At 43.7% G+C, this 72089-nt stretch overlaps 1 protein-coding gene across 1 annotated transcript; it reads right to left on the bottom strand.

Moving 5' to 3' along the window:
- Nucleotides 1-19222: 19222 nt before the first annotated feature.
- Nucleotides 19223-35327, bottom strand: TNFSF18 (TNF superfamily member 18). The gene is made up of 4 exons (XM_037035166.1): nucleotides 34835-35327; nucleotides 29484-29639; nucleotides 22638-22668; nucleotides 19223-20596 (listed from the first exon to the last, which is right to left on the bottom strand). The coding sequence occupies exons 1-4, from the start codon at nucleotides 34847-34849 to the stop codon at nucleotides 20250-20252; spliced, it is 549 nt and encodes a 182-aa protein (XP_036891061.1). The 5' UTR covers nucleotides 34850-35327; the 3' UTR covers nucleotides 19223-20249.
- Between the last annotated feature and the right edge of the window lie 36762 nt (nucleotides 35328-72089).

The raw sequence follows: 72089 nt of genomic DNA on the forward strand, positions 1-72089 counted from the left end.
CTTTAAGTAGCCCAGTGACGGACAGAGGGAATGATGATGGGAGAGGCATCAGGAGGGTCAAGATCATGGAGACATATATATCATAGGGGTGTAATTATGTTGTTTTTGTCTGACCAACATCTATAACCCTTCAAGTGCTAGTAGCAGCACCCTGATTTTCCTTGGGGAACCACATTTTCCTGCTCCTCGTGATCTTGGTTGGGCTGTCTTTCCTGCCAACCTCTCAGGGACAAGCAGTGACTCCAGCTGTCCAGTCTAAGGTTCTGCCTTGCTCGTCTACAGAGATCAGTTCGAGGCCCAAGACCCAACCTAGGCCAATAGGAACCTTTCCTAAGATGTGATGTACAGAAACTGGGATGAAAGGTAACTTGGAATCTTGGACGTTACGGATTGTGCAAGCCTGGGAGTTGTAAGTAGTTACCTTCCCCAGCTGCCTGCCAGGTGTCCACCGGAGGAGAGAGGGGAGGGGGGGACCAGAGTGGAATGAGAGAGCACAAGAGAAAGGGAAGATGGAGCCCTGGTGGTGCCCCTGGGACCCGGTGCATGAAACTTGAGATCCATTCCCTGGATATTCTCATCATGTGGGTTCTACTTAAGCCACTTTAAGTTGACTTATGACCAAAAGGGTCCTGAGTGTTAAACCATGTTGAGGACTTTGGACTTCATTATCAGGGCAATGACAAGGTCTGTGAAAAGTTGAAAGCAATGAATAGATTTGTGTTTCAGAAGACAGATGTTGGCAACGGTGTAGAGAACGGGTGTGTAAAGAAGGAACTGTCAGTGAGCCACTTACTATAGGAGACTGTTCTGCATGGCATGGGCCCAGTTCCCACTCGGAAAGGCCAGTGGAAAGCAAGGCCCAGTACACAGGACCCACGCCCACGAATAGGTTCTCCCATAGGGAATCAGGCCTGCATTGTACCTAGGCCGCTTTGAGACTTGCTTTTTGCTAAAACTCCCTCACCCTGAATTGAGGCAGTAAATGTTCACTGCATATCTTTAAAAGAACTTCCTAAAATCTATCCTAAACCTTCCAAGGATGAGTGTAACCAGTTCAACTACCTTTCCCTTTACATTTGCAAGTATCCTTCTTTTTTTGATGTAATTAGCAACACCCTCTTCTTTGTTTTCTGTAAAAGGTAACCACCTAAAGTGAACCTGTGCATAGTAAATGAGGACAATCCCCAATGTAATGTGCCCAGAAAAGCAATAAAAGCATGTCAAGGCAAGGGTCGGCACACTCTTTTCTTGAGAAAGTGGCCAAGGCACTCCAAGGCATTCTCCCCTTGAAAGCGTGGCCACACCATCCCTTTTCTTCCACAGGACTTGGTGGTCCATGTGAATTTGTCTCATCTCAGCCACAACGCCGTGGACACTGCAGGCCAGTATCCGCATCAATTTACAAAGCTAGGACGATAATCCAGGTAAAAGACCAGAAAGGCATGAGCTAAGCAATGGTAGTGGGCAGTGGGCTTGAATTGAAAGAATATTTTGAGGAAGTTTCCTCAGTAATCAGCTGAGTGAGGTATGAGGAGGAGGAAGGATTCACAAATGAATTCTCAGGTTTCTCGCATGGATTTTTAGGTTGATTCTTTGTTGCTGTTGTTATTATTAACCGAAAGAGGGAATCCAAGAAGAGATCAATAGTGGGGGTGGGCGGGGGAAGTTCCTCTGAGGAGCTGTCTAATGGAAAAGATTTCTGTGGCACATCCACCTGAGATACCAGGTGGCAGTTAGTTACATAGATCTGGTGCTCAGGACAAAGGTCCAGGTGGGAGACCCAGGTTTGCATGTCATCACCACACAGATAAACCAGACGCTGTGATGTGGAAGAGATAACCTGGGGGCACTGTGAGGTGTGAGAAGAGAAAATGACCAAGGCTCCAACTTGGGGGGGTGACAGTGTCAGAGAGGTGGGTCTGTGGCGGGGACTGGAGAGGAGGCACTATGGAGATGGGAGGAGTCACGACAGACTGGGGTCCCCAAAGCCAAGCTGTTGAGAAGGAGAAAGCAGTCAGTGGTCTACTGGCCTCAGAGAGGTCACGTTGGGTCAAGACTACAGATGTCCTTTACTTGACTCTTTGGGCATCTTCAGTGGCTGTAGCCTGAGTACTTACTTTCCAGACAGCCAGGAAGACAAAACTTAGTAAATAATATTCTGTGTGTCTTTAGCCATCACACCTAACTGTGAGATTGGCGTGAGACTGGTGTGAGATTTAAAACTTTTTAATTATTTCTGGAATTTCCCATCTAATATTTGTGAGCTGTGGTTGAAATATTTTCAGTTACCATGATAACTGTAACTGGAAAGATAATACACAGATAAAGGGGGACAACTATAATAATAGTTTGGAATTCAGAGGAACTGTATAAAATGATGATTCACTGTATTCGGCTCCATCTAAGTTCTTTGGGGCTGGAAATTAGATTCATGTTTGTACCTATGTGTCTTCACACCCCCTTAGAGACCTTGTGTGTGTCAATCAAACCACAGAGTTAGGTGTGATGGCTAAATAGATGATAGATAGATAGATAGATATGACAATATTTTAGGATACCTTAAATAAGTCTGGCTCTTATTTATGTAAGTGGGAAGAGAAAAAGAAAAGATAAAAGTAGAGCAAAGGGGGAAAAGGGCCAGAAGAAAAGGGAAAAAAGCAAAGGAAAAGGCAGTCCTCACTATCAACGTGCATTCTTAGGGTCTTATGTGAGAAAGCACCCAACCCCAAGACCTTTGCAACAGCTCACGCTCTGGCAGGACGGTAGCCTGGCCGCACCAGCTCCTGCGTCTTTGCTGGATGCGTCTAGCACCGGAGTTATAAAGAAAGAAACTCTATAACCGAATGGCCCCTCTGTCCATTCAAACCACCCAGGGGCCTCAAGTCAAGAGAACTCGAACTTCCTTCCCCACCCCCCGGGTGTAAATGTTACCCTGGCAAGGAAAGCACACAAAGGGGGAGGCCCCTGGCTGCCTACCATGTACTCATGGACCCATCCAGCCTCAAGACACGTATTTATTAAACTCCGGCTTCAGCCCAAGAATTGCCAATGTCCTGTGGATCAAGAAGGCTTATATTCCCTCCTGTAGGAGCTCAAGGACCTTCTTTAGATTTCCTGAAATCTTTCAATTTCCATTATTTGAGCAGAGTCTGGAGCCTGAAGCCTCCTGTCATCATTTCACGTACCTTAGACAAGTTCTTTACCCACTCTGTGCATCTGCTTACTTATCTGGAGAGTGGAGGTGATCATAGTAACCACCTAATAGACCTACTGTGAAGTGTAAATGCCTGGCTGGTGTAGCTCAGTGGATTGAGCGCGGGCCTGCGAACCAGACGATCGCGGTTCGATTCCTAGTCAGGTCACATGCCTGGATTGTGGGCCAGTTCCCAGCAGGGGAGTCATGAGAGGCAACCACACACTGTTATTTCTCTCCTTCTCTCCTTCCCTTCCTCTCTAAAGACAAATAAATAAAAAATCTTTAAAAAGTGTTTTTAAAAAAAAGAGTAAATGAATTCTAACATCTAAAGCCCCAAGACCAGAAGTTGGCACATGGTAATCACTCAATTATCTGTTATCATTTTTATTGTGGTCACTAGTAATATTTCAATCAAAAACAGATGCACTTGGCAGTTTTGGCTGGGACCCTATCACTTTATCGTGTCCAATTGGATGAAACTGCTTGCAGGGGCCACAACCAGAAAAGCCCCCCGACAAGCCGCAGATTGGGCACTCGGGAATAAGGCTTGTGGTATCTCAACTTTAACTGCCCCGGGATGCTCAGGAAATGAGAGAGGAGTTGTAGAATGTCCTCTGGACTTGGACTAATGCATTTCTTATTAAAGGGAGAATGCTTTTCCACGCCCACACAGACTTTGGCATGGCTAACCCCTACAACAAAGCATGGCGGCAGCTCTTCCCCTGCTGGGAGCTTCAACTTGGGGGACCGTGAACATGTGTTTGAAGTTTGGGACTAAGGGAGGTCCAGATCATCCCAGTAAGGTTGAGTATACGATGAGCTGTGAAGAATGGAAAATATTCTCCCTTCTTTTCCAAGGTTCACCAAGATCCATCTGGCTGGAGCAGACTGGCCTTGTCTTTCCACGCAGAACATTGTAAATACAGAGCTGCTCAAAGCAGAGGCTGGAAGAGGCCACCCAAGGGCTCAGCGGGGCAGGGCCAGAAGCACGTGCAGTATCCAGCCTGTCTCTAGCCAAGAAGCCCAAAGATCACCTGTGCTCGTCTCTCTGAGCACGGCCTTCTTTTCCTTAGCCATCTCATGAAATAGGAACTTCAACCGGACGCCAGCAAGCAAGCTGTGATGAACACTCAGAGCTGGCGGATCCCTCTCTGTGGGTCCCACCAGCCATTGCTGTCATCCTGGTTATCTTTCCATGTTTCCTCAGCTCTGAGTCTCCACTCCTTCACCCATGTCAGTTGTCCAATGGCGCGGGCTGCCCCAGCCTCCACCAGGTAGGCGTCTATCCATGGGGCCCAGCACTACATACCTTCTCTTGTTGCATGTGAAAGGGTTCTGGGATTTAGGCCCTTTCTGTGCGGTTTGGAAGACAGAGCGAGCCCATCCCAAGGAGTGCAAGAGCCACGAGGTTTCTAACTAACTCCTGATGGGAGTTCCGGAGCAAGGGAGTTCAAGGGAGAGCCAAGTTCCGTGGGATGGAAAGCACCTGAGGAAGAGGACTCCAGCTGAGCCCTAGAGGGTTGGCAGGTTGACAGAAGGGTGTTCCAAATAGTGAGGACTAAAAACACGAAGGCCACAGTGTGCAGAATGGGTGTATGGGACTGAGAGAAGGGTGAGACCAAATGACAGGGGCAGAAAGTTTTAGGAAACCGAATTGCCCTCCCTTGGATCCTAGCTACCCTTCCTTGTGCATTGGAGTTGGCCTGAGAACCCCAGGACCTCCTTTGAATGGGGCAACTGAGACTATTGTACAAGGGCTTCTGTGAAGTCAGAGGGGGGCCAGAGAGGTCTGGGTGCTGCTTTTTGGCCTGAGTTGTTAGGGCTGTGGGGAGGGCTTCGCCCCCAAAACCCCCGTTTCCCATATCCACTCTCTCCTCCATCCACACCGATGCCACCATGCGTCATCAAGAAGAGCAATTTATAACAAGAATGGTGTGGTTGGTTGGACCTGGCTAACCAGAAACAAAGGGTCAGACATCTCCCACCCTGGGCGTTTGGGGCCTGGCCTCTGTCCCACTCACTGGCCTCCAGCTCCCAGGGGAGGCCGCTTTCCACAGCAGCTTTCACCAACTGCAATGAGTCAGACCAGCCCTTTTGGCTTTAATTTATGTTCTCTTCTAACGCTTTCAAATTCAGCCCTTTTGGCTTTAATTTATGTTCTCTTCTAACGCTTCCCCTGTGAAGGCAAAAGGGAGAGTTATTTCTCAATATTTTCTCTTCCCAGGAAAAAGGACACAGGCCTTTTTCTCCTCACTGATCAGGCTACAGGTTTTCACCTGCATCTGTGTCCTGGTAGAACGCAGAAATGGAGCTTATGAGCACATTTCTCTGGCTACACTGTGAGCTTCCCAAGGACAAAACCCAGAGCCATAGGGGTCCCCTTCATCTTTGTGCCCCAGTGCCTAATAGAGTGGCCAAGGGCTATTAAAAGTTCAACCAATGGGGGAAATAAAGACCCCCAGGGAGTTCCTAGCCATTGTCCTGAAATTCTTTCTGGGATAAAGCAAATCACGAATGAATAAATGAATGGATGCTTACTCCACCCCACACAGCACCATTAAACTCCTTAAGTTTAGATGTAACGCTTCCTTTAATTGACAAAAGATAGGAGGTCCCCATTAAACCGTCAGGTCTTTTCCAAAGTGGCAGGAGCTGTGAGCAAGGTCTCATGCGGGGTGGTTTCACTAGAGAGGAGAGGGGAGGTCGGGCTGCAGAGTTTCGGGTATTTATTGGGTACGAAGTAGAAGGTGGTGATGCTACCAAATGAATGGCTTTCTGTGTCTCGTGTCATGACGGGAAGGGCCCCAACTACAGGGGAGCGTGTTAAGGAGGCAGACGAAAGGGCGCAAAGCACATTGTCTCTTCATCTGACCCACCGTGAATCAAGTTGCGCAGTTCAGCAAAGAAACCCTGGCCTTATCCTTACAGAACTGTTTTTTTCCCTGAAAATGGACATCGTAGCAATTTTCCCAGAGGTCCTTATACACATCTGGCTGGAGTCTTCCACCCTGCCCCGCAGAAAAATGGGAAGAAAGAAGCAAGAGCATTCTAAAACCAGCTAGGGACCTGCAGGAGGAAATGGACATGACAGCACATGGGTTAATTAGAAAAATATGTTTTATGAATTAAGTTGTCAGGACATTGAAATATGTTTTTAAAAAATTCCCCCAAGCTCCCTGAAAAGTAGCCAGAACAAATTGACAAAATGGCGGGCTTATTTAGAGACCTACTGTGTAAATATAAACGTTGAGAAGCTATCCAATGCACCTGGACAAGTTTCTCTGATGGGGCCATTGCCTTTTTTTTTTTTTTTTGGTAGAGAATACAGCCCAAGACTTGCCCCTGAAGTGTTATGCCCACAAAGCATTATGGGTACATAAGTAAAGGATACATCACAAACATACCTGAAGAAGCCAGGCTAAATAGCCTATCGTTAACTTATTTAAAAGACACCTTTGTCATTTTTATAATCAACAAATGCTCAAAGTGCCTTTTTGAGCTATAATTGATGTATAACATTGCATTCATTTCAAGCATGTACCATAATGATTAAGTATTAGTCTATATCCAAAAATTATCACCACAATAAATCTAGCTAACATCTTAAAAGTTCTTAACAGAAGAAAACAATTGCACATGTAGTTACATTTTTTCTTCTGTTAAGAACTTTTAAGATATTCTCTCTTAGCAACTTTCAGATATACATTATTTGTCTTGGTACCTTAGTACTTTCTATTGCCAACTCATGAGCTGACACTCACTTATCTTGTCCAAATTTATCCCAGTATTTAAAAAGACACGCCATCCACTAACATTGTATTTAGGTGGATTACCAATTCTGCCAAGAAAAGACAAGAGAGTGGAATGGTGTTGTCACAGATGCCTCCTTTGGGTAACCCTCAACCTCACCCTGAACCTGACCTGACCCTGACCTGACCCTAACCCCTCCCCACCAGACACACACGCTCATGAAATTCTCTCAGACATTCTCATCTCTGCTTCCTTCTGGGAGCCTTCCGTGGCTGTGCAACCCTCGCTCAGCTCCCTTTCTCTTATCTAGATAACAATACCCACTCGATAGCAATACCCGCTTCCCACTTTTTTGTCTGGGCCTTATAGTAAGTATTTCATATAAGTACTTTTTGTCTCTAGCCAAACTGCAAAGTCTCTGAGGATCAGAGGCTGTGCTTATGTACAGGCCTCTCCCAGGCCCCTCACCTGGCCCTCGTACTGTGCTGGATTTGTCCTGAGCAGTTAGAAAGTGATGGTTGATGGGCCGTTGTAGGTGGAGCCTCTCTCTCATCCTGCAGGTCTGCTTCGCATCCCTATCTTAAGTGAAAATTATTCAAACGTCATGCCTTCTGGAATCCCTAAGAGAAAAGAATAGAATTTGCCCTCAAAATGTGACCCCCAAAAAATAGATGCATGGGAAATTTTCCAGGTTGGTTTGTTTTTATTTCCTTCCCTGGCATATGTGTCCTGCATCATGAAAAGACTGTTTCATTGATACCCAGAAAGCCAAGAAGTTGCTGAGCGCTTTGAAACACACACACACACACATACACACACACACACGCACATTGGTGTTACATAGTGAGAAACCTTGGTGTCAGAAATCACGTGGGAACCCCATTCCCTTGTGATCACAGACACACTTCATCAATGGCAGGTTTCCAATGGATTTATCTGCCTCTGTGATAGCACGTGGGCTGCCTTCAGCTGGTCAGCTCCTTCCGGTGAATGCCCGGTTCCATTGTTCCTTTGCCGTTCCCTCGGTTTCCCTCAGAGATTGGCTACCTGGTACTCGGTAAATACCTGATGGAAAGACATCTTTGTTTCTTCTTTTTATGATCCAAAGTATGTTTATTTTTTAAATTTTCAGCTACAGTTTATATTCAGTATCATTTTACATTCATTTTAAGAGTGCAGATTAGTGGTTAGACAGTCATGCGCTTTACCAAGCGACACCTTCATTCCTGACTTTTATGTCCACAACCTGTCAGCATCGTAATAGTTATTCCCAGTCTAGGCAACAACTCTCCTCCCACCATCCCGGAATCTTGAGAGGATTCCGTGCCCTACCTGAGGCTTATAATCCGTGCTGACAAGTGACCTAAAACAGCAGAACGATGAAGAGCCCAGTCTCAAAGGCAAGCTACCTGAGCTTGTAGCCTGGCTTTGCTGCCTATTTCCTGTGTGACTGTGGGCAAGTTATATAGCTACTACCCATCTTTGTTGCCTTATTTGGATTTGTTTTGAGATGTAAATTAGATGATCCACATAAAGTATCTAAAACAGTACCTGATACTAAACATGTTCAGTAGATATTACTTATTACGAGCGATCTTGCTTGTATAGCCACGGAGGGTACGGCAGCCGCCTGGGTTCCGGACACACTCTCTCTGGACTCTGAACTTGGGGCCTCCACGCTAAAACAGTGACTCTTGCTCCACCTTATGGGGCTGAGGGAGGTAAATACTGCTTCCTCCTGTGTGGTCATATGTGGAAGGACAGAGCCAACCTGCTATGCTGTGAAGCTGGGGCAGGAAGCAGTGAGTGTGGACCAGGACTGGGAACTTGCCCAAGTTCAAACGAGCATCAGTCATCCAAGACACATTGCACGACAACATGACCGAAGCCTGCATCTCTTTCCTCCTCCTTCACTCCTTCCTTTGCAGAAAAACACCCATGAAAGTCCGTTAGGTGATCGGACCACAGGTCCAGCACAGACACTTGGGACTGGGTGGGACTTTGGAATGTGCTGTGATGGCCAATGTAACCTGTGAGGCCAGCTTGGCGATTCACTCCTTGAAGCAAATGTCAAGAATTTTCTTATTTCTAACTCTGAGGCAGCGCCGTCTGGAGAATTTTCGGGAAATTACTACCTCCTTGGATTTGGATTTTTCCCACAATAAACTCTAGGAGGGAACATTCACTTCTCCTCTACTGTCAGAGAATGTCTAAAAGCTCTCCAAGAGCAATCCCCGAATGGTAGGTGTATGCAAGGAAATAAAAGGTTCCTGATCTGAAACCTTCTCAGACCTGTCATCTGGTGTCTCCATGATAAACCAGTTAACAAAGCAGTTGGATTCTTTTCTGGTATCAAAAACAAAGAAAATTCAGAAGGAGGATTCTACGGTAGAAGGGAGGACATGGTTATTATAGATTCACTTTCAGGGTAGGATTACTTTAGGAAGAGATCATTTTGTTAATATCTCCTGTGATGAGTTAAGATTGTGAAGTGCGGACCTCAGGTCATCCTGGGAACCCTCCGCGAAGATGTCAGTGATTTTGCAATGCTCAGCCAAGTCCTCTTGAGTCTTCAGCTAATCAGAATAACATGGATTTGTCTCATCTCAGAAGAAGTCCCTGAGAATTCTAATACAAATATTTTTTAAAGATTTTATTTATTTATCTTTAGAGGGAAAAGGAAGGAGAGAAGGAGAGAAATATCAATGTATGGTTGCTTCTCGTGAGTCCCCTGCTGGGAACTGGCCTGCAACCCAGGCATGTGCCCTGACTGGGAATCGAACCACAATCATCTGGTTCGCAGGCCGGTGCTCAATCCACTGAGGATAGAGCCAGGGCCTAATACAAATATTTTTAATTGAAATTATTTAACATGTAACATTGTGTAAATTTTGGGTGTACAGCATCCTAATTTGGTATGTTTATATGTTGCAGTATGCTTGCCATTGTAATAATAATTATCACCTCTATCACATTACGTAATTATCCTTTCTTTTTAGTGGTTGAAATAATTAAACTCTAGTCCCTTAGTAAGTTTGATGATTATAATACAAGGTTGTCAATATTCGCTCTGCTGCGCATTAAGTCACTGGGGCTTATTTACTATCCATCACACCCTTAAATAACATCTGTTCTAATAGGAATATTTCTGAAGGCATTCTTTACCACAGATGACTTACTTGTTAATGAGGGAACAATAATAATATCAAGGCTAATAATAACAACAGCCTGCTTATCTCTTTATAATTTATAAATTATATAAATTGTGTATATGGTTTATATAAATTGTGTATATGGTTTATATAAATTGTGTATACCATACAGAGCTGAATGAAGACTTATCAAGAAGCCAGAAGGATTTGGTCATGATGAATGCAAAGTACAAGAAGAAAAAGGCAAGAGATGAGGCTGGAGAGTTAGACAAAGGACCAAGGTTATGTAGACCTTGTACTTTATAATAAGGACAGTGACAAAGCCAAAACAAGGGCAGCATAGAAAACTAGGGTAGTAATGTTGGCGGTCAAGACCAGGGACCATTTTGGGGGTATAGTCAATCCCATTCATCTACAAAGACACCAAAGAATAAGGACTGAGAATACGCCACCTGAGACATCATGGATGACCTTACCCTTTTCTGATTGGTGGTGGAGGCAAAATATAAGGTTTGTGTGTGACCGAAACACAAGGAAGTAGAAGCGAAGGGTGTCTGGACTATGGTTGGTGAAGTTCAGTGCTATGATTGCTAGAGTTGATGGCCAGGTCCAAGAAAGGTTTTTCAAGATAGGAAAATTTAAATGTGTTTGAAAGCAGAGGAGAAAAGTTGAGTATAAAAGCATAAATTAAAGATGTCATGAAGTCATTAAAGATTAAGGAAGTGGAAATACACAGTGGGTTGACTATACTTCGTAATGCTCTATTGCATGTTTGAAAGTTGCTGAGAGAGTAGCTTTCCTCATCACAGGAAAAAGCTTGTAATTATGTATGGTGATAGATGTTACCTAGATTAACTGGGGTGATCATTTTTCAATACAAACAAATATCAAGTCATTATGTTAAACACCTGATACTGGTGTAATGTTATATGTCAATTATATCTCTCTCAATAATTAAAAAAAGATTAAAGAAGCAGGATACATAAGAAAAGTGATCATGAAATGCTTGGATGAACAAAAAGACTGAGAGAAAGATCTATAATCATATTTTTTAAAGATTTCATTTATTTATCTTTAGAGGGGAAGGGAAGGAGAGAGGGAGAGAAAATCAATGTATGGTTGCGTCTGCCAGGGACACACAATGTATCGTGGGTCCCCTGCCAGGAACTGGCCTGCAACCCAAGCATGTGCCCTGACTGGGAATCAAACCGCGATCCTCTGGTTCGCAGGCCTATGCTCAATCCACTGAGCTACACCAGCCGGGGCTATAATCATATTTTCGAAGTCCAAGTAACAAGGCCAGTCCTACTCATTGCCCTCTCCCTTGCTCTTTAATCTATAGTAACACTCCTGAAAAGCTTTGTCATTTTATCACTCTGTCTGTCTGTAGTAGGATACTTTGTGTTGGACCCAATTCACATATCTTCATGTTTTAGATGATGTGAAAAAATTAAGTCACATATCCTTAAAACAGCATAAAAATTAATTTTGGCAGATGAATAAACTCTTCTCTACTCCCAGTAAGAGGGAAACTGCTCAAATACAATAAATGGGTGTGGGAAGGGCTTCAACATTTGAACTAAGATGAGTCAGGCTGTTTTCTTTCAGCATTGATTCAACTGTAATAGAAAGTTCTCACATCTTTCGCCAGGGCATTATCAATCTTTTTTCAAAATGTAGAGACCTGTCACAAGCATTGGCAAGGAAGTAAGCCACTCAGCCCATCTTCTCCATGCCGCCAACTCCGCAACAATAAAGAATGCCAGCGACGGGGCTTTTCTTAGGCAGTTAGATACCCTGGAAGATCCCATCTCAAAGTATTTCAGAACTTCATAGATCTCTAGGTGAAGATTCTTCTGGTTCTGCAGTGGAAAAGTAGAGGGCAAACTGGTACCTTTTGCAGGCCATAAGCAAAGGATATTGGAAATAAAACTGGTGCATGTTCTGATGTTGCGAAACTGGGGAGAAGTCATCCAGAAGACTCACTGAATACTCTAAACATCTTAAACATACTCGAGCATGGGGCCAAGACCCAACAGTGAGAAATTCAACTGGCACACAGATTAATGCCAGCTGCCAAAGTAAATACCATGAGTGCCTATGAAGAAAGTCCAGGCTCCCTGAGGAAAGGATCTCGGGGTCTTTGTTGACCACAAGTTTAAGATGAGGTAGCATAGCTACTAGCAAAGTCTAAGGCCACTTTGGGCATATGAAAGAAAAAGAGTGTTTTCCTTGAGAGAGGAAATTATCTCCCAACCCCCTGTACCAATCATCACCCTCCTGAAGTGCTCTATTCCTGCTTAAGTATAGCAACAACTGGAGTGTGAGCAGGGGCGGGAGAGCCACGATCGCATTTGCACGCCCATGTACAGCATGCAAGTCTCTCTGATATTGATTTTGACCTCCATTGGCAACCATCCTAGGAGGTAAGAACTAGGACATCCATGTCTGTGGATGGCAGTGACAAAACCGGGGTGCATCCAGTGCCTTGAACAGGCTGCCATGGTTAATAAGTGGCAGAGCCAGGGCACTGATACCTCAACTGGTGTGCTCCCCTCTGCGCCGTCCCATGACAGCTGTGGTTTCGCCTTGGGAGGGAAAGCTCAATGGTTTATGTTGACTCCCGTCCAACACTGCAAGAGCCATGATGTGAAGCAGGAACCAGACTAATGAGACACACTCTTGAATGAAAGCACGTGGATGTTACGAGAACAGGATATGGCACAGGCTGGATGACTGCCTTGAAGGAGTGGACAGCTGAAGAAGGGGAAGGTAAGGCAAAGCCAATAGGCCAATGTGACTGAAAAGGATCCGTCGAACTAAATTGTATGTCCTCATAAATCTTAGATTAAAAAAAAAACAAAAACGAACCTTCAGAGAAAATTCAGGAACAAGTGTTTGAGCCAAATTTTCCTTTGCTTTTGTTTATTCTATAACTCTCTCTCTCGATTTTCATTATAAAAGCAGAAGTGGAATAAACGAGAGGGAGGAGGCCCTAGCTAGGACTCTGGAAATGGAATCGCTGACAGGGCCATCTGCTCCAACTTGAGGGTTGCATCACCAAAACCCTCAACACCGCGGTCACTCCCGCTCTGTGTGAACGACAATAGGGAGAAAAAGAGGAAGGTCAATCTTCTCCCGCAATAGTGTGTGAATCTAGTAGTGGTGCTTTATCTTTCTGCACTCTTAAAATGTAGTCTAATCCTTCAAAATATCATATAAATAACCCAGTCAGTGTTGGCTCTTTCTACCTAATTCCCGTAATGGAGGCATTGCAGAAATAGGACCAAACTGGCAGTCGGAAACTTAGCCTCTGATACCTGTCCTGCTGGGCACTCCCAGGCTGGCCTGGGACAAGCAGGGGGTGAGGTGGGGGGTGGGGGGTAGGGGGGAGGGGGAATGGGGGAGCTGAGGTCTCAAGGCCTGCGGCCTGTCACTCACAGTTTGTGAGCATATGCTCTGTAACACAGATTAAAAGCAAATGTTTTAGCACCACAGAGACCTGGTTTTAAGCAATTCCCTGCCACTGAGATGTCTCACCACAAGCATTTTACTAAATTCTTCCAACTTCAGTTTCTTCGTAGGCTGGTTGAAGTTAAACAGATTCCTATGTAAGTTACCAGTGAAGAGAATCACTAGTCCTAACACATACCTTTTCAGAAGGTGGATTTCAACAACTTCCAACAAACCTAGATAGAGTTCAATGAAGAACAATCAGAAGGTGGACAGGGGACGGGTTGGGGAAAATGGGACTATCAAAAAGGAATTCCTGACACTACAATGACATGTCACCTGATAAGGAAGTCAGGGCTTTTCTGATGGACTCAGACTCAAAAGCATAGAAAGAAGGGAGAGACGGGGCATGTAACCAAGACAGTTGCAAAACAGTAGCACAAACCTCCCAGAATAGAGCCAGGAAAACTATAGCCCAGAAAGAAATGAAAAAAAAAAAATCTGAAGCAAGAACAAAAAAAAATGACTGCTCAATTTGTGTTTTTGTGTCTTGCTTGTTTGTTTAAATACTTAAGCCTGATTCCTTGGGGATAATAGTGTTATGTTAACTTTTGTGATGGAGAAACCTGAGTTTCTCTGGACCGTTTTGCTTTCCTTCAGTTTCTGCCAGTAACACTTACCGGGTACGTGCTGTGTCAGGCATTGTATCCGGTGCTGAGCCTTTTATGCCTGGGAGATGTAATCTTTTCTGTCAAGAGTCTGCAGGAAGACAGGCAGGCAAACATAACAAACTGCACCCAAATAATTATAATACTAGAGGTGAGTACACAATCCAGGGAAAACGTAATTTTAAAAATACCCAAATCTGCCTGGGGCAGGCGGTCTAAAATAGGATTCATCACAGAAAGAATAACATTGAGACTGAAACATCTGTTAGTGAAAAGTTGTACGAAAAGCTGGAAGGAGTAATAAATGATTTCCAGAACCTACTATAACTTCCTGTTATTTTTGAATGAGCTTAGCTCTATTAACCCTGGTGAATTTTTTACTTTGCCAAAAAAATTTTTTTTTACTAAGATTTTATGAAATAAAATGCCTGGCAAATTTTGCAGGCAGTAGACAACCAGAGAAATTTCAGAAGACTAAAAATTGGCAAACGTTATTTAGAGTTTCAATTTTAAGAGGAAAGATTCAATGGAAGACAGTGTTGTGAACGGTTCGACAGGAAGGGCTTGGAATTAGATGGCTAAGGGGGAATTTGGGCTTTGCTCCTCACTGTTGTGTGGACTCAACTGAGCGACTGAGCATCTTTGCTCTTTAGTGTCCTCGTCTTTGAAATGGGAGACTGAGAGAACATATTCAGAACTTGTAGTGAGGGATACTTGGAAAGTGCTTAGAAGAACATTGAGCACACAGTAGGCTCTCAAGAAGTGTGAGCTTTTTTGTAATTCTACGAACTACAGACTGAAGTGGTTGACCTCAATCATAGAACAGATTCCAAAATAAAAGAAGACCTGAGATGGAAAAGGAATTGGTGACATCTTAGGACCAGGGTGGGCTCAATGACACAAAATCATTGCAGAGCCCCATCCGTTTCCTGTCTGTGCTCAGCCTTCTCCTAAGATTTGCTGAAAGCATTTCTGTAGTAAAGCAAGTTAATGGTTCTAAGATACCCACTTCCTAGGGAAACAAGGATAATGAGATGGTGACTATCAGGTGAATATTTGAGGACTGATGGCACTCTGTTGTGGACCACTCTGCCTGGTTCTAGGAATTGTTTCTCGACCCCTTGTGGCTAAGGGCGAGGGTCGACCTTTGGAGTGCCAGCCGCTGGAGACAAAGCTTGTCTCTGGTAGCAAACACTGCCTCAGTTTCCTCCCTGCTCCCAAAGCTTGGTCGGAAGTCAATGACGGGAAAGACCCCTCACAGCAGGGGGCAACCTAAGCCAGACTCAATCACTTGGGAGGCCATCATGGAAGGACTGGGGGGGCTGCAACAAAGAGCAATGAACTCTCGCCACCCTCCCCCAGCTTTGACATAGCCTAGTCCCCATGTTCTCTGGGAGAAGTGCTTCCTGGCCCTAATCCCCTTAAGCCTGAGTACCTGATAAGGAGGGGTGCAGCTCCTTGCCTTGCTAGAGCATGTCCTGGGGAAAAATCTGGCATCACAAAGATTTCCTGATAAACCTGTGAAATCTACTCTGCTAAAAGTGCTTTCATTCATATGTTAAGGGTTCGAGCAGGAAACCCTAAAACTCTGTTCCTGACAGACTCTGACTCAGACTAAACCCTCAGATTTCTTTGAAATGTTATCTACTGTTTGATCCTTGCCGCCCTGTATTCATGTGTGTTACAACCCAACAAAAGCACCTAGAGGAGGGAGCTCAATGCCTTTTTCCCCTGAGAAACTGGCTACTGCTCACAGCCTTTTTCCTCTGGGAAAATGGCCACCTCTCCTCCCCAAGCAGATCACATCATGTCTCAGTCACGTTTACTCTCATCGGTGGCGGCTGAGGGGACTTGCGAGGAAAGTCATCCCCACAGCAGTCAGATAGATAAGATAGCATTGATTGTGGCCGGGCTCGGATGCCTTAGGCTGAAAGTTGCTGTCAGGTCACAAAAAGCAAAGAACCTGACCCTTTGTCCAGAGTCCAGTGGAGGAGAGAGATCACTTGCTCTTGTGATGAGAAATGGGGTTACAGAAAGTTTCACGTTACCACCAGCTTTGTTTCTGTTGTCACTGATTTGCTTTTTATTTTGTTTGTTTAGATGACTTGACTCTTTTTGAATACTTGGAAAAATATTCGGCAGTGGCCCCTTCATGGTAGTGCGCATAAGACTAGCCCAGGGGTCTGAGCTTGTTAAAAATTTGATCCGTAGGCCTCCTTTCTAAAACTGTTTATTCAGCAGATTGTGAATGGGGCATAGGGAACCACTTTTTCCATTCAAGCATCCTGGGTAAATATGTTCTTAAGTCTAACTTTTCTCTCCCGCTGCCTTTGTATTTAGCTCTTATTTTCCTGCTCCTGTGATGAAGGCTTGTGGCTTTTTGTGTTTCTGCGCTTTATTAGAGGTCGCTCTGGTCCCTTTTAAACACGGAAGAGCATCACTAGAGGTCAGAGTGGGCCTCTCTCCCTGACTCGGTTTTAACTCAGGCGTAATCTGGTTGGTACCTGGATATCAATGTGAGAGTAAGGTGGTTGCCCCCACCAATGCATCACATTTATAGAGGGAATGAAGGTAAGCTTCCCTCCCCACTACTCTTAGGGCCAAGCTCCTAAAAGAAGGCCAGAGTCGGGGAGGAGAGGCTGCCATAGTCTCTATAAAGGAAGAGCTTGTGAGTCCCCTTCATGCGCACCCTTTGCAGGGGCGATGGAAAGCAATGAAACTCTCTAACATTGAACCCAGTAGGAGGACTTCAAGGGAACCCTGAAAAGAGCTTTGAAATCTGTTTCTTGCAGTTGGGAGATTCAGAGAACTGAAGCCTGAGCCCTGTTTGAGGAGTACAGCTGGCAGCCGTCTAGAGTCTGATCCCACCGGGGAAGTAGAGAGGCTGACTCCTACAGTAGGGAGAGGAGGCGCTTATCACATGCTCTCTGAGTTTGTAGGGCCAAGGCATGGAAACAAATTTCCTGTGGATCACAGTGGGAGTCACGGGAGAGTCATGACCCATGGGGTGACCCTGCCAGAGTCACAAATGCCCCCAAAAGAGAGATATTTCCTTTCAGACCAGGGAAAGTATACTTGCAAAGTCATCATTTATATTACATGATGCCCAGGGGTGTCCAGCCTTTTGGCATCTCTGCACCACACTGGAAGAGGAAGAGTTGTTTTGGGTCACACATTAAAATACGTTGTAACATGTAATCACAAAAAAAATCTCATAATATTTTAATTAAATTTGGTGTTGGGTTGCTTTGACAGCCATCCTGGGCTGCACATGGCCCAGGGGCCAAGGGTCAGACACCCCTGATTCTTCCACTTAAAGCTAATCCTCAGATGTCCACCCCCATAAGTCAATCAGGTTTTTGCTTCTCCCTCTAATAAAAAGTGAAATGGCTTCTTTGAGATAGAACACACAAAGGCAGGAAGTTCTTCTTCAGGAGGCACAGATATACTTCCTCTAAGAAGGGAGTTTTCTCCATCAGAGGCGTGAGACTACAACCCTTTCCAATTAGCTGCTCTCTTCAGAAGCAGAGACTTCATCTGCAGGGACACAACCCACTCTAGGTCTGCTTGGATGGGGCAAAATGGAAGGCAAATAAAAATAAGTGTGAGGATGTTGATGACAGCTCTGGTGATGGGGGTGGGTAGGGTGGAGTTGAGGTGGGCGGAAGACAGATAGTGAAATCGTCTGACTAACGCATCAGAAATTACAACCAAAAGCTCACTGCATCCGGCTCTCACTTCTGCCTAACGCTTACCAAGCAGTGTTACACGTGGGCGAGGGACGCTCTGATGGACCCGCTTGTTCTCCGGGTCACTGACTTTAGTCTGATAACCCACAGATAAGGCAGCCACAGTCCCTTTTCCAAGACATATTTTATTATAGGTTTAAAAGTAGGAAACTACTTGAGGAAACTAGGAAGCAGAGTATGCATCGAAGACAAAGGCTGAAATCACACCACCAGGGACATCTGAAGATCACCTGCGGGTGGCTGTGTCTTTGGCTGCCACCTGTGAGACCTCTGTTTTCCCTGAGAAATTACTGTCATGTGAGGCTTTCGCTGCAAATAGAGTTTCATTAAGAACAGTTTGACACACAGTGGTGTGCCAGGGTGAATGAGTTCTCAAAACCAAACTAAACCAAGCCCTGATTTGTCCTGCTTGCCAGTTTCCGTGGTACAAATAGCCCCTCCATGGCCAGTTTTATAACATGTTATCACACAAAAAAATCTCATAATGTTTTAAGTAAATTTTGTGTTGGGTTGCTTTGACAGCCATAAGGAGGGCAGTATTTCATAATAACCAGATTGAAAAAAAACTTCTAAAAATTGAACAACCAGCTCCCACAAATCAGTGGCAGTCCACTTCAGCACACTGCTGCCTGTAATTTCACAAGATCATTTCTACCAAGTTTCCATAAATACGTGCTATAACTTAAATTTCCTGAGAAGGTACATACATGCAAGAGGAACAAGGCACAGAAGCCTTCCACCCTCTTGCTCCTCAGCAGATGTTTAGAAAAACACTAAGTAACCTCTTGGCCTCAGGCTCGCCCTGTTCTCAGAGCCATTTCTATTACACATGATACATACATATTTAAATTAGCTTTAGGCATGATACTATTAATGAACATAATATAGCTTTTTACAAAACATCCATAAATATTTTAAATTCAGTGACTATGTAATCATGTTACATTGCTTTCAACAAGAGTCCACAAGGAGGTTCTTAATTTAACAGAGTCTCAGGCTTGGGCAGGCTGCCAATGCGTTGAGTTTGTAATGGTTTGATCAATGCAGGCTCTTCGAAACGAGGATTTGGCTGGAGTCCTCCCTGGGCAACTCCCTGGTGCTCCCTGCTCCAGGCAGGGAAGGAAAAAGAAGTTCGCCAAGAAAGGAGAGATCTGGTGAGGCTTCCCACTCCCCCCCCCACCCCGCCCCTAGTACCCACCTTGGGCTGAAAGGGAGTACACCTCCCGAAAGCTGAACCTGTTGAACTTTATTGGCTTAAAGTGATGGCGGAAACGCTGACTCTAAAGCTGAGACAGTGATACAGTGGGAGGCCCACTGGCGCCATTAATCACTAGTTCTGTGGATTGAAACAAGTCACCTGCCTTTGTAGACTCGTTGTTAAAACAGTGCCCAAAATGCCAGTCCCATTAAACTGATAGAGTTGCCCTGTGATATGCGAAAGCACCTTGTAAACCGTGGAGCGCCAGCTAAATACATGAAATCCTTCCATGACATCGCACAGCACTGGTGAGACCAATTTCTGAGGTGGGGCCTTGTGATTACCAGTTCTTGTTCTATCTTTGCCATCGACGGTCTTTAGACGCACACACAAGCAAGATCTCACAAAGTCCTGTGTGAAGGCACAGAATGACCCCTGCGACCTGCTGGCCCTGTGAAGCACCCTGCATCCTAAGGATGATGAAATCAGAGGAGCTTCCCAAATACAGTGCATTCTATTCCATGCCACCTGTGTCTCTGTTCCACTAGTCTTTAGAGCATTCTCTATCCTCTAAGGTCATCACATCTGAAGTGGGGTGCTGTTGGCCACCCCACCAGTCTGACTACATTTTATTAGGAGGGCCTCAGAGGATGGGAGTGTGGGGAAAATAAAGTGAAACAGCCCAAGAGTATGAGAAAAAGACCAGGCTACTTGTGCTAGATCCACTGAGCATATTAGGTGAGACTCCCATGAGAGTGAGACCTCATTTTTCCACCCAGGGATTCACAGAGCAAACAAAGACTCTTTGAGGAGCTTCTGCCCTTTGGCCACCCATATTCATTTTACCGTAAATTAATAGTGTATTTGCCACGCCAATGACAGGGGTAACCAAATGCCCTTGGCCCTCCCTCTGAGTCTTTCAGAGAAGCGTCAGAGGTGAAATTCATAGGCAGGGGAGTTCTGTTTGTTGGGGTGTTGATTTGTGCGCCCAAACTGTAGCCCTTGAAAACCTGCCTCCTCCTCCAACCCATGCACCAGTGTCTCGGCAGGTGCTGAAGAGGATGGGGAGACCAAATGAAGACTCTAGGCGATGAACTGGGGATTGGCTAGCAGTAAGATCCCCCAGTACGTATTATTCTTTAGAACCTGGTATTGAAAGTTGAAGGTCAAGTCTATCGTATCACCTTCATGCAGCTCATAAATCCCTCCTACACTTTGGATTATAGCATTATTTGTTATGCTTTGTATAACGCCTTTGTTTCTGCGGAGCCTCACGTCGAAAGGAGCTGTTTCTTTGTAGGTGACGTTGGGAGCGACTTGACCATAAATTGCATACAAGCCATTCTGAAGTACCTGCAGCTTCCAGTCAGCTACCTGCTTCACGCAGGAAGGCTCGAGAGATACCACTTGCCATTTTGAAGGTAATGGTCCTAGAAGAAGTTTACAAGGGAGGGGGGAAAATGGAAAGCACAGTTACTTTATCATTTCATCATCTTCCTGTTTACAGTTCTTTCCCCTTCATATATTAATAGGTTGTTTCTTTACCTGGTCTATACTAGTGGTCTCCAACCACAGTTGGAATATATTAAGTATCTATCTACTTCTTGTTTAGAGAAATTGCAAGCCTTAAGTGTGTCACTTGCTTGGGGAGCTCTAAGGAAATGGATTTGGAATAGGAAAAGGGGTTACGTTTTATGGGGCCCTGTGCGTCTCATCAATGAGGACTCACACATTAGGACTGTGATAACCAGGGTTGGCAAACCAGGAAGGATAGTCATGCTTTTCTGTGTGAGTATTGCTTGCTATGTGTCACTTTGTTAATGAGATGCATTTCCTGAATCCATGCACCATAGTGCTGCCCCCTCTCCACCTCCCTTCACCCCACTTTCGTTTTCTCCATAGAAGGTGTCAGCAGCATCCTACGAATCCAGCTGTCCCTTTATTGTCTCTCCTGCTCCCTCACTAGAGACATCTTTGTGCATTGCTAGGTCTTCAGCACCTAGAGAGATCCCGGGACCTAGTACGTGCTCCATAACCACTTCTTGATGAAGTGATACATCGTGCTCCTGAACTGGGTGCAACGTGTCTAAATTAGGACCCTTTTCTTCAGTTTGTAGCTACATATCCTTCAAAAACCACTTGAGACACCATCAGCCAAGCCCTCCCAAAATAGCTACTGGTAAATTCATACATTTCAAAATGGAAAATTATTTGATTGTTTAAATATAAGGTTCCAAAGCTTAATGCTAGCACAGGGGATGGAGGGAGGGTCAAGACTTTATCATCTGTTTCCATAGGAATACTTGGAATTTACATAGTTTCCTAATGCTAGTTGTTTATACACAGCAGTGTGATTTCAGAGCCCCAGAAGGTGCTTTTACCACCCAAAATGCTTATTTAGCTTGTTCTCTAATTCTCCATCATTGTTGTTATGGGGGGCAGAGCCTTTATCCCATAATTGGAAGCAACCCCTGATGAGAATATACCCAAGAAGAAGTAACACATTGACTAAAATTTTTATTTCCATATAAATGACTGATAGAAGACTCTGAGTATAGATGTCACACGATCACCAAGAAAAGATCACATTAGAGCAAGAAGCAAAGTCTGTGTGGGTGACCCCGGAGCCCAGTGAATGCCTTCTGGCTTGGCACGTGATAGGCAGTAGCCAATAGGCTGGCAAGTCACCAGGAACAAGTAAGTGTCCCTGGTTCTCTTACTTCGTTCCGTAATAGGGGCCACCCCATTCACTAGAAAAGCAGAAACAAATCACGAAGACAGAGACGAGTAAGTAGAGGTTCCCCGGATCCCACGAGCCCGGGGAAGCCTGGCGGTTTGAGCCGCACTGGAAGCGTGCCCGAAACCTAGAAACAACCCCAAATGTATTTATTTGCTTTATTTGGAGGTCTTCTCAGACATAGGCTAAGGCTCCATTTAACTGTATGCTTTCGCGTGTTTTCTAAGCAAATACCAGGTCACTATAAAGGAAAGTGACTCAGAAACTGAGAGGAGAAAGAGGCAGAGGAAGTCGCCCCGCCCCGCCCCCAACTCTCATTCCTCTTCTATACATTTGGGAACTAAAATAGCACCACACACACACTCTCGCTGCTGGACACTGGCAATGTGTGGAATGTGAGAAGGACTTTGAGTTTGTCAGAGAAATCTGAACTGTGTTCTTACTAAAACCTTGAATTAAAAGTAGGTTCCAGGATCTCAGATGCCCAGGCCCGTAAAGGTGCTGTGCTTTCCTGCCCAGAGATGTGACCTTCACCGGGCACCCCTGGTCTGTCTGGTTGACCTCAAAAGCCTCGGCTCCTAGACCACCGGTGGGCCCAGGATACGCAGTCAGAAATAGTAGCTGAAGAATGAGTACGATAGGATAAAGGCTTCTTGGCAGCACTGGAAATTGCCTTCCTGCATCAAATGCTAAAAAAAAAAGTAAGAAGGAAGTATGCAAGACAAGTTACTCACCAAACTTAGCAACGCAGGGCTTGCCGACAGTCTGCAGGGAAAGAAAAAAGGAAATTGATCAAGATGGTGACCACATCATAGCTGTCTTAACTGATTTATTTAGAGCCTCCTGAGGCAAACTTCTTCTGCTGGCCAGGAGGAAAAAATAAATCCTCCCTTGACTTTGTCTCCGCTCTCACAGCTTCCCTTTACAGATGTCTGGCTTTGTCTTTGAACTTTCATTACCTAACTATCCTTTTGAGTCTTCCAGGCAAAAGTTGAGGTCTCATTCTTCCCAACTAACCTCTTCCCACAAGATAACTATTCAATCTTGGACCCTCATCCCCTTGGACCACAGACATTTTCTATAAACACTACTCTCCACTCCAGTGCTTGCACAAGTCGACCCCCTTGACATTTATGAATAAAATAACAGAATTTTTATTTATGTTTATTTTTATGTTAAATAATAAGAGATTACACTATAGAAATATTTACAACTGAGGTTCATAAAACCACTCTTATTTAATAGACAATCACACGTTATACAGAGTAACTGAAAAACCCTGAGAACTGAGTTTCAAACTGTTGCAATATACCACAATTTATAGGCTGCAAGAAGCCACCAGTGTGGTTAACTTTTTTAACACAAGCATTTGAATGCTAGAGCCTTTAAATACTTCTAGTAAGATTAAGTATAATAAAAAAAATGTACTATGTAAGGTTTATTGGTTTCCTGGTGGCTGAGTGCTTAACAGACTTTTGGAAGTTAAAACCGTCGCATCTTTTAAAATAGGATTTCTCTGTCTGCTGTGATAGGAATAAATTAAGGGAGGCCAGGGCAAGGGAGTGAGACTAGCTAAAAGATCCTTGTAGTCATCTGGGCAAGAAAGCATGGTGCCTCTTGCCAAGGTTCCAGCAGGTGGACATGGTGATCGGTGACTGGAAAGAGAGCCAACAAGAGTCCTGACTTGGATATGGGATGAGAAAATGAAAAGAGACAGAGAAGACCCCAAGATTTGAGGCATGAGTCATTGGAATGAATCGATGAAATGAACAAGGCTTAAGAGTAGTTTGTTGTGGGGAAAGAAGGAACTATGAGTTCTGGGAATTGCCAAGTGTGGGGGGCTTATTAGATATCCATTGGGTCGATGAAGATGGAATTTAAGGTTCTGATGACATCAATTTGGAGCCTCCGGCTGTTCTGTGATGCGTTAAGACATGAGCCTGCATGAGGTCATCTAGCCAGTGAGCATAGACAGAGAACATCACCAGGGCAGTGCAGTGTCCAGAGATCAGGGAATGAGGAAGAACCAGCAAAGGAGATTCAGAAGGAAAGGAAAGGGGTTTGGAAAGTGAACGTGACAGTGTGACATTTGGAAACCAAGAGAAAAAATTGTTTTCAGGGAAGAGGAGTGATCCCCTGGGTCAAATGAGAAGAGGGCAGAGAGTGGACCAATGGATGCGCAGTCACTGGGTCCGCAGCAAAAGTACATTCTGTGATATAGTGAGGACAGAAGCTTAATCTGAATGCATTTATGAGTAAGTAAGAAAAAAGAAATTGGAGGAGTTTTGCTGTAAGGGAGCACAGAAAAGTGGAATGGAATCTGGATGAGGATGAAAGAGCAAAGAGATTCTTGTTTGCTTGTTTCTGGTTCTGTTGTTTGAATATGAGAAATGAAGGCATGGTTATCTGTTGCCAGGTGAAGGCGGTGTTTTAGTAAAGTGCAGAAAGGTGGTAACAGGAAGAGCTAGGAGATCACTGTTGTGTCCCTCAGTCGGTAAGAGAGGACAGAATCCAGTTCATGGGTGGACTTAAATAGGTGTGTGAGCAAGTCACACATCAGGACAAGAGGAAAACACAGTAAACATGAACAAAATCGCAGGAGAGTGCTCCAGTAGGCTGAAGAGCTTGGGGGGCTCTTTCCTGGCTCCTCCAGTTCCTCACAGAACCCAGAGACAAGGGTACCAGGTGAGGCAGTGGGGCAGAGACATTGGATCCTTAAGGAGAAGTCAAGAGAATGAAACAGGAAGCAGTCAAGTCCTTTCCCTCCGCTATGTTCTGCCGTGAAAGACACGAAGCAGGTGGCCTTGATCAGCACTGCCAGTGTTCCAGGATTGTGGTTTCAAAATTAAAACGTAATGACCCTGGCTGGTGTAGCTCAGTGGATTGAGCACGGGCCTGCGAACTACACGATCGCGGTTCGATTCCCAGTCAGGGAACATGCCTGGGTTGCAGGCCAGTTCCGAGCAGGGCACTCATGAGAGGCAACCATACATTGATGTTTCTCTCCTTCTCTCCTTCCCTTCCTCTCTAAAGATAAATAAATAAAATCTAAAAAAAAAATAAAACGTAATGAAGAGAGGGAGAAACAAATGAGTGGGTCAATGCAAAGTTAGGGTTATAATAGTAACCTGTGGAATTTAAGTTGTGGAAGGAAGGAAAGGCATAGAGTAAAGCCCAACTTTATTTTGAATTTTCAGAATATAAAAACTTGCCCTGGCCAGTGTGGCTTGGTTAGATGGAGCACGTGTACCAAAAGTTCAAGGATTCCATTCCTGGTCAAGGCACATGCCTGGGTTGCGGATTTGGTCCCTGGTTGGGGCGCATACAGGAGGTGACCGATTGATGTTTCTCTCTCTCTCTCCCCCCCCTTTCTCTTTTCCCCTCCCTTCTTCTCTCTCTAAAATCAATAAATGTATCCTTGGGTGAGGATTAAAAAAGAAAAATAAAATTAAGAAGACAGAACATAAAAACTTTGCACCATTGAAGAAGGGTATAAAAAAATCAACATCCTTGGGTGTACAGTAAGCACACCCAAGAGTGCGTCCTCCCATTTGGATTTGCATTCCTTTGTGAGGTAATTTTTCAGTGATGAACGTCAAAACCACGAATGAAGTGAATTCAATTAGAATATAACCTTCAAATGATTGTATCATAAAGTGCGAAACTAGGATAAGAAAATAAAAGTAATATTTGACAACTTACTAAAATATTAATTCAATTATTTTGAAAGTGTTCTATATTAACACGATATTTTGGTGAAAGCAAAATGGTTTTGCACTGTGATTAAACTACCTTAAGCATGTTATTTGGTTCACTCTTACACGTTTCTATTTTGAGCACTTTAAAAAAATACATAGTATTAGTACTTTTATGTAATTTATCATAGCATATATTTTGGGATTGAAATCAAAATAGAACACATTTTGATTTGAATAGGGAGTACGGTCAAACAGTCCGAAAGCCACTCTTGCAGAACAAATCACTGGGCTCCCACCATTGTTTCTGCTTTTGCCCCCATCTCATTCTCCTCTTGAGCTTTCTCAGAAGAGATGTTGAAAGGCCATTTGGTTTAACTCATGGGAGGCATGTGACAGGGAGTCCCTTCGTTTCAATTTCCTCACTTAGAAAATAAGAAAACGAATGGCACCAAGTTCCTTGAACCTGGTCTTGATTTCAATGAGGTCACTCTTGTGAAGGGTTTGCCCTGGCCGTCTGTCTGGTACTGCTCAGGACATGGCAGCTGTTCTGACAATCACGCTGATTATTATGAAGATTTTAATACAACTTTAAACACCTATATTCCCAACGTCATGCTGGCATCGTGAGCTAGAGAAACAAACGTAATCTATGGTCCTCTCCTCTTAAGAAGTTTACGGTCTCTCTAGAAAGCCACGATTGCATGCGTGGAGCAACTGGATAACAATCTAAATGTAAACAGATGCCAAAGTATAAGCCGCAGATAATATCTGCGCTCTGTACTCTCATGTACAAAGAGTATGGAAAAACCTAAGGTGCAGGCTAGTTGCCAAGGACAGAAATCCTGCACACTGTCTCATGGGCTGCTTTCGCATCCACATAAATGCCTGAAACAACCATTGCAACGTTCTCTGATTACTGCCACCAATAAAAATCTCTCCAATCATAGAAATCATCTATTTGGCAGTGAGCCAGTCTTTGGTTGAGGAAGTTCAAGGTCTTGAAATTTAGCTTCATTGTGCTGTCACAAATAATTATGGTGCAACTATTAGCCACCACAATCTTCTAAGAGGCTACCCTGAGTCAGGCACTCTACTGCCTCCTTAGTCCTTACCCCAAGTGAATAAAATGAGAATCAACAACAGGCTCCTCTCCAGATGTGGAAATGAGTGTCCCAGAGATTAAGTAACTAGCCCAAGGCTAAGCAGCTGATAAGAAGACTGGCTGAGATGACTCAGAGGGCTCACCCCGCCACTCCGCCACTCCGTGGGAAGGCTTCTATTTATATTCAGAGAATGTATGGAACATTTAATGTTCACTTCTAAATAAGCATACGTGACTTTCAGCTTCATTTGGTTCGTTTTTGCCAAAGAAGTTGCTCTCGTAACCCTGCTTGATTCGAGCCAAGATTCACATAGTTGGGTCCAAATGGCAAACACTTAATAATTCCTCCTCCAAACCAACCCTCATCTCAAATCATCCTTTGGAAATAGAGTCTTCTGGGCTTTTAAGCAAAAGCACAGCTTCCCCTTTTCATTGAAGCTGGGGACTCTTCCGAACACTTAGTTTCTTAGGGACAAATTCTGTGAAGTTATCTTCTGTGAGAACTAGACCAAGTCGCTTGGGCTCATAGCTGACCCTTTTCAGCAGACTGTCTTCTGAAAGTGGGGGGGGCGGGGGGGGGCGGGGAATAATTTTCACCCAAAGAAATTTCTGTTGGTCTAGAGGGAGCCAATCTTCTTGTCTAAAGCTTTGTGAATTAGGGCATAGAGAAACAGGAAAGTGGGATTTTTGTATACAAAAGCAAAGAGGGGAGATTAAAATAATCTAAACTCCAAGGTTTTATGGATGTTGTGAGAGGGTGGAAGCAGCCCCTGGTAATGACTCACCATCCGCTAGCCACTAAGGCTTCCTTTCCAAATGTTTATTTGTGGTCAATAAGGAAAGGTCAGGACAGGCAATGAAAAGTGGAATACAGGAGCTGGAATTGCCCATCAGGGCATTGGCCTTTCCCATAGGGAATAAACCTCCATGGTATCCTGCCAGTATAGTTTCCCCAAAACCTAGCAAACACCTCTAAATCTGGAACAAACTGTGGGCTCTTTCTTTAGAGACAGAACCTTTCATTGGGAAGCTGCAAGTTATCTGGAAAAGAGGATGCAGAACCAGAGCTCACATGGGACTGGTCAAGTTCAATTCTGATGAGAGGTGTCCCTCTTCCCCCTGGAACTACTAGACCTCCTCTGTCCCTTTGCAAGAGCCACACTGTGTTCTATTGAGAAAGGCACCTTTCTATGCATTGGGTCCCCATTCACGTACAGGATCGGGAGACACATAACCTGTCCTATGTTCTTCAAGGTCATCTGGCTAGTGAGATTTGCGTTTTAGCGGTCTTTAGAAGGAAAAAGCACTTCCAAATTGAAGCTATTGCTATTCTTCCCCTTGCCCTGCTTCAGAAACCGAAACACTCAGAACCCCTGACAGTTCTTGTCTTTCTGTGCCAAGCTTCACTGCCCCTGAACATGCAGACTCCAGCTTGCTACCTTCCCCGAGAGAGCAGAGGTGTGGTTAGCCGTGCTTCCGTGCTGTTGCGTGTACTTGGGCAATACAAGTCGATGGGCTCCTGTGTGACAACGCAGGCGAAGCCACACCGGCCCCAAGGAAACACCAACAACTACAGTGTGCTGCTTGTGCCTGCATTTTTTTCCCTCAGTTGCTTTCAAATCTCTTAAGGGGTAGAACTGTATCTTTGAAATCCTCGCTGACCAATCCCCTCGGAAAAACGTTTCCACAGTCCCTGATTTCATGTCACAGCTCTTTCTTAAATGTACTGCCTCATTCTCCCCAAGGCTTAGAACCCTGACACATGCCCCCAATGGACTAGACCCTAAAGGACATTGAGCATTTCTACTTTTCCTTTTTTTATTTTAAGATTTTATTTATTGATCTTTAGAGGGGAAGGGAAGGAGAGAAGAAGAGAAGTATCAATGTATGGTTGCCACTCGTGAGTCCCCTTCTGGGAACTGGCCTGCAACCCAGGCATGTGCCCTGACTGGGAATCGAACCGCGATCATGTGGTTCGCAGGCCCAAGCTCAATCCACTGAGCTACACCCACCAGGGCTCTACTTTTCCTTTTGGTCAGTGCCGTGCCGTCCACAGTCAGAAAAACCAGTAATAAGGACCTGCTGTATCTGGATTTCCCTGGACCCACAACTTGGACTGGAACTCCATGGGAAATTCCTAATAAGCACCAGGGGCTTCCCAGATAGGGGAGAGCTTCACCCTTTCTCCACGAAGAAACTGAGGACCAGGCAGATGAAATGTCCCTGTCAAAGTTACACAGCTAGTTATTGGGGGGCCTAGAACCAGAATCCAGATCTTCCGACTCCTGGGTCAGGGCCGTTTCCCTCCTCCAAGTGACCATAACCACCTGTCAGTTACTTTGTTCTATCTCCCACCGTCTTGTGATGTCTCTTCCCTCCGTTAGACTATAGTTTGCATCCCATTCCTTGAGAGCAGGCATCATGACTTACACACCTTTTTATTCCACCAAGAGCATTTATTTAACCAAGTCCCAGAAAGGGAAAAAGACTCCACGGGCATCTGCCAAATGACTAATTAATTAAGCGATTCCATCTAACTCAGTTCTGCCGCCAGCAGCCAGCGTTTCTCATTTCTTTCATTTCCGAACGCTTACATGAGCCTCCGGAACCATAGGCCATGACAAAGTCAAAATTACATCCCTGTTACCTCTACCCCCAGGCCTCTTCCTTTCCACCAGCGCTAACAGTACTGAGTGGCACCAATAACCAATAACCAGACTCACGAAAGACAGAAGGATTATGATCAATAGCAACCTCAGGCATTACTGTTGTCTTCTTACCTTGAATGGGAGAAGATAGAAGACTACTGCATTGAAGAAGCAAACCAGTAGCACAGTAACTACTGAGAAGACCCATGGCTTCCAGCCTGGTCTCTGTGCTCCCGAGGAAGTTGCATGGTGTAAAGGCATATTCTCCATGTGTTCCAATCTCACTCTCTCTCTGCAGGAATGAGAGCCGTGGAAAGAGATTCGCAAGTGGTGGCCAGTGATGCAACGACTCGATTTTGTCGTATGATAATTAGTAGTGGGTGTGAAGGGGCGGAGTTTCTTTCTGATCCGGTCTGTTGGAAAAACGATACTCTTGAGTCTCACATTGGTACTGGGCCAAATGTATTTACTCAGCAGAATGGAAGGCTTAAAAAAAGAGCCGACCCAAGTAAAGAAAATGGAAAAAAAAAAAAAAAACAATGCAAGGGAAGTTCAGAAGGAAAATTTCTTTCCTGAAACAAGAGGAAGTACTGTGCAATGCAGCATTAAAAATTATTTCCAGATAGGAAAATTACTTTTTGTAAGAAGAAGTAAGATCTCAGATAAGGTTCTTTGGTACTTTCGTACTCCAATTGCATTGGCAGGGTGCTGAAGAGGTCGGAAGGCTAAGATGCAGGGTTCAGACTTTCATTCATTTCTAGGACCTAAAATGCATTCCTTCTGAGAGACTCTCTAGCAAACAGCAGAGCAATACTAGAATTTGACATGAAGTATACATAACCACCACAGGCTCAATTCTCTTCTATCTCAGTATATGAAAACCCTGACAACTCAAGGCTGGCATCAAACAGAAATAATCATACAAAAGAGTATTTTCTTGCGCCATTGCCCCACCCCCAGTCTGAGCTTGAACTCTATTCCGCTCACCCCCACCCCCTCCCCTGGAAAAGAACTTTGAATTTTCTTCCCGGCACTCAAAATGCTGATTAACTATAAAATTGAGAAAGTCCTCTGGCTCTCCCTGCCTGAGTCTTTCCATCTGTGACTTGGGAAACCTGTGTCGTTTACAGGATTCTAGCGTCATGAGACGGAAAGAACGTGGGTTTTGAACTCGGACCTAAGAGGGACGTGGAGCTGCCCAGATCTTCCCCGTGCTCCCACCCACTCAGTGACTTCAGCATGGCACTGGACTCCCCGGTTTCTTTCACTGCAAAATGGAGATTGTCTCCCCTTCACAAGGCTTTTTGGAGAATGAAATCAATGTCAAAGGCTTGTCTCAGCAGAGGCGTTCCATGGTTATTTATCTCTTCCCCACCCTTCCTCACAATGTGGGGGAGAATGAATCAATTATAAAACCCCCGGGAAAGGATGATTTTTAAAATATTTACCACAGGGGGTACCTCAGCTAAAGTTCATGTAAATTACAGGAGGTAAGATGAAAGCATTTTGAAGATCATTTTTCTTTCACCTGATGGAAAGTTAAAGATTTAAAAAATTGGAACAAGAGCCTGAAGGCGTAACGATTCGTTGCCAAAGGAGGAAACTAAGGAGAACGTGGTAGGGAGGGGCCCCTCCCACCACCGGTGGCTGGGAAACAGCAGGAACCCAATGACCCCTTTTGTAACCCCTCTGCCTTCCCTGAGAACCACACTGTACGCAGCGCTGCTTCTAGTGGGGCTGTGCAGTTTTGACTGGGCTCTATTTCATCCGGATTACCAAACTATCCCTGAAGAAAAGACCCACAGAGTCACACAGCAATAATGATTCAACACCGCCGTGCTCTCCTGGCTTTGAACTTCATGGGGTGACGCAATGACTAATGCCCTGACTCCGGAGGAGGGGCCCTGCAGGGCACCTAAGGCTTTTGCGCTCCTCCTATCCTGCCTGAAGGGCACCTGCCCACGCCCCACTGAAACTGACCCCGCTTTAAACTGACCACTGAAAAGTTACGCATTTCCCCCAGCTTCTCTGGTCTGCTGCCTTTTCCCCCTCTCCTCTCCGAATTCAGATGGAATCAAGTCCCCCTGCTTAGTCACCTCCGTAAATGTTTATTCAAACAGGGAGCTCTTCCAAATACAATCCAGCTCCTCCTCCTGCCCTTAACCAAGGTACGGGTCTGGTGTGTCCAGATTATGTTAACCTTATAAAAGTCTAAAAACGATGGCTTATCTCAATACATTCCTCTCTTCATGAAACAGGGTTCAAAAATGAAGAAACCTCAGGTTAGAACAAGTGACAGTCAGGGAACACTTTCTGATATTCTGAAGGAGCGAGTCACCCCTGGCATCTCTCTGAGGCAAGTCATCAGAACTGACACCTCGGGATGTGACAAGCACTAAATGTGCCCCCAACCCCACGCTTCTGTGTTTATGGCCTGGCCCTGGGTCACATCCTTGGAATGAGATTTTCTTGATTAAGTCCAACTAGCAAATTGATGTTGAACATTGACCACTGGCTCGCTACTGTGCTAAGAGTTTGGGGGTTTAGGACATACGTCACAGGTGTCGAGGTGTTTTCTGCCCGACTAGATTAAAACCTTACACACAGGGAGACGGGTGCCGAGTTGAGTAACGGAGGACAGAGCCTCAAGGAACGAAAAGCTCTAGACAAGCAGAAGTAGTAAGAAGAGAAGTTGGAAATGGATGGTTTGAGAGGACAAAGGTGGGCACTCACAATATTTCTGGAAGGAGTGTGGAAACACAAGGAACAAATATTCAGAGGTGCTACTATCTGGGAATGTTAGAGATTTCAAAAAGAGAGTGTGTGCAATGACGAAACACCAAACTTTTGAATAGTCTAGCAGTTTTCATTTAGGAACTGCAAAATGAGGAACTTCAGAAGGATTAGCAAAAACTGTACTCATTTTGTGACAAGTAGACTTGTCTTTGGTTTAAAGATACCTAGATAAGTGATGGATGGATGGATGGATAGATAAGTAGATAAATATGATACATAAGTAAGATTTTAAACTTGGTATTTTAAGAAGGCAACAGCGATATCAAGATTTATAAATGCCCACTCTATAAAAAGTATTATATACAGCTAACTATACATAAAAAGATATAAATGTACATCTATATATACACACCCATATATACACATATTTGCATATTATGTGTACAATAAATTCTAACAGATACACTGAGATTTTGTACATCAATGTCCAGATCATTTTCTCCACGGAACTAACGGCGAGCCTATTTAGGGAGGTGGTCTAGGAAATAGTTTGAATTCAAGCTATGTTTGTCTTCCATGACCTAGGACCCTCTTCTATGCCCCAGATTGTCTCATTGTGTGTGTTTCCTTCCCAGGAGCCCTTACCAGACTCTCTGTGGTTCTTCTCTGTCTCACTGGCTCAGATGCAGTCTTTAAGTCGCAAACCCAGTGGCTACGCTCCGCGGATCCCCTCCCGTGTCACCCACCTGCCTTACTGCTCATCTCTGAGAAGGGCTGCGCAGGGTACCAGGTTCCTGGCCCCCCAGCCTGTGCCTCTGTGTGAGTGACTTCTTGTTTGGGGAGGGGAGGGGTCTCTTCGAGCCAAGCCAGCATGTGTCAGTATCTGGGCCATGGGAGGAGCATCTTCAACAACTTTTGATGGGAAGAATTGCTTCCTGCTTGGAATCTGAACTGCAAATAGATGTCACATTGTGCAATATAGTGACACTTCCCATTTGAAAACACCAAACGTCGCCCTGGAAACTGGAATGAATGGGCATTGCTGTGAGATTGTACCTTGCCCAGTATCACGTAGATCACCAGAGAACAAGCTGTGTCACCTATATATTTCAACCTAATTGAAATAAGAGGGTCTTAGTATTCCTGAGACTATCAGCTTCCTCACATCTCCTGGATTTCCCTGGGCAGCCCCGGCAGAGGGGCCTGGCGGTGGTCTCTCTCCTAACTGTCCTTGTTGGTCCCCATATCTGACAAGGTCCTGTGTCAGCGTGGGACAACCAGCACATCTACTGTATTCAACCCGCAGCTGTGACAAGTGCAGGAGTCGAAGAGACACTTTCTGCTCTGGGTTTCCATTTTTAGCGCTGACTTTACACCATTCAATTTAGATAGTCTGGTCATGGCTAGATTTGTTGGTTTTGGCACGGGGAATCTAAATGAGTCCAGAAAAGTTTGGGCTTCTCTCTACACGACAATTCTAAAATACAGTAAAAGGGCCCTGGCTGGTGTAGCTCAGTGGATTGAGCGCGGGCCTGCGAGCCAGAGGATCGCAGTTCGATTCCCAGTCAGGGCACATGCCTGGGTTGCAGGCCAATTCCCTGCAGGCCAACTCCCAGCAGGGGACGCCCGAAAGGCAACCATACATTGATGTTTCTCTCCCTCTCTCCTTCCCCTCTAAAGATAAATAAATAAATAAAATCTTTTAAAAAATAAATAAATAAAATACAGTAAAAGGACATTTTGTGGTTGTTGTTCACTTAGTAAACATTATTGAATGCCTTCTACGTACCAAGTTCGGTGTCAGGAACTAGAATATGGAGGGTTAGTCCGTATCTTCAAATTTGGTATTGCTTTTTTGTTTGGTTTGGTTTGGTTATCACAGGTGGCTTGGGAGAGAGACAACTATACCAGGCAATACAAGGGGAAGTGTGGTAAAGGGAAGTTTTATAAGAAAGGCAATGTCCAACCTGAGATACAGGTCTAAGGAGAGACTGGCCCGATGAAAAGACCTCCTAACACCCCATTCTCCTGAGCTAGTGAGTTACTATTCAGTAGAGTCATCACTATACAATAGGCGTGTGTTTTCTATTGATAATTTGCTGAACAGCATGGCATAGAAACATATGCTGTGTACAGTATGGCGCATAAAGAGACATTTAATGTGTGTATGTAGTTTCAGGCACTGTACTCCGCCATGGAGCAATCAGGAAGAGAAAGACAGAGTCTCTGATCTCCAGGATTCCATTACTAGAAATTGCCGATTCTTCTCCGTTTTATCCTTCCAAACTCACATTGAAAATGTGTTTCAATTTCAAGATAACTTTCACTTATCTGTTTTATGTGATTTTATGTGACTTCCTCAGAGTTACCAGTTATTCTGATTCAAGTGAGAATGGGCGAAGTGCCTAGAATAGTTCAGGCTAAGGGACTCGTCTCTCCGGTTGGATGACTCTGGCTGTGGGAGCCGTAGGGAGAACATTCCAACCACAGAGGAGAACTCCCCAGCGGTTCTGCCAGTGGAAACAACATGCTGAATCACGGACAGCCGTGTGGAATGCTGCTGGGTGGAGCGGAGCCAACGCAGGGAGCGGAACGTTTTCATTTGCTAAAAAAAGAAGCCCTGTGAAGTTAACTATGCATATTATGCTAAGATAAAGCCTACATATTTCAAATTTTTCATCACCCAACAAGCCCAAAGGAAATCTCTTTGGCTGAAAGCAAAGGTAAATTTTTCTCTGCACACGTACACCAGCCTCTTCCATCCTGTCCTGGTCCTTCAGCCCATGGAATTCCAGATCACGTCAGGAACCAACACTGAGCGCTGGTTTCAAATGTGAACCATAAAAAAAAAGGAGATTAAAAAGTTTCAGAGTATAAACTAGGAAACACATAGGGATGAAAAACTTGCCCTTTTCCAGGCACCACGGTTCAGATTTCAACTTCTACATTATGAGGTTTATGTCCTCTTCACACCAGCGTTACAAATACACCCTGTGAGTCCTACGTGGCACGAGAGAAACTGCCTAAAACTCTTGATGAACCACCCTACTACTCTGAGTAATTAAGAACTTACGTAGAAAGTATTGCAGCGCTACTTCTGGTCCCAGATGGTGACGCAGGAAGCTCTGTGCTCACTGCCTCCCATGCACACATCACAGCGACACACGAAGCAATTCCCTCTGCAAGGAATCCAGGACCGGCCGAGCAACTTCTACACCTTCTGCAACTTTCTTATTCCTTCGACTGAAAGAATAAGAAAAAGACTCACACTAAACTGGTAGGAAAAAATAGAGGAAATACAAAACAACCAGAACAAATGAACAGGATGGCACTAGTAAAAGTCCATATTTAAAACTAATTACCTTCAATATAAAATAACTATGTTCTCCAATCAAAACAGACTGGATAGATGGATTAAAAACACAAGAGCCATCCATACATTGCCTATAGGAGACTCACTTCAGCCTTGAAGACAGACACAGACTGATAATGAAAGAATGGAGAAAGATGTTTTGTGCATATGGAAGCCAAAATAAAGCAGGGGTAGCTATACTAATATCACACAAAATAGATTGTCCACGGGTGTCCAACCCATGGCCCACAGGCTGCGTGCGGCCCAGGATGGCTCTGTATGTGTCCCAACACAACACCATCAATTTACTTAAAACCTGATGAGATTTTTCTTTTTTTTTAGTGTTTGTACATTTAACGTGTGGCCCACGACAGTTCTTTCCTCCAGTCTGTCCCAGAGACTCCAAAAGTTTGGACACCCCTGCAAGTTAAGCCAAACACTGTAATAGGGTTGAAGAAAGTCTCTTTGCAGGTGACATGATAGAAAACCTAAAAACTCCATACAGAACTGTTAGAATATATTAATTCAGTAAAGTTGTAAGATACAAAATGAATGTACAAAAGTCAGCAGTGTTTCTATACACTAACAATGAACTATCAGAAAGATAAATTAATAAAACAATGCCATTTATAATTGCATCAAAAGAATAAAATACTTAGGAATAAAGTTAATCAAGATGAAAGATGTGACTCAAGGACCTTTGTGATTACATTGGACCATCTGGATGATACGTGATAACCTCCCTATTTTAGGGTGCATACCTCAATGACATCTGCAAAGTCCCTCTGGCCATAAGGTCACATACTCGTAGGTTGTGGCGATTAGTGTGTGGACAGCTTGCAGTGGTCCTTCTGCCCACCACAGGATACCTGCTGACATCAGGGAGTCCTTTGGAGAGACTGCTGTGCCTCCCTCCACTCTTAATGGGCTATTTCCAGGGGTCCCCCAGTGATTTTAATGAGTGAGGAAAGGGGTGGAGAGAGAGAAAAGGAGGGAGGGAGGGAAAGAGGGAGGGGAGAGAGAAAGAAACAATGATTGGTTGCCTCCCGTACATGCCCCAACTGGGCATTGAACCCGCAGCGTTTTCGGTCCAGGGAATGACACTCAGGCTTTTCCTGCATGACAGTCTTTCCGGGCAGATAGCCACTCCCTGCTGCTACTCCCTCTACGGCATGGCCTAGGCTCATGCGAAATCAATGTCACATTGCCCCAGTCTGCAGAAATGGGAGGCCGGAGGGGGACATGAAGAGGGGCCTTGACCTGTCACACACTGAGAGCTCCGTGAGAAGGCTCCTCTAGTATTGTCCCCTGCTGCAAATGCCCCTGCCCCCACTTCTAGCCCTTGTGTGTACAGGAAAAGGGAGGTGGCGGCGACGCTTGGTGATATGCCTTCTTCCTGAAACCTGCAATGGAACAGGGAGTTTTTGAACTTAGGACACAGCATCCACTTGTGTGGTCTTGATTGTGAGCTGTCTCTATGGGAATCCCTGCATTAGTAACCCAGGGCCAAGGCATTTGGGGGCTAAGAAGATTGGTATATTTTTATCTATCCAAATTTAGAATCATACTTTCTGTATCATTACATAATTTGCTTTACACTTATAACAGCATTCCTGGCATTGTCCTTAAATCATTCACAAAATAATATTCAGTGACTACATGGCATCCATCCACAAGAGACATAGCTTATTGTTGAATGTTTTTCATTTAACTATTGTTCAAGTACAGTTTCTGTCTTTTACTCCCCTCCCAGCCCCCTGCACCCCCCAGTGCTCCCCACCTCCCTCCCATTTTGAAATTTTTTTTTTTAATATTGAGGAACATAGCCCTGGCCAGGTGGCTCAGTTGGTTGGAGTGTCATCCTGTTTACCAAAAAGATTGCCTGTTCGATCCCCAGTTGGGTTACGTATGGGAGGCAACTGATCGATGTTTCTCTCTCTTTCTCCACCCTCCCCAGCCTCCTCACTCTCTGAAATCAATGAAAAATCCTATCCTGGGGTGAAGATTAAAAAATAAATAGATAAATTAGGGACTATAAAGAGTAGCCTATGATAAGGTGCTTTTATATGCATATTTCTTTCTCTCTCTGGTGCTAAGCAACGTAAAACAATCCCACAGAAAGAGTTCTGGCAGGTCCTACCCACTAGAGAAGTCATTAAGGATGGCAGCCTAGGCCCCCAAACTGCCCAAGCTCAGAACTTGAACAACATGGTCATTCAAGTGCGAGACAAGGCTGCTTTTAGAAGGCATGTCTGAGCTCCAGCCAGTGCGTCCTACGATTCTCTCCAGCCAAGGGACAGACGCCCTGAGGCTCACTGCCGGTCCTGCTGCCCCAGGGGTCTACATGGAGAGTTACAGTTCTTCTTTTGTGTTTTTGAGAAGCCTACTCAGCATGCTTGGTCTTCTGGTTTCCCGCTCGGAGGAAGTTCTGACCCGAAAATAGACAAATGAGAGTCCTCGCTAATGGCGGGAATCTGTTTTCTAGAAGTTATTGGTATCAGAGAGGCCAGTATTAAACAAAAAGCACTCTTTAGTTTTCTTTCTTCTTAATCTTGTGCTGCCCAATCCTTACTAGCCTCCAAACTTCAACCAGGAACCACGTCCTCCAGGAACCATTTCCTGGGCTGTTTTCTTCCTTCAGAGCCTCTTGCATTTGCTCCCAAACTTGACCATGTTTATCCGTATTATTGCCCCACACCTCCCCAGAGTATAACCATGTGCTCACTTATACATCTTCTCCATTTGGATATAGGCCTCTACAGGTGCTATTTTTTTCTCTTTACACCCAAAACTTACCTAAGGCCTGGTTTGTGGATGATGTTCAATGAACATGATGAATAAATGGATAGGTGGATGGATGGGTGGATGGCTTTACTAACATTACACCATCACAGAGTAGCAGCCAGGCTAGATCCAGCTCCTAAAGCTTGAGTTTGTAAGCACTAGGTTTATGCCATTCTACCAACACTGACCAGAATCAGCTAACATCAGGGCCACTGTGTGCTGAGTTTCTTGCTTCACACGTATCTTTGGGGGTTTTTCCCCTGAGCATCACAACACTGATAAGGGTATATTTTACTGTACAGCCAAGACTTGCTGCTCTAGTGCCTGGTCCTAATGTCCCAGCCTCTCTCCTGTGAGATTCTGACTGCTGATGACTTTGAGGTGACATCAAGGAGAAAAGCAGTGTTTGTGCTCATCATGTTGCCTAAAAACTGTCATATAAACAGCGTGACTCACGTTGGTCTTGTCCAAACTGGAGGCCCAGTAGCACCGTGCCTATGAGTTATAATTACCAGGATCTTATCAGACACCCTGTACATAATGAGTGAGTTCTCTGTGAGTCTTTCTCCTGATGTATAGCAATGCATACTGTATTGCAAACCTTGCCACCAAACCACATCCTTAATAAAAAAGTACAGTAAGTAGATTCTTAACAAGAGGAATGTCAGTAATCAGCTCGTCTAAAGTGGACTAGGAGGCTGGCATGCTTCTCCGGTAACTCTTGAGTTTGTTGGCAGCTTATAATAGTGGTATTGCTCACTACTTCCTTTCACTTGCCTCGCTGTATTGTACGTGTCTCCCTAGTGCTATTTATGCATGTGAATTAAACTACCAGCCTCTGAGGGCCCAGAGCTGTGTGGGTGTTTAATAAATGTGCATGGGAAGAGTAAGCGAATGAGCAAGTGAAAAAATATATATTAATCCTCTTTGAGTCAAATATTCCACATAATCAGAGTTATCTCTCCAACTAAGAATAAGCTTGCCCATTACCTTTCACACATTCTATCCTATATTTCTTAATGGCCAAAATGATGCATAAAGGGGGGCTACTGGCTAAGGTTATAGGTAAGTGCACCCTCTGGCCTTAGATCAGAGCAAAATTAACTGGCTCTGCTGCAGTCAGACCCAACATCTTGACTTCCTATGGACCACTTCTTTGCTTGTTTCTTTAAAAAAAAAAATTTTTTATTGACGTTCGAATACAGTTGTCTCCATTTTCCCACCACCACCTTGGCCCGTACTATCCATCCCCACCTCCCACCCTCAGTCCTACCCCACTTTGGCTTTGTCCATGGATCCTTTACATGTGTTCATTTATGAGCCTTTCCCTTCTTTCCCACATTATTTCCCTCCCCGCTGATTACTGTCAGTTTGTTCTTAATTTCAGTGTTTCTGGTTGTATTTTGCTTGTTTGTTTGTTCTGTTAATTAGTTTCCATTTGTAGTTGAAATCATATGGTATTTGTCTTTCACATCTGGTTTATTTCACTTAGCACAGTGCTCTCCAGTTCCATCCATGCTGTTGCAAAGGGTAGGAGCTCCTTCTTTCTTTCTGCTGCATAGTATTCCATTGTACAAATGTACCACCATTTGTTGATCCACTCATTTACTGATGGGCACTTAGGCTGATTCCAGCACTTGGCTCATTTTCTTTCAATTCTGACTGATAAGGCATGTAAAGATGAGTTAATACATTTAGATCAAAATAAGAAACATGAAAACATAATACTGCCCAAGTAGAAATTTCTAAAGCCCTTAAGATGTAGAATAGGATGCCAAAAGAAGTTCAGAAAACCAAGGGTAAGTTGAATATACACACTGAAGAAAGGAGAGTTCTGGCCTTCCACCAGCCACACAAGCATCCCTTGAGACCTCAGCAGTAAACAAAAGCTGACACATTACACTGGAATTGTTTTGATGAGCAATTTTCTGTCCATTTACACAAATATGATTTCATCAGCCCTTTTTCCAAACACTCTTTGGTGACTGTCTTTCAAGTTTCACTTTTTTGAAACCCACAGTGATTAAACTTTGGAGCCTCTTTCTCGGTTGGACTCTCTCCATTGCCACATACAATGTTGCTCCCACCTGCATTGGTCTACAGTTTTTCAAATCCAATCATCTCTCCTCAGTCATGACCTCACTTGGGATTCTGATAGAGGTTATTATTTTTCTGAATCTGTAGATCTCTTTCAATAGTATTGACATCTAAACAATACGAAGGCTTCCCATTTGTGAACATTAGAGCCCTTCCCATTTCTGGGTGTGTGAGATCACCCTGCAGAGCCACTGGGCAGAGAGATGCCCCCACAGAGGCTAAAATTCATGCAAAAAATCTCAAAGAAATGCAAGTAGCTAAAACAATCTTGGCAAGGAAAAACAAAACTGGCAGCCTCACATTTCCTCAAAATGTGACTTCAAAACCTACTATAAAATTACAGTCATCAAAATGCTATGGTACTGCCATAAAGACAGACATATAGACCAATGTAATAGCATAAAGAGTCTAGAAATAAACCCTCACATATATGTTCAAATAATCTTTGATAAGATTGCCACAGCTTCACAATGAATAAAAGATAGTTTCTTTAATCAATGGTGTTAAGAAAATTGGATATCCATATGCAAAAGAATAAAGCTGGATCCTTACCTAACACCACACACAAAAAATAACTCAAATGTATCACAGACCTAAAGATAAGAGCTAAATTATAAAGTCTTGGAAGAAAACACAGGGCAAAAGTTCATGGCATTGAATTCAGCAATGATTTCTTGGGTGTGACACCTAAGGTACAGGCTACAAAAGAAAAAAAATGGACAAATTGGGATTAAATTGTTTTAATGTGCATTCAGAACACTATCAACAGAGTAAAAAGGCTATCAACCTACAGAATGGGGAAAATGTATAAATTATACATCGGATATGACATTAATATCTAGAATATAAGAACTACTACACATCAACAACAAAAAAAATAAAGCCAGTTTATAAATGAGTAAAGGACTCAGAAAGGCATTTTTCTAAAGAAGACATACAAATGGCAAATGGCACATGGAAAAATGCTCAACATCACCAACCATTATGGAATGCAAGTCAAACCACAGTGAGATACCATCTCACACCCATTAGGAATGGCTACTAGTTTTAAAAAAACACAGAAAATAACAAGTGTTGATAAGGATGTGGAGAAATTGGAACCCTGAGGCACTATTGGCAGCATAGCCTCTATGAAAAATGGTAGGACAATTCCTCAAAAACACTTAAAATTAGAGTTATCACATGATCTAGAAATTCCACTTTTGGATATGTACCTAAAAGAATTGAAAGCAACTTTTTGTACATATTTGTATGGCCATGCTCACAGCATTGTTATTCATAATAACTACAACTTGACATAGCTCAAAATACTTTCTCAAACTTCAACTGTTCAAACTGCATGTTGCTTTTTCACGCACCTACTTCCATATTCCAGGACTTGGTCATTGGTTATATTACCTATCATCGACTCAACCTGACACCTTGGAATCCACTTTAATCATCTTTCTCTTCCTCAGCCCTCAGATCTGATGTTTCTAGGAGAATGTAAATCCTTTCTACTCTGTATTTTAACTCGCTGCTCTTGTCTCTATTCCAGTACATCAAAGACGCTCGTGACTTTCTGCGTGTATGTCCACCGGTCCCATGCCACGGCGAGCACCCGGAGAGCAGGACTCTGTCATAATGAACTTTATATCCCCAGCACTCACTATAGCCCCTAAGTGCTTACGTCTTCATTGATTGATTGGAAGAGCTAGGAGAAAAAGAGTGCTTTGTAGGAAAAAAGATCTGTGTCAGTATTGCAGGCTTCGTTGACTTTTGCAATATTGGCAGTTTCTGTTTAGCCATGAAAGTTTCTCTGCTTGCACAAAGCACAGATGCTGGAGAGTATTCCTCCTCTGGAGAGGGACTGGTTTCTAGTCAGAGATGCACCACTGCTCCCTGGGGTAACATTTCCACACAGCAGGCACTCAGCCAGTGTGGAAGAAAGGAAGGGAAAGGAGTGCGGGAGAGAGGGATGGTTCTGTACACTGTGCCCCTGGAATCCACACCCTCCCCAGCCAGACTGGTTCAGGTGCCTAATTACTGTGTCGTTAAGGGAGAATCCATCTCCCACCCCCACCCCGTGCACCCTTCTAGCCTTTTATGGGATGCACTGCCAGGGAAATCTTCCTCTTGGAAGATTGTTCCTGCTATGAATTTACCTCTTTTCTACCTTTTTATTTTCTAAGGTTAATGCTAAATAGTTACTTTTCTAATATGCTCTCTCCTCCCATGTTCCAGGCTCTATGGGAGGTTATTTATCCCAGTTAGTGCTAACCCTCACAACAATTCCACCACGTGACTGCTGAGTTTATTCTTCAGATGGGAAAACCTACGTGTGCAGGCCTCCGGTCAGCAAGCGGTAGCGTCGCAATTCAATCCCTCTGTCTCCAAAGATCACGTTCCTCTTTCGTAACAGCTGCCCTATATACCTCTCCCTGCTTCCTTTACTGGGGCCCGGCTCACTGTCAATCAGTTAGTCAGCTAACTAACAGCCGCTTAGAAGGAACGTAGTGCATTCCAGGCACTGTTACAAGGGCTTTGCAATATTAAATCATCGCATCCTCATAATAATCTCAGCTTTGTTAGGTATCACTACTGAGGCATGGACTCTTAGACTCTCATTTCACAGGTAAGAAACCTTAGACACAGAGAAATTAAGTAGTTTTCCCAAAGTCAGATTATGAATTAGCAGTAAGGCCAGGTCTTTTATTTCCAGTTCTGAAATCTCCATTTTTGTGCCTCGAAAAAATCCACTGGGGAACTAAATAGTACTTGTGACTTGCTGATTAAGACATTAACAATAAAATAGAGATTATAATTTAAGGTTAATTTTCCTGTTGGCTTTGAGGCCCTTACAACTGCTTTTAAAAACATGTTCCATAGCCAGAGCCAATCTTGACCTTGCCATTTTGAAAATGACTTCTTAAGTACAGTACAGATCCAAGAGGAGACAATGGAAGGAGTCACAAGAATTACTGTCTTATTCTAGAAGAGAAATGCAGAAAGACATGTCCAGGTTTTTTCTAATTGCGGTTTATAATAAGAAATATTTATTTGGTTTTTATTCCCATTTCTAGCAAAGAACTTTTTTAAAAAATTATTATTCAAGTATAGCTCCCTGTCTTATATTCCCAGCCCTGCCCACCGCTCCCCAGTGCTCCCCACCTCCCTCCCATTTCCACCCCCCCACCTTAGTTATTGTCCCTGTGTCCTTTATACTTGTTCCTGTGAATCCTTCCCCTTTTCCCCTGTGATTCTCTCCACTCTCCCCTCTGGTCTCTGTCAGCCTGTTCTGTATTTCAGTGTCTTTGGTCATATTTTGCTTGCTTGTTTGTTTTGTTGTTTCGATTCCTATTAAAGGTGAGATCACATGGTATTAAGACACGCCCAGGTTTTTAAGCGACAACAGAGGGACGCCATCTATCAGTAATGGCTTCTCGGAACAACATGTTGAACAGGTTTCTAAAACCATGTTGTGCTGCAAATGAGTACAAAGAAAGTTCAATTTTCAAATCACGCAGGACCCTGTGAAAAGCTTTCTGGGTTCCCGCAGGGTTTCTCCCTCTTTTGTGTGGGGACCTTTCGGTCCCAGGCAGCCCCTGCCTGTGGACAGATTTAAACCCAGCGGAATAAAACTCAAGATGGTCCATCATAAAGAAAGTAAATGCACTTATCTCAAGTTCCTACTGCAGACCACAGTGCAGACTTTCATTTAATTGTCACAAGTAACTTGAAGAAAGAAGTAGTCCCCGATCCATCTTTCACTATGGAAGCTAAGGCACGTAGAGGTGGCTTGCCAGGAGGTCAAAAATGGCTTCCTGCAAGTAGCTTCATGCAGTCTCTGAGGTGGTTCGCCTGTGGAGGAAGGCCGTCCGGTCTCCAGTACTGGAGCCGTCAGGGCACGAAGCAGAAAGGTCCGGCGTTATCAGGTTATCAGATCAACTAGCTTTTGGTCCTGGGAGCATATCTTGGACTCCGGACTCTCTGACAGCTATGGCAAAGGGGAAGCACATGTGGGAAGTTGTTTCATTTTCTGTTTGTCTTTTTGAGGCCACCAACTCATCTGTGGAAAAAAGAAAAGTGTTTCCAAGAACGATGAATCTCTGTGAGTGATGTGTAGATAGTAGGTGATAGTATTTTCTCCACGGTTTTACACAGGACTTGAACAGGCTGTCGCATGCCTCAGATGGCCCTGCCCAAAGGCAGAAGGACACTGTATAAAATGTCAGACGGAGGTCATCCCATGGAAGCTGATCATAGTTGGACCCAGGCGAGTTTAATCTTGGGGGAAAAAATGGAAAAAACCCACACTTTCCTACAAGCCAAAGTAGAAGCGCCCCCCCCGCCCCCCCGTGCTGAAAAATTGTTGTAGGCCATTTGTAGATAGATATCACCCAACTGTGAATGTGAAATGAAAAAGTGGGAGAATGGGATTCTCTTCATCTTCTTACATCCGAAGAACAATGAGTTAAGGAAACAAACATGTTTTCGGGATCATTTCTAACTTTTATCCAAGACTGAGTCTCAAAGCACACCTGAAAGCGCATGGATGACACCTTGTGAAGCCAGCCTTTGAGCTAATGCCATCTTGTTCAGAAGCTACCATCCTCTGGAGCAGGCGTCCCTAGCGCCCCCCCCCCCCCCCCCCCCCCCCCCCCCCCCGCCGCCAGCGAAGCCCGCCCCTTCCACTGTGAGCCAGTGCCTGAAGCTCAGCTGAGCACTGAGCTCTGCCTCCTGTGTATACCATCTGCACCCCACCCCCAGCCTCTTCCATCTTCCACAAAACCGGTCCTTGGTACCAAAAAAGGACAGCGGTCCTTGGGTCCGCTGCTCTGAAGGACCCAAGCAGCTGGGATGTATTTTCTCTTGTGGGGAGAGTACGTATGGCTGCCAAAGCCACAGATGTTCCAGTTGGCTGTGGGTGTTTTGCGGATCAAGATGAGTTTGAATCAAACAACAACAACAACAAGACAATTTCCAATTACTCACAAGCCTGAGCAACTACATTTCACATTAATTAAAGGAAGTGAAAGTGTTTCTATTCCTGTTTTTAACTACAAGAGGTCTTTTCCCAACTCATGTTTTCTTTCTGTGTGGTTGGTTGGATACCCAATTTCTGGAACTGTGACAAGACTTTCAGAAGTCAACTGATTCTGAATGCAGAAGCCGCCCTGTGGACCACGGTGTTCAGCAATCATGAGCCCCTAGTTGTAGCTTTATTACGTTAAACACCAGCCACTCAGAGGTCTACGCCTTTCAACATACACCAGTGCCTGTTTCCTGTATTTGTTAATGAGTAATTATTCAAGTGTTTCATTGCTTTAGGGAGCAAGAGGTTCACCTGTGGACCCTAGGAGACAGTAAAAGAGAACGGAGAAAAGTTGCCCTTTTCTAAAGCATATTGTATTTCCCATGTAATGAGAGGGCATACCAAGAAATTAATTGCTGCCATATTCCTCTGTACAGAGGACTCCGCTTCAGATTTTCTAAAGTTTTTATTAAGACGTCCCTCACAAAGGAAAACATCTGTTCTATCAAAGGACCACGGACTCACAAGAGTTGGAAGGGAGGAAGGGCTGCGTGCTGTCAGTAAGAAGTGTTTGCTGAGCACAGACTTCACACTCCACCATAGCACGAGAAACTTATCATGAGATCAGGGAAGGGTAAGTCACAGGAGAGCCATTTCCAGAACATGTCTCATGAGACATGTCTCCTGTCTCTGTCTCTTTCCCGTGGCTGACTATTCCGTGCCTCCTTAAATAGTTTATCTTTGTTTCTCTGTCCTACTTTCCAGCTCTTTATGTCACCTTCTTTAGCCTTTATGTTGGGTTCCTCTTTCCTTGTCCATCCCTAAAACAATGGTATTCATTGCCATTTGGTTTATGCTCCTTTTCTCTTCTCATGTGGCCGCCATAAGGTCACGTTACCCACTCCGGCACCATCAATGACCACCTTTGACGACGATTCCCAACTCCGTCTCAAGATGAGCTCCAGGTATACATACGCCACTTCCCTCCGGTCATCTCCATTTGGAGATCTCATTATTCAACAGGTCCAAAATTGAATGTAATTGGCGCCCATTCATCTACTTCCTTCCTTTTTGATTCCCAGTTCTAATGAATCTGTCACTCCACCTTCAATCCATCCAGTGGCCAATTCTTCCTGCCTGTTTCTCCCTCACTGCCTCCCCTCTCTTCATACAAATCTTGAATAACTCTCAAATTTAGCCCTCTTTTCTCCTGCCCCACAACTGTTATCCAGGTTAACCTCCACTCTTGCTTTCCCGCAATACTTCATTCTCCACATCACAACCACCATGGTCAGAAAGGAAGGAAGGAAGGGAGGAAGGAAGGAAGAAAGAAAGAGGAGGGGAGAAATAGGAAAGAAGCAGAGAGGAAAGTTTGATTATAGTGGTCTTCCTACAAAATTCTTTTTATGGATCTTCCCTACCTTCAGATAAATTGTGGTTCTTTCATCTGGCTACCAGGACTCTACTCACATTTCCTTGCCCCCTCTTAATTAATCTTCATTCTCTAATAACACAAAACTGTCTTGGGGGTGAGGGTTCTTAAATGGGTATTGCTTCAGCCCTGGGCTTGGGATTAGGCTGTTTGGCTTGAAATACTTTTATCCTTCCTGTGTCCCCTTCACCTGTCTTCACTTTGTCCTCAAGATCTCGGTGTAGAGCTATCACTTCTTCTGGCCGTTCTTCCACCACACCTGCAGTCTAGGTTAGATGCCCCTCCTATGTACGCCAGCTGTACTTTGTCATCTTCCTCCAGGACAGTGTAAAGAGGAACACCACCCATGTAAAACAAGAATTGACTGTAGCAACCTTCAGGCCCTAGGGAATATTTTCGAATCGCTTGTCTGTGAAGCCTGTTCTGTGCACACCCTTCTTCCACCCCAAATCACTGGGTCTGTTTGGGGAGAAGAGAGCTAACAGGAAGAGCCAAATCACACTGCACAGAAAACCCAGGAGGATGTTCAGGTTTGGAGACTGCCCCGCCACAGAAACAGTATGTACAAGGAGCAGAAGGCCAGAGCATCTGCTGAAGTACCACAAGCTGGAGCTGAGCATTCCCAGGCTGGTGGACTTTCAAGATGATAACACCTGAATTCCCATAAGTCGATATCTGTACTGAACTTTTCTGCAGACTTCTATTTTTCTCCATTAGCCCCCTTTAATATACCTTTAATAAAAGGTATATTAAACTCTGCTGCAAATATCTCGTATAAATAGTCCTGGGCCGGGGAAAGGGAGCAGGGAAATTGCATGGAGCAAAGGTACCGCATGATATTTCATCCCAAAGTTGATATGGGTGGAGAGAAAAGGTAGCCATGTCCAGAATTAGGTTTAGAGGAGGGGTGTTTGCGGCAGTGCTGACTGAATACTGTATGTTTGCCCACTATTGTCTTACCCACAAAGACTTTTTAACAGTGGACAATGGACCAGACTTCCTGCTGAGATGGGGATTGAACCAGTCCATTTAATAATCAAGTGAAAGGCACAGGACAAAGCTGGAGAACATGGAGCCTTTGCATTGCATTAGTACTTGACTCACACACTACTATTGTCTGTGTGTAGGCCAGCATGGACAGTGACTTAAGTCGCGGGCATGTGGGCTGCAAAGTCACACTGCTGCCACTCAAACCCTGGCTCTGCCGCTTACTGGCTGAGGGGCAGTGGGCGTGTTCTCTAACCCCTGAGCACAGGAACTCGGTCAGGATCTCACCTGGGGGTGAAAATGGCAGCTATCTGTCTCATGGGGCTACTGTGAGAACTATTTTGTATATGCCATGTGCTTCGATCAGAGCCTGGCAGGTTCAGGGTTGAAGTCTGCCTTTTGGACTGTCACATCCTTAATGCCCAGCACAGTGCTGGACACTGGTAGGCGTCCACATGCTAGGTGCCCTGCCGATATGCACTGAGTTCGTTAGGAAGTGAATAAATTGTGTGTCATTTTTTCTGCTTGATTCATTCTCCCACCTCCTCTCCCCACGTGAGAAAATCCTTCGCCATCTTGTGAGGTGTGCTTTGGTCTCAGGCATATCCTCACTGGGGCATGAAAAGCCTCTTTCTCTTTTTTCATCTCCAATCCCCATTCCCACGCACTTTATCCCCACGAAGACTCGGTGTAATGTGTTCAATGTATACCTGTGCGTATGTTTATATGCATCTTTAAAAGTGTATAGACATAAAGGCATATATGTAATTGTGTATTTATGTCTTATATACATTAAAAATACAATAAATGTATTTTATAAATCTTATATGCATATAAATATACATATGTATTTGAAAACCAATGTCACTTGGGGTGTGTATGTGTGTGAAATTCACTTACAAAAACCTCCATCTTTAATTCATCTTTTCTCTGCACTCAGGGAAAAGCACGCGATACCTGCTGTGACAGGCAGGTTTGTAAGGCTGGCAGAACGTCACATTCCCAATTGGGAAGCCAAGAAGAGGTTTTCTGCAAAGGTGTTCAGAGGCCAAAATTGTTTCAGGCACAGTCCTAGACCGAGAGATAGCATAAGGTGTGGGGGTTACCTGGCTCTAAAAAATATGAGTGTGTATCAACTTAGACATAAAGTGTTTTACTGGACTTGTTCAGCGTTGCTCTCAAGTTCTCTGCTATTTGGGGCTGGAAGAAGGGACTAAATAATACAAGGTGCAGGGGTAGCTGACAATACAGATGTTCTGCCTCTAGGCCCTACGCAGAGGACCAGTAAGCCTCAAACCAGGTCCTCAAACCCGCCATTCCGACTGTCTAGAGTTACTAGGCTCCGAATCCAGAATTACTCCGCTTGAGCAGAATGCCCCTGGAGTAGGAGGCCCCCTACTCCCCTACTTCTGGTTTTGTTTCTCAAAGGAGCTTTGCATATCCAAAGGCCCATTCGCTCCTGGAGTAGTTTGGCCAACCACGCATGTCTCTTTGGAATATTAATGTCAGGTGTTGCCATGGGTGTTCCTGCACGGGCTGGGCTTTATTTATAGCCCAAGAGTCAGCCATGCCTACAGACCTATATCCTACCTCCCTTTCTTGCCAAAGCTTTCCATGAAAATGAATTGGAGGCTTTAAACCAGTGGTCTAGCCTCCACTGAAGCAGATGGGTGCAGACACTAAGCCCATGAGGCCAATCTGGACGCCCTGCGGTCAAGGACTGGAGGATTGTCACCTCCAATTAAGTGCTCCTCACTTTACTAATCCCTCCTAAGAGAAGTATCAGGCACTCATCTGGGATTCATACAGTATTGCCCTCAGATGCATGACTTAGCATTTGAGAATATAGATCAATGAGTATTATGGAACTCTGGCCCTTTGGAAAAATAATCAAGTCCCCAAGAAATCTTTTTTTGTCATTGACACTATGAGAGCTGTCTCCCATTTTCCCCTTTTTGCCGCCCTCCACCCCCAGCCACCCACTCCCAGCCTCCTCCACATTGTTGTCTGTGCCCATGGCTGTGCATATATGCATATATGCTCCTTGGTTATACGCTACTATACTTGAGAACCCCTGGAAAGAAATATGACTAGCAGATGGGCCAGGCAAGAAGAGGACTCCAGCACAGTGCTGGGCCTAAATGAGAGGGCACGGGTGATGCTTTAAAATTGAGTTTCCCACTCTGGAGGGCAGCATGGTAAAAGGCACGTGTTATTTGAGAGCGGAGGGGCTGAACGACAAGGCTGCTAATGAACCCAGGTGGAGAGTCCGAGAGAGAGAGAAAATGAGATTCTTCATGATAGGGCGAAACTAGCTGTGTCCCATGACTCTGTGCTGGTGACAACATCTTTTGGTGTGGCTTGACCTTAGAATGTTTTGATACAAAATTTTGCAGAAACTGTGTTTCTTGGAATGCGATGAGGGGAAAAGGGCTATTTCTGATAAAGAAAAAAGAATGGAGAAGTCATGACTTTAAAAAAAAAAAGCACCTGTGAACCAGAGGATCGCGGTTCGATTCCCAATCAGGGCACATCCTGGGTTGCAGGCAGGTTCCGTGCAGGCCAGTTCCCAGCAGGGGACGCACAAAAGGCAACCATACAGTGATGTTTCTCTCCCTCTCTCCTTCCCTTCCCCTCTAAAGATAAATAAATAAATAAATAAATAAATAAATAAATAAATAAAAACCATTTTCTTTAAAAAAAAAAAAAACCTACCCCTTTTTATTAAGCCCTCGGTGGTATCTGGGCAAATGGACCAAAAGCCGAGATAAGAAAGGGTGCCTGCTGCAGGCCCTCCGGAGTCGGGAAAGCATGTCGGGAGAGGTCGTGTGTTCCGTGGCCGGGAGAAGGAGCAGAAATACTGTGGCACCAGGACAACCTTGCGCTCAGACTGTCTCTGAAGGACGTGGGAAAGAGCTGCGAGCTGAAACGTTCCTATTAGCAATGAATGGCTTTGTTCAGACCGAGAACTTCATTTCCAGGTGGACGCTGCTTTGGTGAGGCAGGGTTCTCTGGGCCACTCTGTTCACCACAGTACACACTGATCCTGTGCTAGGTGCTGGAGACATGACTGGGAACATCAGGGGCCCCATCTTTCTTTATTTTTTGCATATATTTTTAAATCATATTTTCAATTATGGTTTACCTTCAACATTACTTTGCACGAGTTTCAGGTGAACAGCATAGTGGTCAGACAATCATATCTTCTGCAAAGTGTTCCCCCTGGTATTTCCAGTGGCCCCCACTCCCTTGCCCTCCCCTCCCCTCTCTTCTCCTCTCCTGAGCAATGATACGCATTGGTGCAATGTTGTTAGCTGATGGTACCAACAGCCTGAGGTCCAGAAGCAAATTCTAAATCAATTCCAATGGTATTACACGTGGCCGGACCTTGTAGAATGGTTCTCTCTCTACCCGATGACCTGCTGATTGCTTTGTGATTATTGTTGTTTTTTTCATGAATGGGGAAAAGTTGCCTCACTCTACAGGTGTGGCTTTACCTGAGCAAGTGACTAACTGCTTGAAACTCACGCAGAGGCTAAAACGGGAATTAGAAGGATTACAAAGAGGCCCATGGGTGTGAAGGGAGTCTGTCGAAATTCCCTTTTTCTGCTGCTTCAGTCCTTGGACTCCGGAGAGCTCTGAACTCAGCCCGGGGAGCACCTATCCTCTCATCTGTGGGATTGCTGTGACCTCCAGGGCACTCCAGGGGCCCCTCCTTTGCCCCTGGAGAGCCCACCAATGGTTTTCCAGACTCAACCCGAATGCCCAGCCTGGGAAGAGAAAGAACCAGTCATTCCGATGTATGTGTTGTTCACACCATTGTGATACCGTCTCTCTTGCTCAGGTGGAATTGTTTGCAATTCCCACACCTCCTACCGAAGTGTGAGTCCTTCCAGAGAAAGAGGCTCGTCTTATTTCCTTTTGAGAAACTCCACTCTTCTCCCTCGTGGAATGGAACACAGGTTTGGTTCACTTTGTGGAATAAGGAAATGAGTGAATAATAACATTGGACTCACATACAGCACTTTACGACTTCATGTACAATCATCGTAGGCACTTGGGTGGTACTTTACAAGCTTGTGGGTTATGTTTAGATACATTCTTTTATTTAGCTCTCAAAATATTGTAAGGTAAGACAGATATTTTTAGCAACGCTATTCTTACCGGTGCCAATATTCAGAGTCAGGGTAAGAGAAGTCTCTGCTTCGTACAGAATAATGGAATGGGGACACGAACCCAGATATTTTGGTTATAGGCAGTGTTCATCCAACCACCCTTGGCACTCTGGAAGATAAAAGGAAATATTTGAAGGAGGGCATTTGACTCTGAGATTTTTTTCAGAATGGACAGGCCTGATGTCAACCCGGCCCCACAAAAAGATGGCCTTGGCGCGTCCCAGGATAATCAGGCAGCTCCTTTCTCTTTGCCAAAGCAGCATAGAGTTTGGGAGTTAAGGACTCCTGAGCAGCTGTGTTTGAGGCAGCAAAGGGAAGGCCTGTGAAGAGGAGGACATGGAAAGAGAAAGACAATCCAGGTTGTCCTGGGAAGGCTGGGAATGAGGAAGCTATTTGCTATTGATCAAAGGCAATGAGACAACGAAACTTAGGAAAAAGAAACAACAGTCATCCAAGAAGAAGTAAAACTATCTCTGTTGACAGATGAGATGGTCTTTAGGAAATCCTAAAGGTCATACACACACACACAGCTAGTAGGCAGAATCTGTGGATTCTGGAAAGCTCCAGATGCAAGGTCAACACACAAAAATCACTTGCTTTATTATACCCTAACAATGAACAATTCAGAAATGAAACTAAGAAAACAGTTTTACTTACAATCACATCAGAGTGAATAAAATATTTACGAATGAATTTAAGGAGGCAAAAACTTTGTACGCTGAAAACTATAAAACATCACTGGAAGAAGGTGAAGAACATGTAAGTAAATGGAAAGCTGTCCCATCTTTATGCATTGGAAAACTTGATTTTGTTAAGATTACAATACTACCCAAAGTGGCTTACAGATTCAGTGCAATCCTTATCAAAATTCCAACGGCATTTTTCTTTTTTTGCAGAAATAGAAAAGCTCATCTTAAAATTCTTATGGGATCTCAAAGACCCCAGAATAGCCAAAACAATCCGGAAAATGAAGAACATAATTGAAGAACTCACGCTACGTGAGTTTGAAGCTTATTACAGAACTATAGTCATCAAAATCCTTTTTTAGAATAATCTGGGAAAGATTGGTATTGATTCTTTCATAAATGTATGGTAGAATTCACCAATGAACCCATCTGGACTTGGGCTTTTATTTATGAAAAGTTTTTAAATGATTAATTCAGTCTCTTCATTTGTATAGTTTTACTCTGATATCCTATTTCTGTTTGAGTCCACTTTGGTAGTTTGGATCCTAGGAATGTTTTAATTTATCCTAAGTTGTAAAATGTTGTCATACAGACATTTATCTGGCACCCCCTTATAATCCTAAGTTTGTTAGTGAGGTCCTTTTTTTAATTTCTTATATTACTTTTGTAATTGGAGTATTCTCTCTCTTTTTCATGGTAGTGTAGCTAAAGGTTTGTCAATTTTATTGATCTTTTTTTAAAAATCCACTTTGCCTTTGATTTTTCTCTATTGTTTTTCTATTCCGTTTCAGTTATTTCTGTCCTAATTTTTATTTCTGTCCTTCATTCTGCTTCATTTAGGTTTGGTTTGCTCATTTTTTCCGAGTTTCTAAAGATAGGATGTTGTATTATTAATTTGAGATCTTCATTTCTTAATATAGGCACTTACAGCTATAAATTTGCCTCTTAAAACTAATTTAGCTGTCCTTCATAAACTTTATTATACTGTGTTTTCATTTGAATTTATCTCAGTGTGTTTTCTAACTTTCATCATGATTTCCTCTTTCACTCATTGGTTACTTAAGAGTGTGTTTAATTTCTACATATTATGAATTTCCCAAATTTCTTCTCACTGTTTACTGCTAATATAATTCAAATGATATGAAAGAAAATAATTTGTATGATTTTGAGCCATTTAAATTTACTGATCTTTATGGCCTAGCATATAATATATCCTGGCAAAAGTTTAATATGTGCTTAAGTAAAAAATGTGTATTTTGCTCTTGTTGAGTGGAGCATTTTATAGCTGTCGGTGAAATCTAGTTCATTAAAGTTTTGCTCAAGTTTTCTAATTCTTTGTTGACATTTTGGGATTGAACCCTCCAATAATATTGTTTAGTTCTACATTTTTCTTTAATTCTGTCAGTTTTTGCTTTATTTATCTTAGGACTTTGTTGTTAGGTGCATATATGTTTATAATTAATATGTCTTCCTGATGAATCAATGACTTTATTATTATGAAATATTTTTCTAACAAATTTTTGCCTTAAAATCTTACTTTTCTGGTGTTGCTTAGCCACCCTGGCTCCTTTTTGTTACTTTCTGCTTTGTATATCATTTTCCATTATTTTAAATTTAAAGTGTGTTTCTTGTAGACAACATATAAATGGGTTATATTTTCTCATATAACCTGCCAACCTGTGCCTTTTTATTGGAGTGTTTCATCTACTTACATTTACAAGGTAGGATTTATGTCTGCCATTTTGCTGTTAAATGCATATTTTCTACTGTTCCAATTTGATTCCTTTGTTGCTTATGTTACTATTATGTTTGTTTGAATATATTTTATTGATTATGCTATTACAGTTGTCCCATTTTCACTCCTTTGTTCCCCTGTACGAACTTACATGTACATGTAAGTTCTTTGGCTTCTACATTTTCCTACACTATTCTGAACCTTCCCCTATTTTCTACCATTTATGCTATTTATTCTCTGTACCTTTTCCCCCTCTCTCCACCTCCCACTCCCCCATGGAGGTTAATGATAACCCTCCATGTGATCTCCATTTCTGTGATTCTGTTCCTCTTCTAGTTGTTTGCTTAGTTTGTTTTTGTTTTTTTTTTTTTAGGTTCGGTTGTTAATAACTGTGAATTTGTTGTCATTTTACTGTTCATATTTTTATCTTCTTTCTCTTAGATAAGCCCCTTTAACATTTCATGTGATAAAGGCTGGGTGATGATGAACTTGACCTTATCTGGGAAGCACTTTATCTGTCCTTCCATTCTAAATGATAGCTTTGCTGAATAGAGCAATCTTGGATGTAGGTCCTTGCCTTTCATGACTGGGAATACTTCTTTCCAGCCCTTTCTTGACTTCAAGGTTTCTTTTGATAAATCAACTGACAGTCTCATAGGCATTCCTTTGTAGGTAACTGTCTCCTTTTCTCTTGCTGTTTTTATGATTCTCACTTTATCTTTAATCTTGGCTGATGTAATTATGATGTACCTTGGTGTGTTTCTCCTTGGGTCCAACTTCTTTGGGACTTTCTGAGCTTCCTGGACTTCCTGGAAGTCTATTTCCTTTGCCAGATTGGAAAAGTTCTCCTTCATTATGTTTTCAAATAAGTTTTCAATGTCTTGCTCTTCCTCTTCTCCTTCTGGCACCCCTATGATTCGGATGTTGGAACATTTAAAGATGTCGTAGATGTTCCTAAGCCTCTCCTCATTTTTCAAATTCTTGTTTCTTCATTCTGTTCTGGTGGACTGTTTATTTCTTTCTTCTGCTCCAAACTGTTGATTTGAGTCCTGGTTTCCTTCCTGTCACTATTGGTTCCCTGTACATTTTCCTTCACTTCACTTTTTATAGCCTCCATTTTTTCCTTTAATTTGCAACCATATTCAACTAATTCTGTGAGCATCCTGATTACCAGTATTTTGAACTGTGCATCTGATAAGTTGACTATCTCTACCTCACTTAGTTGTATTTTTTCTGGAACTTCGATCTGTTCTTTCATTTGGGCCAGTTTTTTGTTTTTTTTTTTTGTCTTGGCACACCAGTTACGTGTAAGGGGCAGGGCCTTGGGTATTTGCCAGGGCAGGGTATNTGATCCTATATGTGGGGAGGGGTCTGAGAGGGAACACTGCTGCTCACTCTGCTCTCTGCCGGTTTTCAGTCACTTCCCCTGCTACCAACAATCAAGAGGCTTTGTTTCCCCATGCTGGAACCCTGGGTTTCAAGGTCTGTCTTGCTCCCCAGTTGTTCCTCCTGGTTTATCTGCTTGTAAATGTGGGATGGCCCAGTCCACAAGCTGCCGCCTCACCTGCTCCGCCAGCTGCTGCCTTGCCTGCCCTGGTCCTCCAGCCACTGCCTTGCTGCGAGTCCTCTCAGTTCAGTTGCCCATCTCCACCCCTCCTACCAGTCTGGATGAATGTTTCTTCTTTAACTCCTTGGTAGTTAGACTTCCATACAGTCCTATCTCCTGTCAGTTCCAGTTGTTTTTTGTTTTTAAATTTGTTGTTGTCCTCCTTTTGGTTGTGCAAGAAGGCACAGTGTGTCTAACCACGCCTCCATCTTATCCAGACATCTGTTACTATTATATTTTTAAGTGATTTTAATAGTAGGGATTAAAGTTTGCAGTTTAACCCTGACTGCTGTGGCTCAGTAGATTGAGTGTTGGCCTGCAAATCAAAGGGTTGCCCATTCGATTCCCAGTCAGGGCACATGCCTGGGTGCCAGCCAGGTCTCTAGTAGGGGGCGCGCCAGAGGCAACCATACATTGATTCCTTCCTTCAAGCTTCCCCTCTCTAAAATAAACAAATAAAATCTTTTAAAAATAAAAATAAAATTAGCAGTTTAACTTCATCTAGTTCAGTGTAATACTAGCTTTATTTCAATATTGTATGAGATCTTTGTTTCAGTATACTTCTGCTCCCTCTCCCTTTCTTTGTGGTATTATTTTCATACAAATTATATTCTTACACATTCCAAGTACATCAGTTTTATACTTACTGTCTTGTGTAGTTGTCTGTTCAATTAGATAAAATAAAAGTAGAAACAAAATATGTAAACAAATTATATTCTTACACATTCCAAGTACATCAGTTTTATACTTACTGTCTTGTGTAGTTGTCTGTTCAATTAGATAAAATAAAAGTAGAAACAAAATATGTAAAGGAATCCTGAAGGGATTCCTTTAGTATTTCTAAAGTTGGGGTATCTCTGCTAGTAACAAATTGTACCAATGTTTGTTTATCTGGAAATATCTTCACGTGTGCAGGGTAGCTTTGCTGGATACAGAAGTCTTCACTGACAACCTCTTTCTTTCGTTAATTTAAATGTGTCATCTAACTGCCTTTTGGCCTCTGTGGGTTCTGATGAGGATCCTTTGTATGTGATGAATCACTTCTCTTTCTGTTCTCAGGATTCTCTATTTGTATTTGTCTTTCTAAAATGGGATTATAATGCATCTCTGTGTAGATCTGTTTGAATTTATCTTACAATTTGTTGAGCTTCTAGGATGCGTAAATTAATGTTTTTTGTAAAATTTGGGGTGTGTGGGGCCATTATTTCTTCAAATATTCTTTCTTTCCCTTTCTCTCTTCTCCTCTCCTGAGACTCTTTTTTTGAATATGTTCATGCATTTGATTGTATCCACAGGTCTCGAAGGTACTGTTTATATTTTCTTCTTTTTGTTTTTATTTCCAGTCCTAGACCTGAATAATCTTAACTGGCCTATCTTTAAATTCAGATTCTCTCTTCTGAAGCTCAAATTTGTTTTTGAGCACCTCTAGCATTTCAGTCATTATACTTTCAAGTCTACAATGTCTACCGAGTTTTTAAAAAATATTTATTTATCTTTATTGATTTTCCCTAATTGGTAAGATATCATTGTCTTCCTTTTCATTAATTTTTTGTTATCTTAACATAGTTATAATAACTGATTTAAAGTCTCTGTCTACTAAGTCCACCACCAGTCCCTCCCCATAAGGACATTTTTCTTGTCTTCCTTTTTTTTTCCTGATATGTGTCATATTTTTACTCTTCTTTGCATATCGCATAATTTTTGTTGAAACTGTAGATTTTAGATAATAGGTTGTATGTTGTAACAACTATTGTATAGGATCAGTCTCCCCTTCAAATTTTGTTATTTTTGCTGGTATTTTGCAATAAGTAGCCACTGAGTTCTCTGCTAGATTTTTTTTTAAGTATTGTTTTTATTCTCAAGCTGGGTTCTTAGGAGTCATTCTTAAGTCAGTATTAATTAGTGGTTAGCCAATGATCTATCAGGAGATTTCCTTAAATGCTTTGTCAATATGTCTGTCACCCGTTGCCAAGAGGATCTGTGTATAGAGGCATGCCTTTAGATTATGGACAATTTACAAAACAGACTTAGCTTTCACTTCCTGCTTGTGCAGGACTTTAATGTCAGGCATGCATAAAGTAGAGTGGCTGGAACCTTCTTCTTTCCCAGGTCCCATCTCATGCATGTGTACACTAACTTCTAGACACCCAGAAATGTCTTAGAGCCTTTTGGAGTTCCCTAGTTTTAGTTGTCTAGACCTCTGAGACTTTCTTACAAATTTTCGGCCAGGCTGTTCTGTCTCCTTACTGAAATCACAGCCTTGGACCAACAGCTATGATGTTTTCAGCAAATTACTGTCATTTTAGGTAATGTCCTGAGAAGAGGCCTCTTTTGTTGTTGAAATAGCTGCTGATTCATACAAAATATTGATTGTACTATATGGATGGGGGCTTTTTATCAAATTCCAGAAGTGGTCAGTCCTCTCATTGGCTTTGACACTGCTGGCTTTTCATGACTGCCACACTGCTGGGCTGGAGAGAAAGAGAGGGTGGGACTTGTGCATGTACGTGACATAGATGCCATTATTTTGCAGAGGCTTAGTAGTTCCTCTTGAATCAATAATTTTCCATTTGTCCTGTGGCTCTAATTAAGCTCCAGAGTTCTAAAATATTTTATTTTAGTTTAATTGATTTGTCTGCATTTTCATGAGGAAACAGTTTCACTGACTTTCTCACTCTGCCATACAAGAACACTCATATCGTAAGTGTTGCTTTTTATCCACGTCTGTGCTTTTATCATTAAAATGATACTCGGGAATGTTAAACCAGTGTTCCCTTGTCCTCTTCCAAGAGCCAAGCCTGGCGAACTCAGATTTTAGGGTTTCTTTTCAACTTACAGTTTCTCCCACTGTATGGAAATAACACCCCGTCTTCTATTAAGAAAGAAGAAGGAGGAATTGATGGAAGAGAAGTCTATGCCAAGAAGGTAGAAGTAGATCAGTTTGCTGCACCTTTCTTCCTGGTGAATGACAGGAAATAAAAGAGAGTTGAATATTATACAGTGATCTTTCATTTCTTTATTTTCTTCACTCAGAATGAATTAGAAGAGAAAAGGACCCAATGGGAACATCCCGATACAAATGCCTGGAGACCCTGGGGCAGGGTGCTCAGAAAGATGATCCTACAGTATCTTTCTTTGTTCCCCAAGCCTGTGCATGGTACTCAACCACGTGACCAGATTTTGAGGTGTTAATAGGGACAGAAGACTGTCTAGGGCCGAGGGTACAAATAAAATGGTTGCCATATTTAAAGTATCATATCAGTGCCCTGGACTGTAGATTCTAGTCGCAGGTGCTTGCATGTCCTCCACAAGGTCAAGTAGAACCAGCTGCACCTGAGAGATCACCAGTCCAGGGAGCATTTCTGAGTGGCTGTCCCATGACAGAGTCTAGAGGAGACCAATAAGGTTCTAGAAAGTGCTTCCAAACATTTGTCTTCCCCCTTTCCACAAGGTTATCTTGGGAAGAAAGCAAGGGAAGGCAGTGGGAGTAGAGGTGGAGAGAGAAGAACTGGAAAATATTTACCAAAACGAGATTGAGTCATTCAAAACACCATATTCAAACTGGAAGAGTCTGTGATGCAAAAATTGAGAAACCAAAAGACTGCCTTCACCTCCCAAGAGGATGAGAGGGGATTGTAAGAAAGATCGGACATGTCATGGAGAATAAAGCTCATTTTCTTTATATGTCTAAGTGTAGTTCAAGTCCATTTGGGATCCAATTGTATCTCTTCTCTTTTTCCAAGTCAGACAGAGATAGGCTGCTCTCCCTTCCAGTTAACAGAAGTTGACTGTCTCCAGATGTTCTCTCTTGTTCTTCTCTCCTCCCTCTTTTCCTCTCTGGTATTCCCAGCAGAAGTGCTAGGGCTATGAGCCACTGGCAGTATCAAATTTCTGAGCTTGTTCTCACCAATCTCCATGTAAGGTCATAGGCCCACATTTCCATTAACAGAGAGGACAACAACGCTTCTGTTTCCTCTGCCTTGAACACCTTCCACCTCTTTTTCCCTTCTCCACCTGACTACTTGTCCCCATGAGTCAACTTGAACCTCTGTCTCCTAGACCCCAGCCTGAGTCAAAGACCAGTCCCCTAGTCTCCCAGGGCAACCTCCCCATCTCCATCTTCCTCCCTCCAACAATACTGTGTGCGTTCACTTCTCTGTTTCCCCCACCAGCCTGTCAGCTCCTGGGTGCCTGTTCTGCATTTCATTTGCTTTTCTCAGTATCTGAAAACAGGAGGCACTGGGTGTTTATTATTTTTGATTCTGTGTCTCAAATCTCACCACTTTGTACTTTTTGTTCACTCAAAATATTGAACACCTACCATGGGTCTAGCATCACTAACTACTCATTCAATAAATAAAACCCAATCCTTAAAGTTGAGGAACTTGTAATTCTGTGGGACAGATAAGTACACATTCCAAATGCAATGGGTTGAGTGCTTTAAGGGAAAAAGTAGGGAAATTAAAGTAATTAAAGCCCTAACTTCCAGGGGGCGATCAAGGTAGACTTCATATGAGAATACATTTTATTTGAATCTCAAAGAATGAGTCAAATTCTACCAAAAAAGTATGGGGAGTGGCAGCCATTGATAAGTACATGAAAAGCAAAGAGAGATCGTTCAAGTTTACATGTTTAATATGTATCATTTCATCTAAGAATGGAAAGGATGACTACTGGTTGACTTAAAACCTCAATTATATTTACCAATTGGAGACTAGGAGATGTTTGAATTACAACCCCATGTCCTAGACCTAAGCTTTTCACCACAACTTCATGTCTAAAAGAAACTATAGATTTCATCATTATGTTTAGCTCATCAGTGGCTTCCATTTATCCAGGCCGTTACAAGCTGGGAAAGGATTTTTAGTGGCACCTCTTCCAACATCCCTAAAAATGTGGGATCCCTCCTGAAGTATCCATGCCAGGAGGTCCGCCCCTAGTCTGGTCCATATTGGTCCTAGTCTGGCCCATATGCTGGTCGTGTTTCCTCTGGCATTTTTTAAAATAAAAGGCTAAAGATAGACATGCATTGCCTGATCCTAAATGTCATCTTCACTCAAAGCCAGTGGCAGCAAACTGTATGAAGCTAATGTCAGAAGCACACTTGGATTTTCTAACACACGCCCTGGTTTTTGAAGTGAACAATAGGGCGAGGAAAATGATTTCCAGCTTGTGAAACTCTTGAATATTCCTGTGCACTACATTAGAACATTATCTAGCTTCTCTCCTCTTCTTTGTGGGTAGAGGGGGGTGTTTTATTTATGCAGATTGTACTCTGCTATTTCTTTTTCTCTGGTTGAGTAAATCTCTGCCTATTACATGCTTTGATATGTCTGTAATTCACTCACCTACTACTCTTTTAATAAATATTCTCTGGGCATCCACAATGAGACCTTAACTACCAAAGTAAAATATAGAAAATAGCAATATGAAGAATAGATATCAAAAGGTCTATTCGAGTAAATAAAAGTGAAGGCAAAATAATACACACAATTCCAGAAGATTTTCATAAATGTAACTTGATAAAGTTGCATAAAAGACATAATATTTTACTGAGATGCTGTGAGTGACTAGATACCAAGTGAATACTAAAAAATATTAGGTGCTTTTAAAACGAGAGAGAGAGAGAGAGAATGCCTTCATAGGGTTGTACGGGGTGAGGGAAAAGAGTGCACCGAGAGAAGAGGTGTTCTGGGGGTTGTGGCCTGAGCCCAGAACATGCAAATTGGTGGATGTTTGGTGGCGTTTATGGGGAGTGACAGGGGCATGATTAAGAAAGAACATGCAGAGAGCTTCGGGGGGGGGGGGGCAGCAACATTCTATTTCTTTTTAAATTAAGTGGCAATTACATAAATGTTCATTTGTTTTGGGGGACCTTCTGGATGTGCTAAATTCCACAATAAAAACACCTTAGAAAAGAGACTGGTGGGTTGGAAAAGGCTCGAGCAGCTGAAAGTCGAGAGCACCCTTGAAGCCTCCACCGTTAGAGAGTGAGCTCAGGCATGAGCGAGACACCGTCATGGCTCTCTGGAAGGAGCGAGGGTGGCTGGAAGGGAGTCCCGAAAGGGAGGCTAGGAGGAGGTTGTGAACACTCCAGTACATGCTGCTGAGGCACTTGAACTTTTCCCGATCAGAAACAGAGAACCGCTCAATGGGTTTAAGAGGAAGTGAGGTGCTACTGAGGGTGTAGTATCTCTCATGAAGCCCTATATTGTTTTAACTTTCTCACATACATGTTTTCCTTCCCCCAATATTGTTGAGCTTCGGAACAGCTGTGTCACAATCTTTGAATATTTTCCAAAACAGTGTACGAAATTCCTGTGAGCAAGCACAATAAATCCAAGTTAGCTACTTTAACCTTTTTTTGTTAGATAAGAAAGAAGGATACAGTAATATTATCACTTGAATGAATGGTCTGATAAATTATCTTGATGTCCCAAGCTTCCTCAGACCTGTTGAGTAGAGCCCAATTGTGCCAATACCATTAGGTTCAGCTCTAAAATTTGATTGGCTCCTAATGGCGTTTATCCCGTCTTTATCCTCCTCCAATTCCTTCACCATACCAGGAAAATTTAAAGAGATACTTGAGCCCCCAATCCTTATATATCTCCATAAAAATATAATTGCAAATTGAAGAGGAACCCTAGCTCTAAGATTTTCTTGTAGGCATCTGTGGGTGTTTGTTTGCAAGGGTACATTCAGGTCACTGCCTAGAAGCCACATTTGCTAAAACATTGATGGGAAAGGAAGAAAAGGACAACGGATCAGAAATCATGTCTCTAATGTCAGCAGTTCCTCAACCTGATAACACTTGCATCATGTCTGAAGGGGAATATGAGAATATAAATTATTTTTAGAATTTTGTTTTCCATGTTCTGACAGGAATCCTTCCCTTTTATTTCTTCTCAGAGGCGATTTCTCCACCCTCCGCCCCCTCCCTTCCCTCCTCCCCCTTGGCCTCCTCCTCCTCCTCCTCCTTCTTCTATGGTTTGGAGTGGAAAATGCCCTGCAGCAGAAAGAGGAGGAAGGAAGCTCCAGAAAAGTCTCGGGGTGGGGGGGGGTTCCAGTTTTTACAGGAATCATGTCTGGTTCTGCACATGTGCGTGCATGTGCTTTTGAAGGAGGAATGGAAAAAAGACTGGGTAGAGTACATCTTTTCCTGAAGAAAGATTTTTATCCTCTGCTAACCCTCAACATGCTCAGCCTAGGGGGTAACTCCAGGAAGGACCTAAGGGCAAAAAATCAGATACAAATTGAGGCTCAATTTGAAAAGCTGTGTAAGACTCGCTTGCCTTAAACAAGCAAGAAAATAAAGATCAGCCAGTAGTCAGGTTTGAAAGTCTTCTCTCTCCACCTTGGGCAGATGGATACTTCCTCAGGCCTTTTTTCAGAAAGAAGAGAAGCACATCCCAGGGTGGAGTTGGGGGCCGGAATGGAATCCTCCAAGCAGGTCTCCTCCTAACATTCTCAGGTTCAGGTGTGAAAAAAATAAAGGGAGTCTCGTGAATCTTATTCTTTGAAACCTCTAAGTCAAACTCAGAGGCTGTTAAATTAAATATGTTCTATCATCTTGCATCGATTGTGATCGTTTAGAAGACCAAGTTCAAATTTAGAATTTGCAGGCTCTGTTCAGAGTTCTGTGCTCAAATGTAGGAGCATGACGGGGCTGGTCCCTAGCCCTGCCCCAGAGTCCAATTCCCTTTTCCAGCTCTGGCTCTGTTCCAGAATATGATGAGCCATGGATTGCTGGATCTTTGAAGCACAAGATGTCCTTCAGCAGGTGAACGGATAAATAAGCTGTGATCCACCCAGACAATGGAATATTATTCAGCATTAAAGAGAAATGAGCTATCAAGCCATGAAAAGATATGAAGGGAACTTAAATGCATATTTCTAAATGAAGAAGCCTATCTGAGAAGGCTACTTACTGTACGATTCCAACCACATAACATTTTGGAAAAGTCAAAACTATAGAGATAGTCAGCAGATCCGTGGGTTGCCAGGATTTGGGGGGAAGAAGGGATAATAAATAGGCAGAACACAGGATGTTAGTGCAGTGAAACTACTCTGTGTGAATCTATAATGATGGATGTATAAAATGGACAACACCGAGAGTAAACCCTAATGTATCCTGTGGGGTGGGGTGGTCACGATGTGTCAATGCAGGTTTGTTAATTGTAAAAAATGCACCACTCTGGTGGGGGATGTTAATAATGAGGGAAGCTATACATATTCAGGAGCAGGGAGCCTATGAGAAATCTCTGTACCTTCCTCTCAATTTTGCTGTGAACCCAAAACTGCTCTAAAAGTAAAATATTTTTTTAAATTATTTTCTATTTTCTACTTTTTGAAAACTCTAGATAAAACAGAAACAAGAAAATGAACAAAATTTTTTATCAGCCATGTGAGATGAAAATTTGAATTATCTATAAAGTATTTTTAATAATACTTACCAGAAGAGTATGAAGCCATAAGTGCAGGAATAATTAGGGTAGAGGAGTATAAGACAGACACTTTCAATCTTTTATTTTTTTTAATTCTATTTCATTGATTATGCTATTACAGCTGTCCTAGTTTTTTCCCCTTTGCCCCCTTCACTCAGCACCCCCACCCCATCAGGCAATCCCCACAGCATTGTTCATGTCTATGTGTCATGCATATAAATTCTCCTGCTGCTCCATTTCCTACATTGTACTTTACATCCCCAGGGCTATTCTGTAACCACCTATTTCTACTTCTTAATCCCCTCACTTCTTCACCCATTCCCTACATCCTTCTCTCATCTACTAACCATCAAAATGCTCTTCATATCCATGATTCTGACTGTTATTCTTGTTTGGTTAGTTTGTTTTTTAGATTCAATTGTTGATAGATATGTACTTTTAGCCATTTTATTGTTCACAGTTTTGATCTTCTTTTTCTTAAATATGTCCCTTTAACATTTTCTATAATAATGGTTTGGTGATGATGGACTCCTTTAGCTTTTTATCATCTGGGAAGCTCTTTATCTGCCCTTTGATTGTAAATGACAGCTTTGCTGGGTGGAGCAATCTTGGCTGTAGGTTCCTAGTTTCCATGACTTTGAATATTTCTTGCCAGTCCCTTCTGGACGGCAAAGTTTCTTTTGACAAATTGGCTGACAGTTTTATGGGAACTCCCCTGTAGGTAACGAACTGCTTTTCTCTTGACGCTTTTTAAATTCCTCTTTATTTTTTAACCTTTGGCATTTTAATTATGATGTGTCTGGGAGTGGGCCTCTTTGCATCCATCTTGTTTAGGACTCTGTGCTTCCTTGGCTTGCCTGTCTATTTCCTTCACCAAATTAGGAAAGTTTTCTTTCATTATTCTTTCAAGTAGACTTCCAATATGTTGCTCTTTCTCTTCTCTTTATGGCACCCATATGATGTGAATATTAGACCTCTTGAAGTTGTCCCAGAGGCTGCTTACACTACCCTTCTTTATTTCTATTTGCTTTTCTTGTTGTTGTTCTGTTGGTTGTTTTTTTGCTTCCTTATGTTCCAAATACTGATTTGATTCTTGGCTTCATCCACTTTACTGTTGCTTCCCTGTAAGTTATTCTTTATTTCAATTACTGAATCCTTCATTTCTGACTGGATCTTTTTTATGCCGTTGAAGTCTTCACTAAGCTCCTCGAACATCTTTATAACTAGGGCCATGAACTCTGCATCTGAGAGATTGCTTACCTTCATTTCATTTAGCTCTTTTTCTGGGGTTTTGATCTGTTCTTTCATTGCGGCCATGTGTCTTTGTCTCCTTGTTTTGGCAGCCTCCCTATATTTTTTTCTATGTATTCTGTAGAGCTGCTTTGACTCCATGTCTTGGTAGTGTGGCCTAATGTAGTAGGTGTCCTGTAGGGTCCAGTGGCACAGCCTCCCCTCTCACCCCAGCTGAGTATTCGAGGTGTGCCCTACATGTGGGCTGAGTGCACCCTCCTCTTATAGTCGAGCCTTGGTTGCTGTTGGCAGATCAATGGGAGGGATTTACCCAGGCCAGTCAGTCAGCTTCAAGGATCGGCCGTTACCACCTGTCACCAACTGCCACCCTCTGTGAACGATCAGCTGTGCAGGGGCAATGTAGTGGTACTCCAAAGTGGTCTGGAGCTGTCCCCAGGTGTGCTGGCCCTGGCATTTCCCGGGCAGTGCACCCCAAGGTGTTCTGCCTGGAGCCACCCTGCCTGAGCTATAAAGCGATATGAGATGGCTGCTACTTCTGCTGGGCTTGGAGATTTCCAGGCGAAGCCAAGCTGTGACTCTTAACCTTGCTGTTGCTAGTGCCAGGCCCGGGGCTCACGGAGGCCAGCTGTTTCTTGTTTGATAGCATTTTGGAAGTTGTGAAGCATGAGCCAAGACCAAACATTCATATGGGAAAGGAGCTTGGGTGGGGCGGAGGAGTATCTGGGAATCCCCAAGGTGGGTCAAACAGTGTTAGCCAGGTTGATGGAGTCTTGGCTATGGCACCAGTTTGATGGCTCTATGGACGGGGTGAAAAAAGGGATAGTGGCCTCTGCTCTCCTTGATGCCGGGCACTTCAGTTTCTGCCCATATGCCACTGGTACCTCTCAAGCTGCTACCCCAGTGCTGGAGCTCAGAGGGAGTGAGTCTGAGTAGGTGAGTCTGTGTGTGGGTTCTTTAAGAGGACATGATTGGAGCTCCAGAAGTTTCTTCTACTGACTCAATGCTCACTGATTTTTAGAGCCAAAAGTTATGGGGACCTATCTTCCTGGTGCTGGAACCCTAGGCTTAGGGGCCCTGGTGTGGGGTTGGGACTCCTCATTCCTGAGCTATCCCTCTGGAGTTTGTATCCACCACACTTGGATGTGGGACCAGCCCATTCCGCACCTGCGCCCCTCCTACCAGTCCAGATACATGTGGTTTCTTTAATTTCATGGTTGTCAGACTTCCATTCAGCTCAATTTCTGATGGTTCTGAGTGATGGCTGTTCTATATTTTAGTTGTAATTTTGATGTGGTTGTGCAAAGAGGCGAACCATGTGTGCCTTGACCAGAAGGCTCAAACGTACTTTTAAAAAGATATTGCACCCTGGCTGGTGTAGCTCAGTGGATTGAGTGTGGGCCTGCGAACCAGAAGATCACGGTTTGATTCCCAGTCAGGGCACATGCCTGGGTTGCAGGCCAGTTCCCAGCATGAGAGGCAACCATACATTGATATTTCTCTCCTTCTCTCCTTCCCTTCCCCTCTAAAAATAAATAATAAAATCTTTTTAAAAAAATATTGCTACAGATTGATTTATGTCTCCTCAAAATTCACATGTTGAATCCTAACCTACAATTTGATGTTATTAGGAGGTGGGGGGTCCTTGGGGGTCATGAGAACAGAGCCCTCCTGAATGGGATTGTTGCCCTTATGAAACAGACCCAGAGAGCTCTCTAATCCCATTCCCCATGTGAAGATACAGAGAAAAACGGGGCCATCTCTGAACCAGGAAGTGCTCCCCAGACACGAGTCTTCAGAGATCTTGAACTTATTTTGAACTTCCCAGTCTCCAGATTGTCAGAAATAAATTTCTGCTGTTTACAAGCCACCCAATCTATGTATTCTGTTACAGCAGCCAGAACAGACTCAAACAGATACCCAGGAAGAAAAAATAAAGCACAAATAAACCAAAACACAGTTGGTGCCCCACCCATTCCTACCAGTTTCTGTATAATAGTCTTTAAAAGTTTTTAACATCCACCGTGTCCCAGATACTTGCTATGTAGAGATTGTCACAGGCAATTCTCTGTATCCCCATTCCAGAGATGGGGTAGGAAGAGATGGGGCCAGAAGGCACACAGGTAGTACTTAGTGGACCCAGAACTTGAACCCAGGCATCTGGTTGTCTACAACACACTCCTCAGCACTAGACCGCACAATCCCCAGATCCTCACTGGCCGTAGAATAACAAAGCTGCATCCTCGTCCCTGCTACTAGACCTGCAACCAGGGTTGATATATTGAATCTCTCTGTTGTCCTTTGCAAAATAAAGAAAATGATTTGTTTGTTCTCCCGTGTAGGGCTGTTCCAAGGACCAGAGGAATATCTACAAAAGTGCCAAGCACCATGCTAAGTATTCAATAAGCGTGTGTTCTCCCCTTTTTCCTTGGGCTGCTTGACTATTTTCTTTGATTCATTTTTGCTTGTTTATTTGTTTTTGTGGCTTCTCGGATGTGCAGTTCCCAGTAATAACAGTGATTTTTTTTCCCCTGGCATATTTACCAACCAGACAGTTCCCTCTATCTGTCTTAGGTCTTCTGTTTGTACAAGGATCGCATGATTGCTTGTTGTGTTTGTTTTTGTAAGAGGGCACTACACATCCTTGATTTTATGGAAAAGAGAAGGCAGGGTGTGGCTTTTAAAGTAAGTGCAAGGCTCCTTGGGCCATCGAATTCTGTCATCACCGCCAGTAGAGCTCTTGTAAAGCACGAGTCTTTTTCTCACTGGTCAGCAGTTCTGTTCTGACGCAGAGTGGGCCGAGTAATGCCCTGAGAAACTTTGTCCAGTTCCTGCAATTAACATTTAAGTCTGGCATGTATCTCCTACTTTCTGTAACTGAGCCTCTTGTGACTGGGCAGCTTCCTGATTTTGCAGGCGGTTCACAAACTTGCTGTGAGAAATGAGCTCACACTGGCAGAGCTGGAGGACCCACCATGATTCCCTTGGGAACAAGCTGTTTTATTCTTTGCTTAAGGTGGTCAAAAGCCAGACCCTCCCATGGGGTGGGGCAGAGAAGGGGGTGGAATATCTACTCCTTACCTTCAGAGGAGCAGAGTAATCAGGAAAATTCCATCCCCTGCAGCCGTGTCTCCATTCAGTGGGTGCACCGACAAAGCAAAACTCTGAGCTGCTCCTCCCACAGGGAAGAGATGCCAATTTTTATCCTAACCAGCGAAAGTCCCTCCGACTGTTCCACCCACCAGAGAATCCTCAGGGGCTGGACCAAGCAGTGGGTGAGTTGCATAACAGCTGCCCCCTCAGGCCTGTTTGCACCAGGAGCAGCAGAAACCCTGGGGGCATGTGATCTCTGCCAGCTTCTCTGCATTGTTACTAGTTTGTAAAGTGATTACCAGAGGGAAAGGGGGTAGGGGAGGTAGGAGAAGGTAAAGGGGGGATACCCTGTGACGGGAAAGAGACTTGACTTTGGGTGGGAACCCACAATACGATATACAGATGATGTAGTCCAGAATTGTACATCTGAAAGCTCTATAACTTATTAATCAGTGTCACCCCAATAAACTCAATCATTTTTACACATATACGCATACATAGATACGTATATCTAGAGATGCAGATGAAACCAACTGTCCGCTCCCCTCACTCGGCCCACTGCCGAGGTTCTGCTGCTATTTGCCGAACCAAGCAGGGAGGCTCGGGCCCTGAGTGCTGGCCAGCTTCACCATTGCTTGACTGAGAGCCCCGATCCACCAATTAAGGCTTGGTTAACCTGCTTGTAATCCCCCTAACGCCAGGTCCTTTAGTGGCCTGATGAGGTCACACCTATCTAACACCCAAATACGGAAACGGGGCTAATCCTGGAGCAACTGGGGAATCTGACATCCATGGCCCAGGGTTCAATGCCAAGGTGACCCCAGCACCAAGGACTTAGGGTTCCCCTTGAAATCATGTGAATATGCATAGAGAACAGTGACTAGTGCCTAATTCGAGGAGGCTTCGCAAATACTAATACTTTACCCTCTTCCCTCCCTTTTTTTTTCTTTTGAGCTCCTTGTTATGTAAAGCCTGGGAATATTTTTTTTTAATAGAGGCTGGAATGGACAGCCCAGCATGTTCTCCTTAATCCTCGGTGTACCTGTAGGTTGAGGGGGATTCCAGTGTAAAGATCTGAGGATAAACATCTTATTTTACTGACCCAGCACCTCAGCTCCTCTCCCATACCACCCCCCCCCCACTTCTTCCTCTGCTTGGGTTTCCTGCTCAGCCGCAGTCTGGACCTACGTCATGAGCTTTCTTGCTCTCTCCTCTGACTTTGCCCACCACTTGCCTGGAGGTGGGAAGAGCTGAGCCAGGTTCTAGTGAATGAAAAGGAAGGACTCATCACAGAACACACCCCAAGGCACCTATTCCCAAGCGGCTTCCCAGGTACTGACTTGTGCTAACAATGAAAGGGAAATTTTGCAGGTGGAGGTTTCCACACCTCAGCAGCACAAGCTTGCTCAACCCTGAAACCAAAACTGAATACTTTGCAGGTAATCAGTGTGTTCTGACTTAATTCCTCACATTCTTTCTTGCATTCCAAACATTGCTAGCCTGGTTGTACCTCAGGGGCACTTTGCAGAAGGAAAGTACATATGTAACAACTTGTATTTTTTTTCCTACTGAATGCTCCCAAATATATTATCTTTGGCGAATTCAAGTTATCAAATAATTTCATAAAACTAAGATCCTGTTTTAATTGCTTAAAACAAAAGAACAAGAAAGAAAGAAACGTTGAGCACTTTCTTCGCATCAAGGACAAAGCTAGAAATTAACTGGATGTCTTCAGTCCCCGCCCCCCACCACGCCCTAGTCTGAGGAGGGCTCCACACAGCGGCCAGTCTGGACATTCCACTGGTGATCAGAAACTTTTTCCTTACTTCTGTGCAGTAAGGAAACACTGAGGATAAGGAGGAAGCCGCCAGGTCAACACTGTGATGAAACCCAATTGTAACTGGCCACTCAATGATGCCAAGACCCTTTCTCATGTCTTCACCTATGCACCTCATCCTCTCTCACTGCTCAGGGGTTTTCACTACATTTGGATAAAATGTGGTCTCTGACAACTCGTGAGTTTGACCTCTTGTGATATCTACCATGAGAGATGGTCTTTCTAACCTCTTTCTCTCTCTTTCAGTCACTCTCTCGCTCTCTCTTCTCTCTTTCTCTCTCTTTTCTCAAGTTCAAAGGTCCTCGAGCCCAGAATTCAGTGATTCAGCCTGGGAGACCCGGGGAATGGCCTCCTCTGCCCAGAGATTGGGAACAATGAGATATTGATACCTTCGTGGAAAACCAAAACATGTTGAATGGCTGGAGTGGGGAAGGAGCCAGAGACCAAGATCATGAATGGCCTTCTCTAACATAGGTGGGTTTTACCTGGAAGGTGGTGAAGGAGCCATTGAAGGATTTTAAACAGGGTAGTGGTGGAAGGGGGTATATTCTCACGAGCATACCGCAGTGTGGAAGAGAGGCTGGAGACCGTGCAGCCACGCATCCGTGCCCGTGGACCACAGTGCCTTCCTCCTGAACATCTAGGTCCCATGCAAGAGTCAGGCCCAGGACGGCAATCACCTGGGCCCCAGCTTTAGGCTTTAGGCAGATCCACAGCTGTGCCTCACCCTTTTCATTGGAAGAACAGAATCTAGGGGCACACACCTCCTCCTGACCCAGGGTCAAAGAAGAGAATGTTTGTGGGTTCTACTCCTACCAAGGCTTTTTAAAAAAAAATCAAACTCTCTGCCCCATACTAGCTGTAAGAGAACAAATGTGGGGGATTTGGGTGATAAGAAGCAGCTCTCATGTCTTCCCCTGGAGCCTGTATAGCCTTGGAGTGAAGGGCAAAATTATTAATCACATATTTGGGAACAGCTGCAGGAGTGTCTCTACCTAAGTGTTGGGGTAAGAACAGTTTTCCTCCAACACCTTGGGGTCCCTGGCGAGGCCTGGCGATTAAACTGACCAAGGCAGAAGGAGAAAAGCATGAAATTGATTTACGTTTTGTGTGACAGTGGAGACTTTATGAGCAAATGAAAATCTAAAGAACTGGTTCAGCCTAAGCGTTTCTACCCTAAGCTGGATGAAGAGTGAAAAGTCATGGGAAGACGTGAGAGAACAGACGGTATGAACTCAGGGCAGTGACCTGGGGAAGCTCCACGAGGCCCATCCTTCCGGGTTTCTCCCAGTGTCCCTCTGTCTTCAGACAGAAGCATGCTCCTTTCCTCCGGGTGTAGGGAGGGCTGCTTCAGGGGAAAAGGGGGAGGTCACAAGGTCCTTCCTGCACCTGTCAATATTCAGTGTGTCAAGATGCCGTGTTTTAGAGTTAACATGTTCTCAACTCCATCAAGTGACCTCTCTCAAAAATCGTCTTGCTTAATTTGACCTCTGGAGGAATAAAGTCTTGTTG

Source organism: Sturnira hondurensis, unplaced genomic scaffold (genome assembly GCF_014824575.4).
Source record: "Sturnira hondurensis isolate 20B ecotype Veracruz unplaced genomic scaffold, ASM1482457v3 Scaffold0022215, whole genome shotgun sequence".
Classification (NCBI taxonomy): domain Eukaryota; kingdom Metazoa; phylum Chordata; class Mammalia; order Chiroptera; family Phyllostomidae; genus Sturnira; species Sturnira hondurensis.

Bases quoted from the DNA above. Each gene is read 5' to 3' on its own strand.
- TNFSF18 (XM_037035166.1), bottom strand. The intron at 22,669-29,483 runs GTAAGAAGACAA...CTTTCCCTGCAG, and splicing joins TCTATCTTCTCCCATTCAAG to ACTGTCGGCAAGCCCTGCGT. The intron at 20,597-22,637 runs GTGAGTAACTTG...AACTTCTTCTAG, and splicing joins GCCCTGCGTTGCTAAGTTTG to GACCATTACCTTCAAAATGG.